Genomic DNA, 63,359 nt, shown 5'->3' on the forward strand with positions numbered 1-63,359 from the left:
CTCTCTCTTTCTCTGAGCTCAGCTTCTGATCGCTCTGGGCATTATCATTATCTCAGAACCCAGAAATCCAGCAGGATCATTTGTTTTCTCTTTCTTTATCATAATCTCCAGCGCTACCCAGAGGGATTCAAGATCATACACATCCTGCATCTCTCGGATCTTTCTACAACTTTATTAATTAGTGATATACAAGCAAACACTGTGGACTAACAATGAGCTTCTGCTGAAATATATTTCTGTGTCCTCTTCATCTTCTTTAATGTGTCCCCATTATGCAGTTTTATAGCTTTCTCTTGGAGTTCTTCTACAATGGCATTTGCATTGAGTCTTTGATTCTAATATAAACCGCAGCATCAGCTCTGTGATATGGCTCATTGAACTGGTCTCATTGCCTTTCCGAGAGCCTTGATTGGTCATGGCCCAGCGTGTTGTGTGCAGTCATAAACTAAATATATGAACAGTAACGATGGCGTTGGTTTGACCAGTTCAATTCTAGCCAGAGTCCCGAGTGCATGCAAAGTGGATCTGCTTTAGCAGCATCGAAACTCGTCCAGTCTTCTGCTACAACTGCAGTATTTAAGGGTCAAAACAGAAGTTATTCGTGGGCAGCCAATGAAGACAATAGACTAGCATTATGCAAATTGAGCTAATACAAACCTGCGTAGGTTTGTGCAGAAAGCTGAAATTATAACTCATTGATCATGATGCTATTGTCTGTTAAAGTCTTGTCCTACATATCGTCCTTAGTTAAACCAATTAATTCAATGCCAGTATATGAAATGATTCTGACAACATGCTAATTAGTGTCTTTTAGAATACATATTAGCATATATTAAACTTGTCAACAATTTCCCTTTCCATCCAAGTAGCCTTGAGTTAGCAAGCTAGTATCCTGCTAGCTGTTTTAATTAGCTAGAACAGGATGTAACATTATTGTGGAAAGATTTGATGATCTTTAAATAGCTTCAATAAGGGGGGGGGGGGGGGGGGGGGGGTTGTGCTCGGATGATTACAGCAATCAGCAGGCTTCACCATGTGTTCAGTGTGAATCACGTTAAAACCATATGCTACCGCACATAAATACTTTACATCATTGTCTGATGAATAGGTTTTGCCACCAGCAAATTGCACAAAGCATTCAGCATATGCGCGGTTTAAAATAGGCTGATGTTGGGATCTTGGAGTTCCGGTTTGAGGTTTAGGCATTAAAATCCAATCAGTCGAATACATATCATACTGTTCTTTCTGTCCTGACTGCCTGTACCAGGCTATATTTCACTACCACCCACTGCTATATGGTCGACAGTCAACATGATCTCCTATTCATATACCTATAAATTGTCCTTATGCAAGAACAGCCACTGAGTCACCTCGCTAGATGTCCAAAAAAGCACCACAGGGTTGTGATTTGAGCTATATAATCTTGCTAAACCATGTTTGGCTCTGAGGTGTGAAAGAGGAGGAACGCTAATAAGGTGGGAGTGAGATAAATTCTCTCCTTACCCAGCATGTACCATGGGAACAAAATGTACAACATTGCTGTTGTTTTGTTTTCCTGCTTCAGTCTTGCAGTCCGAGGCATCCAGATGGCAGAAATACTAGAGCTGATGCTTTAGTCAAGCATTCCCAGAAAATCTTTTGACAAATCAAAGCAAATAAGACATCCTCATAAGATTTTGTTTTCGGTGGAAAATGTTAAACTACAGCACCAAACCAACACTCTCACAATCCTCTCTAGGGCTTTTTCTCACTTTTTCGTTTTAATTAGCATCCCATAATGAGTCAGCTCACTTCTGTCACTTACTTTTTTTGTAAGGGAACTGGACAGTACATGCCCTAGTCTTCACCAGCAATCCCTATTTTATTCATTAATGCAGTTTAACTGATTATATTAGCATTCATGGATTTACATAAAGTATGAATGCTAGCATCTTAACTCAGACACGGTTGTGTAACAACAAATGCATTTAGTCAGAAAACAGTATTTAATATTTAGTCAGGGTTTAGATCATCCTAATTTGAAATCGCTCACCATTATTCATTCATTCAATAATTTTCCTTCGACTTAGTTCCTTATTTATCAGGGGTCGACACAGCGGAATAAACCACCAACTCTTCCGGCATATGTTTTACACAGCGGATGCCCTTCCAGATGCAACCAAGCACTTGGAAACACCCAGTAGTGCTAACCACTGAGCCACCGTGCTGCCCTTGCTCACCATTATCTCGTTTCAAACCCACCAGAAACACAAATGAAGTTAAATCTTTAATTAACTTTGACAGATCTCTCTCCCTCAATTAAAGATGCTTACCCAAAACTCTGACACTTCAAAGCATTCTTAAAGTGAAAACAAAGTAAGTGAACATGAATAGAACAAGTCTTCTGAGGAACTTGTTAAACCTTACTGGGTGAACAGATTTAATTCAGGCTTTTGTCCACATATAAACACAGCAGCAAACACAAACAGAGTCTCAACAAAACCCTGACAAACAAACTTCATTGGTTCTTGTTGAAGCTATATTAACTGTCCTCTCATCCCACACCTTGAACAGACAAAATGCTGTAGCCAACTGGAAATGAGACTTCCACAATGCCAGAGATAACAAACAAGCCAGGATTTGCCAAGACTTAGCGCCTACCCTAACCCTATTCCACCAGCATGAACTGGATACTAGTTCAAAGTCAGTGCTATTGCTGGTTTGGAGCTGGTTCGTCTAGCGAACCTTCTAAGAACTACTTTGGTTTGGAAAAAGAGCCACTGTAGAATGTCACTGAACACATCTCATCTTTCCCAGAAAGGCAAATGCAGAAGCTCCACATACAAATACACCATTAATGTTGCATTGTTATTGCTTTGCAAATTTACATCGGAATCCAAACACAGCGAATCCAACATGTTCGTATGTTGCAGCGTATTGTAGTTTGCATAGGCAGATATTACAAGCAAAAGTTTGTGTTCGCACAGCATGACTTATTTGCATTGACAGGGAATACAAATGACATTACTGTTTATGCAGCATGCCTTAGCTTGTATAGATGGAGATTACAACTGATAATAACATCTTCAGCATAGCGTTCCATTGCTGTTAAAAATTATGTTCAAAACAGTTACTGTTCATCTCAGTCATCTCAGCCCCTGATGGAGGTGGTTCTTACTTTTAGCTCAGCAATGATTTGCTGCTACTCACGAACCATTTTTCAAAGAGCTGATTTGTAACCAGACTCTGGCTCTGGACCAACACCAAAATGACCTTGATGGAACAGGGAGTCTGACCACGAGTGTGAGCTAAAAACATTGTGCGTTGGTTGCCTTTTGAGGCATGGAGCAGAGACCTGCCAACGTTCTTATTTCCCGTATTCCCCTGTCCTTGAATCTTACATCTTCACTGGTTCAGTCCTGAATATCTTCCACCTTCATTGATTCTGTTTAACACTGACTCTCTTATGGCAGCGTTGTTTCTATCTAGCCCTGAGTCTTACTTATTGGCCACTTCCAAGGCTCCTTCAATTATTTCCAAGGCTTCCTTCAGTGCTGGATTACTACCTTGCCTTTTTCTTTATTAGCTCAGGCATACTGCTGAGATTTACTTTGAGCTTCTATGGTTTTCAGCTACATCTTAGGTTGTTGACCATGGGCTCCACTTTGGTTTTTCGACCCTTCCGCTCCTCCTTTGCTCCACACTTTCTCAGATCCACCAAGATCCATTAGTCCTTGGACTCCTCGTCCCTCTGCTTTTGTCAGTTGTTGACCTGCCTTTATAACGATTTTCCACTTCTCTGTCAGAACTTACATCCCTCTGGCTCCATAGTGCTCCTCCTTTTCTCTGGCTCAGCCTTGGTCCTTAATCACACAAGCCATTCAAGCTCCCATTATGGTTTCTTCCTCCCTCAGTTGTGCCATGAGCCGTCCTCCTGGTTGGACTCTGGGTCCCCACTTGCCTCCCTTTTTTCTCATCTCTGTCCTCTGTCTGTATTCTTTAAACAGTTTTTTTTACACCAGGAACTACTCCTATTGTAGTCTGCTATTGGCTAGCCCATCAACCGCTTTCCCCTGCCCCTACCCACCCACCTCTGCTAGACATTTGATCATTTTTTTTCCCATGATGCATTGCCACACTTTTCAGAAGGTGTCCCACTTTCCTGCTCATGCTTGGTTGTCATAATTACTCAGTAATTCCATAATCTGTCTTTACTGTGCTGGTAATTGGCTCATCCTGTGTATTTAAGTCTTCTGAGTTCAATCTTTTCTATGCTTGATGCATGTAGATCAGGGGTGTCCAAACTCGGTCCTGGAGGGCCGGTGTCCTGCAGATTTTAGCTCCAACTTGCCTCAACACACCTGCACGGATGTTTCTAGAAAGCCTAGTAAGTGCTTGATTAGCTAGCCCAGGTGTGTCTGATTGGGGTTGGAACTAAACTTTGCAGGACACCGGCCCTCCAGGACCGAGCTTGGACATGCCTGGTGTAGATGGTTTGTCTGTTACTCATGTGGATTAAAGTTCCTATTTGAATTTAATCCGTCTCGCTCGATGCATTTTACTACTTCAGTATTGTTGTGCTAATGCTAATGTACTAAACTTACCATGCATCACAGTCAATTCTTTGCTTCAAACACAGTTTACCAAATCAGTATTTAATTCTATATGCAAACATTTAGTAATTTAGATTTTGCTGTTTCCCTGCACCATTCCTGCCACCTCCCCAGACCCTTTTTCCTCCAATTTATCCCCTTTTACAATCTCTTTCACATGTAAACATGTTTTCCCTTCTGAACTTTTGAGTTTTGTCTTGAGGTTTCTCAGCTAGGTCAGATCTAATTTAGATTTTGCCCCATGTTACTACACCAAGATAGACTTTAAATGAGACTTTTTTGAGTTGCATAATGGTGATGGGGCTGGAAAAATCGCAATTTCACTGGACTGGAATGTTCTGGAGCCCCAGCTTGTCTCGATACAGCTGTCTAGAAGTTCCTAGTGTGCATGGTAAGTCCGTGATTATCTGATTAAGCTGTGTTTATTTAGGCTAGGAGCTAACCTTTGCAGGACACCTTCCCTCCTAGAGCAGAATTAGACACCATTGATTTATATGGCTGGATAGATTCCTTGTCAATACCCTAAGATATCAGGGACATGAGGTTTATTAAAACTTCAAATTAATAAATTGGTGGTTTAATGTTTATGTTTGCATAGGGAGATGTGTATATGCAATACAATGTTATAAAAAAGCCACGAAAGCCACAAGATTCAGTACATTGTTGTTTATTTCTACAATGTTTCTCCAGAGCAGTGTTGATTCATGCAAACATTTCTGGATAAGACAGCACAATGAAATGTCTGTTTTAGCGTTTGTCCTTTTCATGATTTCCTCGTATGAAGGGTTGAAGGTTTTGCAGGGTTGAACTGTCTTTTAGTGTAGCATTGATCTTCTTTGTGAGTTATTGATTATTGAGAGCATTTTCCAGCACTAAAGAAATCAATATGTTGTGTACTGCCTATCACTGATATGTGAAGTCCATGTTTTGCTATGCGAAGTCCATGCTTTGCCCATGACAAAACAATTTTCTCAATTTGCACATTGTCCTTAATGACTCCACTGAAACTTGTATCCAGTTAGGGAAACGTGTGCTAATTAAAATTATTACTACACAATAATTGTCACAATTCTAAAAAGTAGCACAGATACCAACTCTTTTTCTAGTTTTCTGTTATATCCATGCAGAATGCCCCCTTTTTTGCTTTTTTTTAACCATACAAGAACAAAATAATTCCACCAAATTAACATTTGCTACCATTCTTCAAACGAGAGTACAAAATTGAACAAATGTCATAATAAAATGTATAAATATAAAAAAGAAAAACATTTTAATTTGCGCAAGACTGTGGAACAGGAATCACATTCCACTTTATTGGCATTTCAGTCAATTTAAAAGCAACTTATACCAAGTTTAGCAGCTGGTAGCGTTTTTTTTTTTGAGTAAACAATCGCTCAAATAAAAGGATCTAATAGAGTTACAACTGGACCTTCATTCTCTGGTCCAAAGCAGCAGAATATTTAGACATCACTGCTCCATTTGTCATGAAACCTAAATCCTAAATATGACATCTTCGTATTTCCATAACTCAACTGAGTAACAAACTGAGTGGTGAAGACAACATGAAATTATGTCAGTTTTACTTATAACAACTCAAAATTTGAGTGTTACATGCCAAAATTAAGTGGTTGGAAGTGGAGATGGTAACCCAGCAGGCGCACAACGTCATAAGACGTAAATAATAGGTTAGATTTAGGTCATGAAAATTGTCAAGCCAGCGTCTAAGGACAAGGTTACTTTGACGTCCAATAATAACGTTGATATTTGATTGATTTTAGGTTGTGTTGGAGAGCCAACATCTTAAACCAACATCATATTGACGTCAAATACTGACATTTTTTCGTCAGGTATGACAACCAAAATCCAACGTCTGATAGATGTCATAGTGGTAATGTCTACACAACATCAAGCTGTAACATCATTAGACATTGATATTTGGTTGATTTTAGGTTGGACGTGGACAATGATGTCAGCCTGACGTTGGGTTCTGATGTCAACCCGATTTTCATTTCCAAACAAAACGCAACGACATTGGGGTACAGCGTCAATCTGACGTCATGTTGACATTCTGTGCCTGCTGGGAATTGAGTGGGATTTTTATGATCAATTTAATATTAGAAGCAGAAATGTTGGTGAACATTCTGTAAAGATAACCAACTTCATCTTCATATAATGTGCACATTAAAACCAGGAATGTGTATTTAAAAAAGAAATGGGTAGTGTGGATTTCACATTGATTTTCATTGTAACACAGTGAATGGTATACCTGAGAAATCCTCAAACATCACTCAGTAAGCACATATACATCATCAAGACATCTATTATAGAGGACATCATCTGGAAATATTAACATTCTCTAAGAATCATGTTTCATGTACAGACTTATGATAAATATCATAAAATAGGCCAATTCGTATATAAAGAAATGCTATTATAATCTCTGCCAGGATGTCTTCATAACATTGCAAAGGCTCCTAAACTTACTGATCTTCTAGAGGACGTCAAAAAGATGTCTAAATGACATACATGTGCTCTTAGGTCTCCATGCATGATGCTCGGATAGAATGCTAAAAGAGGAAATGTACATCAATATGTGGCATTGCACTTTACTGTATGAACATATCAATACACAGTGGCTGAATGGATTTTGAACTGTGCTTCTGGGAGCCAGTATGTCTGAATCGCTCTTTTCTTTAATGGTACAACCACAGCCATGTAAAGAACTGTTTGTGAAAGCAAGATTTGTCCAGTTGTTCAGTACTAAGGTAGCGCAGGCCAAGTACTGCACTCCTACACATGGAGGACTTACTCATTTATGTGGACTGCATCGATACTGGAGAGTTTTTACATTTACCATTCAAACTTATCCAACAGTCTTCTGAAATTTAGAGTGGCCTATGTTTGCTTGACAACAATGAACACATGTTCAGGCCCGCTAAAGTGTAATTGTCATGTAAATGAACCTCCAGATCAATTTTTCTGGAGAATATTCAGTTTTTAGTAGACGATTGTGTTGTGTAAATGGCCCCAAGTGACTTTCTTGCCAGTTTTGGGGGTGTAATGGTGAGCAATCGGAGATTTGACAGTACAGTTTCTCTGCAAATTAGAATAAAACATTGTAATGCTACAATATTAAATAAATAACAAAAAAGGTAAAGACCAAAAATGAATAGTACAACATTTATCAAGTAACCAATAAGCTTCCAAAGTCCAATATCCACTGACCACAGGGATACACACAAGCACAAAACAATACCAACACGTTTCTCACTGTGCTTCAGAAACCGCCAGTCTCCACGTGAAATGTTTTTTAAAATCTCTTCACTTCGACATATTGCTTCATAGTTTCTCGTTCTGCTTTCTTCTAAAGAGTACAAATCTTTCATTTTGGTCTTAATATACGTGGAAAACGTGGTTGAGACACAATCGGCAGACTTTGGCGATTGTCTTACACATTCCCTCAGAGTTACTCGTCATCAGGAAAACGTTCAAGCAGAGGCTCTTCTTGAGATGATCTTGTGCACCAGCTACTGCCTTTTCCCTCTATGCGTTTGCTTCATGAGGACTTGACTCCTACTGGTCATCCCAAGTGTATATGCAAGATTAAAGTCAGCGACGTCTCTACACGCATATTTCAATTGGTGTCGTGACTAGAATGCGCCCACTGTTGCCGTTATTGTCACGGGACACACGCTCATAACCGCCGGTGGAGGAAGCAGGGCTGTTTGTGGATGTTGAGGAGTAGTGTGTGGTCATTGGCTCCATGATGATGCCTCCTTTAGCCACCCCGCATACAGGCGACAAGCTCTGTTTGTTCAAGCGGTCCACCAGATCATCTTCTTCAGAGGAAGAAGAGCTGAGCTCAGCTTGGCGGCCGTTCATCACCGTGCCACTGTTGCCATTACTGCTTGAGATATGAGTGGTGTTGCCGTTCTCAGTATCAAGCATCCAGCAGTGGTTGAAGTAGCTGAAGACCTCTTTGACGGAGCACCGGCGGTCCTGCTCGATGGACAGCAGGCATCGAAACATACAAAGCGCCTCTTCAGTGAAGCGACGCCACTGTGAGGGCACCGAACTGCTGCGCCGCCTCCGCTGCTGCCAGCGCACAAACTCCTCGTAGAAAGCATCAGAGGGCAGCGCTTTCTCCCAGGGGAAATTCCCGGTGAGCATGCAGAACAGAAGCACGCCAAATGCCCACACATCAGTGCTGTAGTCCACACACAAACCTTCCTGCCGGCCTGGGTCACAGAGTTCTGGTGCCGTGTATGGGATGGTCCCGCTAACTCGCTTAACTGGAGAACCAGCGCGCCTTGTCATCCCAAAGTCTGACAGCTTCACCTTCCGGCACTCCTTATCAAAGATCAGGACGTTCTCTGGCTTTATGTCACGATGCACCAGCTTCTTGCAATGCAGGTAATCCAGTGCAATAGCCACCTGGTGTACGCAGCGCTTGGCAACGTTCTCCGGCAATCCCACCTACACACAGGAGAGAGTGTTGAGAGTATGGGATTAGACAAAAACAGTGTGGTTACATAATGAATATTATGATCTTAATTCTCACAGAAACAGCATATTGAGCCTCCGCAACACAAAACCTTACAGGACTTCTTGTAATGCAGCAACTTTGCAAGGAACATGAAGTTCTTGTTTACTTCTGTGTGTGTGTATAGCACTGTTGCCAACTACGCTCAATGGAAAGTAGCTGAAGTCTGCTAGAGCTGCTAATTTTCACATCACTGCATTGCATTAGCACCCTGTCTAATGTCAGTTCTTTACACTCCTACTCTTTAAGCCCGTATAGTGTATTTTAACAAAATCTGTAAATAGTTTTCTGTTTCGGTTGTCAGACAGTGGAGTGGGTGTCACCACACTCAGTCCTGGAGGGCTGGTGTCCTGCAGACTTAAGCTCCAACCTAATCAAATGTACCTGAAGGACCTAATCAAGGACCAGAATTGCCCCCTTTAACACTTTTCCCTAAATAAGTCCACTAATGTAGTACACTTAAAGGAGTGAATGAAACGAGTGAGTGAATTTGATGTCCAAACTCTTACGATGTAATATGGGTATTCGCTAGTTAAGTGTACATGGGTTGTACATTGTGGAATTGATTGAGTGCACTTCAGCATATCCACTACAAATGGCTGCTCCCTCAAATACTGCACTATTTAAGGTATAGGGGAAATTTCGGATTAAGCCAAGGTCTTAATAGGTATACTTAACTTTCAGACAGGTGTTTTTGGGCAAGATGGAGCTAAACTCTGCAGGTCACTGAATCTCCAGGACCAAGTTTGGTGACCCCTAGGGACACTATTATGCAGCTCATAAAGACCCCATTCACAAGCAAAAACAAATCACTCAATAAGTAAACATTGAACCGTGGCAGATGAGATGCAGAAATATGAACTATAACTCTCAAAAATGAGCTGAAAGAACGAAACCTGGACTTTACTATAAACACTGTAACAATTTTCTAGCACAGTGGCTCTCAGTTTAAGTCTTCACACCACACTTCTTTGCATATTTTGCACGTTTCTTTGATTTAACACACCTGATTTAGGTAATCAGCTCGTAAGAAGACCTCCATGCATGAACATATCAGAATATCACCAAAGCTTAAGTAGTGCACCGTTTTAAGGAGCAGTAATATGTAGTGGTGTCTGAAACTCTAGTGGACCTTCTGAAGTGCACTGAATCAATCCCACAATGCATCGTATTATTGAGTGTACAGCTGATGTACACTCAACAGCTAGAGAATAATACCCATAATGCACTGTTAGAGTTCACCTGCCTAATACATTTCCATCCCTGCTGAAAAACACAGCTTACACCAGCCTAGGCTGATTGGCTGATTTTAGCTGGTCGAGCAGCCTGGTTTTAGAGGGGTTTTGGCCATTTCCAGGCTTGTCTCAGCTGGTTAGGCTGGATAACGAACAGCTAAATCCAGCTTGACTAGCCTGGTTTAAGCTGGACATAGCTGGTTTTAGCAGGTCATCTCCCAGCCTGACAACTAAGACCAGGCTGGAATGGTTAAAACCCCTCTATAACCAGTCTGGTCGACCAGCTAAACCAGCCATCTAGCAAAGTCTGGATTAAGCTGTTTTTATCAGCAGGGATGTCTGACCACAATATTGTGTCCACAGCCACATTTCTAAATAAATTATTTAATTCTGCAATCAACATCTAAACATGTTGATCTAAACATTTCCATTACTAATAATAGCTAGCTAATGCGGTTTCCCAGCAAGAAGTTGAAAATATAATAAACCAGCAAAGTGCAAACAAACTGGCATCCCTTCAGTGCACTCACCCATTACCATCTCACACTTTTACAGATCCAAGTCATTTTAATGCTTATATTTAGCACTTAAACAGTGCCAAAACCAAGTACAAAGTAGCACAGCATGAATATTTGAGCGAGCTGAACTTCTCTCACCTGGGGAGGAATGATGTCAAAGAGATCTCCAGCTAGCGCGTACTCCTGAGCGAAAATGTAGTATTCGTCAGTCTCGAAGGCGATGCCGTACATGTTGATGATGAAATGGCAGGGTGACAGGTAGAGAGAGATGCTGTACTCGCGCAGGAAACTCTTCAGCTTGGTGGTTTTCTTCCTCAAGAACTTCAGAGCCATTTTTGTGCCTGAAGGGAAAGAGAGAGAGAGAGAGAGAGAGAGTTTGAAAAGAATTACTGATTATTCTGCCGATGGCGCAGAGTTAATGGCCTACTCGTGAGATCTGAATGTGCTCCGTCAAATGTCAAGCTGAGACAATGTCAGGTCACGCAATAATGTGGGAGATAAATGGCAACAGCTCTGATTCTGACCAACTTATTATGAAGCGAGTTTGATAGAAATCCAGAAGGAAGTTTCTCTAACATTTAATTACAGAAGGGAAAATAAGTATTGAACACGTCATGTATTTTTCCTGGGAATAATGTTTCTAAAGGAGCTGTTGACATGAAATTGAACCAGATTTTGGTAAAAACCTAAACTATACAAACATAAAAATAAAGCAAAACAAACAAATCTGAAAAAAATGAGTGCTGTGTAACAATGAAATGACACAAGCAGAAAGTGCTGAACTACTGAAATGTATTTAATACTTTATATAAGAGGATTTTTGGTGATTGCAGCTTAAAGACGCCTCTCATGTGGAGAATGAAGTCACATGCATTGCTCAGGTGTGAGATTGTCACAGACTTCAATAGAGTGTAAAAATCTTGATGGTTCTGTGGGTCTCGTCTATCAAATCTCAGCTTTATTTTGTAATCTCTATTGGATTTAAGTCAGGTGATTGGCTAGGCCATTCTACAGCTTGCTTTTCTTTCTCTGAAAGCATTTGAGAGTCTCCTTGGATGTGTTTTGGATCATTGTCTTGCTGAAATCTCCACTCTGGTTTCATCTTCATCCTCCTGCTAATGTAGATGTTGGACTGAAGCAGCTGATATTCATTTACAATGAGGAAGATCAGAGGGTTGCTGAAGAACCACTGAGAGATTTCAGCTGCTGGCTCGGCTTTCACTGCCATTTCCTCTCTTTCTTCATGTGCTCAGTAGTTTTTCCCTGCGTCATTTCATTTTATTACACATAATTTAATTTGTAAACGAATTCATTTTGTTTTCTTTGCACATATGGATTTCTTTGGTCATTGTCACAGGGTGTCCGTGGTGTCTTAAAAAGTATTAAAAGTTGATAAATCAATTTACAGAAATTTAAGGCCCTTGAAAAGTCTTAAATGCTGTTACAAAGTATTAAATTTGCCAAATGTTTGATAATACAGTTGTATAATTATAGTTGTATGCTAAAGTTTGAAATTTTGGGATGCTGTGTAGTTTATGAAATTGATAATCCTGCTATATTTCATGTCACACTGCTTTGTTTACTGCAGTAACCATTATTTCTGCTGCTCTATAGGCATTTTTATAAAGTATATCAATAATGTTTTAGTTTAGGATTAGTTTCTTACAATCAGTATTTAGTGAATATATTTAAAGTGTTGCCAATGTTACCGGTTCAGAACTAAACTGGCGATGAGGTCTTAAAATGTATAGAAAGAGTCTTAAAAGGTATTGAATGTTACTCCCTGATTCCTGTATATACCCTGTACCAACATCTGGTGAAAATTTCAAGTCAACATCACCTTTAGAAATATTTTTCTGAGTAAAATGTTGAGGTGTTCAATAGTTTCCACGCTTTAACTTCTCTCCTCTTCTCTGTTCTACTCCTTTTTTTACACATTAAATGTGTTAGACGATGAATAAGAGAAGGCAAATGCTTCTAGCTGCACAAGTCTGATTAATTGGAGTGCAGTAAATGCTTTGTATAATGCCGAGTCACCAGTCATTTTTGCTTTCAAACAACATCCACCGCTAGATACACGGTCTGCTCATTTGCATTTGTTCTGTGCAGGTTTTTCCAGTGCAAACAGAGACATTTGTTTGATATTGTGTATGGAATCTATATTTTTTGTCAGGGTATCGGTGCATTTCTTTTCTCTTTGCCATGATGACAGCACATAATATTTGACTAGATATTTTTCAAGATACTGGTATTCAGCTTAAACGGCTTAATTAGGTTAATTACGCAATTTAGATTAATTAGGCAATTCGTTGTATAGCCAATGGAACAAAAAAAATATTGCTCAAGAGGGCTAATAACATTGACCTTAAAATAGTTTAAAAAAATAATAAAAACAGCTTTTGGTTTAGCTGAAATAAAAAAAATAAGACTTTCTCCAGAAGAAAAAATATTATAGGAAATACCAACACAATCTCACGGCAATTCGTAACTTTTTGATTTAGTGGCTAATTCGTATGAATTCGTCCGATCTAATTCGTACATTTTCGTACGATTTGCTCATCCCCCAATGACGGTTGGGTTTAGGGGTGGGGTTATGGTGCCACGCCTCCTTTGTAAAATCGTATAATTTCGTACAAATGAACTTGTACGAATTCGTACGAATTAGCCACTAAACTGACAAAACATAAAATACTTACGTTTTCTCGTGAGATCAGGCTGGAAATACTGTAAAAAATTCCTTGCGCTGTTAAACATCATTATGAAAATATTAGGAACAATTTCACAGGAGGGCTTCATCACAGGATTTTGACTTCAACTGTATTTGCCAACTTTTCCACTGTTTTTGTGAGGCAAACAGAATCTTTTATACCTCATTTCAAAGGAGTATTGTTTTCTGCAACTCAATTATCACATTTAGTCGCCTTTAAATGATACTGTCTGTCGGTTTCATAGCCTTGTCTTAAATGAAAAAGACACTTTGAGCAGATTTTGCCTGCGAGTCACTATTGAAGGTCTTTGCATAACACTGCAGAAGGTTAAGCAGTTGCTAAACGCTTTGAAAGGAAGGTCAAACGAACCCGCCCCTGCCCCAACTTTGTTATTACATAACACAACAGATAGCAGAAGCTGCCTGTGTGTTTAAGATAAAGGCCTTCACAAAGGGCCGTCATTATAAGCGGCAGTGACAGATGCACCTGCTCAAGCAGATGACAGACAATCTGCCACTGCGCCAGGTGGATCCTTAGTGGGAATTATTGCATTATCATCCACAGGCAAAAACACAGACTCAAATGCTTTTAACTACTTGGACAGATACAGCTATGGGGGCAATTTGGAAACCCTTACTCAAGCGCTTTTCCAGATGTGCAGTTAATATTTGTTGTATTCTATACATAATAATGCATATATAAATAATTAATTATATTTCTCATTCGTTTTCCTTCGGTTTAGTCCCTTATTTATCAGGGGGTCGCCATCAACTATTCCAGCATATGTTTTAAGCAGTGGATGCTCTTCCAGCCGCAACCCAGTACTGGGAAACACCCATACACTCTCACATTTACACACATACACTACGGCCAATTTAGTTAACTCAATTCACCTATAGCGCATGTCTTTGGACTGTGGGAACCAGAGCACCCGGAGGAAACCAACGACAACACAGGGAGAACATGCAAACTCCACACAGAATCGCCAACTGACCCAGGACTCAAACCAGCAGCCTTTTTGCTGTGAGCTGACAGTGCTAACCTCTGAACTGCCCTACCAAGTAAAAGAAATCAATCTGTGAGCCAACGCTCCAACATTACGTGACAATAAAAGCAGTTTAGCATGAGCAGCAGTAAAACACGGTATATGATCCTGTCTGCTGCTGATAATCGCACACCTGCAGATCTAACACTCGCATCTTTATACTGTATACTCCAATTTGGTTGCTAGGAGACGAGCAGAGCAACAGCATTGACATTCTGCTACTTTTAAAAAGCCTTTGGGCAACAAAACATTTTAATGGTCAGAAGTCGAGAGATGTTATGTAGCAGTATCGCACTTTTGGATGCAGTTGGAGATTGGAAAGTTGTAAACAAGCCTGAATATTGAATCCTGGCATCAGAATTGTTTATTTATTTATTTTTTGGAAGAGACAAGAGAACACTATATTATAATATCTATTAAAGGGATAGCTCCCCTGATCTATTATAGAGTCATATATAGCCATTCTGTATTGGATAGTTCACACAAAACTGAACATCAGTCATCATTTATTCACCCCTTAATGAGTTTGAAGGACACAAAAGAAACCTGTAATCATTGACTTCCATGATATTTGTTTTCTTACTATGGATATTAATGGATTCCAGTATTAAACTTTCTTCAAAGGGCACCTATGGTGAAAAATCTACTTTTCAAGCTGTTTGGACAGACATATGTGCATGTATGGTGTATAGACTGTCATATTGGGGTGATATAAACACACCCAGTGCTTTTTTTTAATTTAACAACATAAAAACAGTGGACCAATTGGAGCGGTTTTGAGACCGATCGCAACTTGATGTAGGAGTGCCGCCCACCAATATTGATTGACAGGCGCACATTAGCACATCCTAAGTTTGTTGTTTCACATCCGCCATTTTCAGCGTGTCAAAGTGATGTCACCAAAGGAACACCCTTGCTCTATTTTTGGATGTAAGGCTCATTGGGCTTAACACAAGAGCCTTCATCGTCCTCCTGCGAATGAGCAACAGAGATTTACATTTAGCGGCCATTTGCGCTGAACACGCAGTGAATGCAACGTATCGAGATTCGGGCCATTAAAAACAGCTGATCCACAGAGTCCTTCAGCGCTCTCTCCGAAAACACTCGATTGATCTCGGCTGGCGGATCAACATTCACACATGATCGCTCTCATCGGCGCCATTGTTAGTAACTTTAGGTGGGTTTGCAAACATGTGTACTTTTCATTGTGTCTTCCTTAAACTTCAGCCGTTTGCATTTCCCGTGGTCACAGAAGCTCCCCGTCATCTCAACTAGGTGCAGCTGGAAAGTATGAGCACGTTGCCCTGCATGCACCTCACTCCATTGGAAATAAAGAACTTGCCTTAGTTATAGCCTCAGTCAAATTAATCCAGTGTGCGTTGTTATTAGTCTCGGTGTACAAGCTCGGAACTTTAAACTAACACACAGTCGGCATCACTTTGTTTAGTTGCCGTTTTGTTTTGTGCAGAAACACGGTGTTGAGAAGCCTTTATGATTAATTAATTCACAAATTAAAGTGCTGTTAATCGTGAAACCAGTTAATCATTGCATCCCTATATGGATGACGCATGCAACATTACATCGCGGCTGTAAAACTATACAGACACAAATAATTTTGTAACTACCACTTTGACACATTCTGGTAGTGATATGACGTTGTGCGCCGAGGCTTCGAAGCATGTATCGAAAAAACGATACATCTCGCAGGGAAGCAGTGTGCCGGAGCTTGATTCGTTTTGCCATCATCACGTGATCAGGGACGTCCGAAGCTTCATTTTCGCCAATACCCACGTGACTGCTTCGAATTTTGATTCAAAGGTTTTAACAACCCCATGGGTTAGTAAAGTGTATAGCGAGAGATTAGCCGTCCATTACATACATTTCTACTGTTTCAAAGCACTGCACCGGTCCCACACATCAGTAATTAAACTAAAATACAATAGTCATTTATAGTAAAAAGGTTTTGAACCATACTAAAGTGTATTAGCGTATTTATTTACAACAATTTTTAAAGAAAACCACTGCATATCGTGGTATAGTGTTTAACGGGGGCCAGCTGGCGAGCGCAACCTGAAAGCATTACTCACATAGCCTCCTCCTTAGAGCATTCGCCTCCCATGCAGGAATTGCTGGATCAATCCCCGCTTGAAACGGGACTAGTTGTAATATGTTAAATGTAAACACTTTTGAATACCTTGGATTTAAATACAGTCATCGGTCGTGTAATGTAACAAACCTTATGTGTAAAAACTAGAGTAATTTGTTTATATTACTGTTGTTGTACTATATGAAGGAGTTGGTCAGTTGTGAACATTTGACATTATTGCTACACAGTGCTTTCCCACACTTTAACCAGAAGAGGTCCTCATCGAGCAGTTATTTAGAAAGCTTCGAGTAACGAATCTTTTTCCGATACAATTGAGTCGAGCGCTTAACTGGTTCAGAAAGCTTCATTTCACCATCACTACATTCTGGCACATTAGGACTATTGATTCCTCAACAGTAGTCTCTGCTTGGTCTGTGTCCGAGTCGTACATGTACGGCTGAATGCTGGTCCTCTCGCTCATGTTGCTTCTCTCTGTCTGCCTGTCTGTTGCCATACACAAAGCAGGGGAGCTCTTGGCTCCGCCCCCTTGTTAAGTTGGGCGGGAAGTCTAAATTAATTTTCATGTGAAGCAAGGACCTGTGGACACGCCCCCAAAATGACACTTTTAACACATTATAATAAAAAATCTGAACTGTGTTTTGAACTGAACCTAAACTGGCACACTCAGAAGAACCAGAATATTAATATTAAATCTTAAAAAAGGGGTCAAATTAAAACTCATAAAGGTTTGGAACCACTTGAGGTTGAGTAAACAGTGAGTACATTTTCATTTTTTGGTGTGAACTATCCCCTTTAAATGTTCAACATTTAATAATCGTCATAATGAGTAAATGATTTCCGTTTTTGGGTGAACAATCCCTTTGAGTTGATTCCTATAGTGATTTTCTGGCTGGTAAACACACTCTTCCTCCTGAAGGACATCTCCTGATACTATAGATGTAGTGAGTGTGAGGTGTTGGAAGAAAATGCGCTCAAATGTGAACATTTATGAGGCCTGCAGGACTGCTGTGTCATGCTCTCAGTTCTGTGAATAATAAATGAGCTGTGCACTGATGGGGCTCTGGATGCTGGCAGATGGTGTGTTTTGCATCTCTTTGAAACCTCAAGGATGCAGATGACACACACAGGGGCAGTTTTATAGACTATTGACCACCATATGCTCGTGAACAGAAAGGTAACATGACGGATTGAACAGGATATCAGTGGACAGAGGTTTGTTTGTTTAGGTTTGCCTTTATGATGGTCTAATTATTCGCTAATGATAGGACAGAAGATTGTGTTTTGGTTGGTGATTCCCAGAATGGGTTTTATCAAGGCTCCTGGACTAGCTCAACCTGAAAGACCGCATCCGTTATTTAGCACTGCAATAAAACCATGAGCTTCAACAGCGAATTTTCAGAGAACAACAGCATTTGAGCACTGAGTGACATGCAGGTTTCCCACTGTACTTCCAGTTCTTGGAAAATATGATTATTGCGAGCTACTGTTTGTGTGAGTTAGCATGTGTGTGAGCTAACATTGGTGTATTTAGCCATTTAAAATTGAATCATTTGGCAGACGATTTTGTCCAAAGTGACTTACAATTGAGGACACAAAGCTGAGTAGAGCTACGAAGTGTAAGCTACTGTTCGTGTGAGCTCCCTTGCAAAAATTAACCATGGTTTTACTATAGTAACCATTACTAGATTATTAAAGTTTGTCGAGACAAACTTTGAGGCTGGCTTGAGAAAGCCTGTTGGTAATATTTAGATTAAACAGTTTTTAAAAGTATGAAAAGATAGACAGATAGATAGATAGATAGATAGATAGATAGATAGATAGATAGATAGATAGATAGATAGATAGATAGATAGATAGATAGATAGATAGATAGATAGATAGATAGATAGATAACACGGTGTTCTATAGATTTTCCTTCATGTTTAGTAAGCATTTCTAGCATTTTAAAGTACTAAGCTAATCGTTATTAGCATGTTGCTAGTCATTGCTAGCATGTGAACCATACAGGATTTATGGCAGGCATGTCCAAGCTCGGTCCTGGAGGGCCGGTGTCCTGCAAAGTTTAGTTCCAACCCCAATCAGACACACCTGGGCTAGCTAATCAAGCACTTACTAGGCTTTCTAGAAACATCCGTGCAGGTGTGTTGAGGCCAGTTGGAGCTAAAATCTGCAGGACACCGGCCCTCCAGGACCGAGTTTGGACACCCCTGATTTATGGTGTGCTAGCATGAGTCAAACAAGCCAACCCCCGCTTCTCTACGATGTTCTGATGCTGAGATATAGCTGCTGTTTCATTTATTTTCATCACCAATTATCATAGTAGAACAGTTTCTCAAGCAGTTTGTGATGCATTTTGGAAACAGGAGATGAGCCCTGGTCTAATGCGCCGCCTCGAGAAACCCGTTCTCAAAGATTTATTATTCGGGTAGCACACATGATCTGAATGCCTTTGGCAGAATTCAAATGAACCATTTTAATCTAGATTAATCTCAAAATTAATATATATATATATATATATAGTGCACATACTAATGTACAAAAAAGTAAAGTGTTACCAAGTAAAGCTGCAATTCTCCTTTAAATTTTTCTGATGTTTGAAAACTCTGTGTTTGTCCTTTTGAAGCCACTATAAATGCTAAATCACGAACTGCTTTTGCTGAACCATATAGTGAAGTTCTGAATATACTCTATGCATGTATGAATGAATAAATGTATGAGAACTGTAGGTTGCAGCACTTTCTAAGAAACCCATTTTGCTGTGGTCAAACAAATTAAACTTTGGTGTCATATTGGCCTTGCATTCGCTTCACAAGCTCTAGTGTGAAAGCACACGTAATAGCTGTAAACTGCGGTATTCGTTTGATCTACAGGATCATGAAATACGACAGATGACTGATAAATGATGCATGATTTCACAGGATAGAGAGAAATGTGTGCCTGTGTGCTTTTGTAAGTGTAGGTGGTTTTTATTTTGTGTGCAAACATTCTTTGTCAGTTTGATCGGGAACGTTTCCCACAGGAAGGAAAAGCCACAAATGAGATCTGTTTCTAGTCCTAGACATCAGTTGATGTTGAACAATGAGCGAATAACAGTCTCAGTTTGCACAAACTTGCGTTTCCAGCCTGCATTATTCGCATATGTATTAATGGAAGTCAATGGGGCGAAAGTCTATGCAGTGTGGCCGCGACCTCAACACTGAATTAACCCCTGTGGACTCAAAATATGATGTTTTGCACACAAAATGGTCAATTCACACACAACAAGTCCACAGTCAATCTCCTTAACCCACCTCTGATCTTGTGGACGACGAGGTCCACTTTGCCGTAGGTGCCTTTACCGAGCTCCCGGATGACCTCATAGTACTTATTGAAGTCTAGCTTCTCCAGGTTTTTGGCGGTGATGAGCTGCAGCTCCTCCAGGATGTCATTGGAGGAACGGGACACGAGCGGCGAGGAGCTCATCGTTCCAGAGAGACACAACAATGGAGATGAGTAACAAGTCTGAAATTACAAGGAAAAGGAGGACAGGTTGTTAATAAAATGCATTTTATACAAATGTTATTTCACGATACAAGTCATCTCATGTCCTGATAATGATTTATATTAAGGATAAAGTACATCCAGGAGGTTGTTATCACAGAATAAAGCTTGACAGGCTTATTGGTAGCCTGACGCAAAGCAAAGCACTGTTGTATAAGACTGAAGGGCTTTATTCTACAAAAAACAAACTTGCCTGGATGCACTTTATTCTGCTTATTACAGGGCTACTTGCCACAGAACATAAACATTAGACGCAAAACATTGTTTTGAGCCGAAATAGTTGATCAATTCTTTAATTAAAGGCAAAGCTGACAGACATAAAGACAGCTGATGGAGTATACACTAACTTGGGCATTATTCAGTCACAAGATGGCGCCAAACAGTAAAAAATGCACAGCTGACTGAAAGAAAACCAGCGGAACCGAGTGTAGACTACCCAGTGTTTCCCAACCCTGTTCCTGAAGGCACACCAACAGTACATATTTTGGATGTCTCCCTTATCTGACCCATTAACTTCAGGTTTTAAAGTCTCTTCCAATGTTCTGATGAGTTGATTCAGGGGTGTTTGATTAGGGAGAGGCTGGAAATGTGTACTGTTGGTGTGCCTTCAGGAACAGGGTTGGGAAATGCTGGACTAACCTACATATTATTTATTTACAAGATGGCGCCAAATAGTCAGTAACATAACCCACAACGTGACAGACAAGCAGATAGAAATGAATGTGGATGTAAGTATATGGATTTGAACGTATTCATTCATGGTCAAGTTGATTCGAGGTTTCCGGATGCGCCTGCGTTATTTAGCGGTTGTTATCTGGGAATAACATACCTTAGACTTTTTTTAACTGACCAAGACACGGCATGGATGAGATCGATTGATTATAGTCTACAGCCAATCAGGACACAGTACACAATGCATTGTAAAAACATATAAAATTGCACTAAATAAAATACACGAAATTGCGAGATCGCGAAAGGTGAACGGCGTTATAGCGAGGGAACACTGTACTCAGAACTTTACCCATTCATGTGTTCATATTTCTCACGTTATTTAGAACTTCAGGGGAAATATAAACAATCAGAAAATATAAAATGATTACAGGTAATACATACAAATATAAAGCTAAAGTAAAAGCAAAATGTAGATTGCAAGCTTCTTACTCTGCTTTTTTTCATGCTTCTATCTGCATCCCTGTAATGACATATATAACATTGCACTCATTAAAATAATTGAAAAGTATTACCGTAAACTACCATAAATTAGTGTATTTTGTGACGCCATGAAAATAAATTATAGGACATAATATAAAACTATAGACCTTTTTGTCCATGCGATATACAGCTGAAGTCAGAATTAGAAGCCCTCCTATAACCTCCGAGGGCTTGAGTGTCCACACATGGACAGCACATTTTAGCTCTTAAGTGGCTGTTTAAAATACTTTAAATGTTTTATATTTTGTTACAGACATACAGTGTCATCCTGCAACTGTTCTGCAGCTTATTAAATGTCCCAAACTCAATTTTTAACTGTCCAAAATGGGAAAAAATGTCGTTTTTACTCTCGGATAGTCAAAGCTAGTTAAAAAAAAAAAGATTATATGTTATATATGCATTAAAAACAAGTGTTTTATGTAAATTCGGACCACGAGTCCACATATATGGACATCATTTTTCTCTAAAAGTACTTCATATCAAAAGATGATACTTAGATTTTTATTCTAATTAGGTTCCAGTGAGCCCAAATAGCAAAGAGAAATAAAAATGCATGTAAAAAAACACCTTTGGCCTTAAGATGGTACATTTTTTCCCAATTTCTCTTTAATGGAAAAGAAGATTTATTTTCAACACATTTATAAACACAATAGTTTTATTAACTCATTTCTAATAACTAATTTCTTTTATCTTTGCCATGATAACAGTGCATAATATTTTTTAAGATACTAGTATTCAGCTTAAATTGACATTTAAAGGCTTAAGTTGGTTAATTAGGCAAGTTAGGGTAATTAGGTAAATCATTGGTTAACGATGGTTTGTTCTGTAGACAATCGATTAAAAAAAATACCGCTTAAGGGGGCTAATAATTTGGAATTAAACAATTAAACACTGCTTTTATTCTAGCCAAAATAAAACAAATAAGACTTTATCCAGAAGAAAAAATATTATAGGAAATACTTTTAAAATTTCCTTGCTCTGTTAAACATAATTTGGGAAATATTTGAAAAAGAAATATACAAGATGGCTGATAATTGTGACTTCAGCTGTATACATATATATCATCATATTGCACAGCCCTACCCTGGATGAACCGGCGTCCCATTGTGCACGATTGCATTAGACAGAAATTTAGTCGCCCGCATCATCAAAGTTACAGAGACTGTGGGACCGGCTAACGAACACAAACCAGTGCTTATGTAACTCGTGCATCCCACAGCTCACTGATCTCCAGTCTGTCCTTTGGTGGCTCTTTCATGTGCACAGCTTCACAGGCGCTGCTTCTGAAATGAGCACGTATGAGAGGAACCGAGCTGGACAAAAGATCAGAGCTCAGAGACTGATGAGACCGCTCCTTTGTACAGCTAAAATCACATCGTTCCATAGGGCTGTTTGCTTCCGCACCGCCAAACCCTCACAGGAAGGTGTTAGAGGACAGACCGGCCTGTTGTGTAACACCTTTTCTTTTTTTTTAACCAGCACGCACTGTACTGGTACAAGAAATGAGCTCGGTAATAAAATAACTACAAGTGAAATCATACACAATATATGGTTTCAGCATTGATATCGCAATATGTGCATCCACAATAGTCACATTGCACAATCTGCAATGTCAAATCGGTATTATAATTGACCACATTTCAAAACACTCCTGATTTGTGGAGTCATTGCAACGTTTATCCCTAAAGTTACCAATGCTTTTGGCAATTATGTGTGTTATTAGAGCCTGTGTGGGGATTTCAAGTGAGTTTAAAGCGTTCAGGCATTACGTTTCTGACTTTAACTGTATTTATGTTAAGAGTTCACACTTAGCTGATGATTAATTATAAGCATGTTTGGGATGCTGTCCCGGGAGCCCTGAGCTTATAAGATCCTCGAGCCCGGGGCTCCCTCCAGTTGCAAGGTGAGAGGGGAGTTTGAGCTCAGGTAGATCTCGAGAACTCCCCTGCTGTAATAACCAATGAACAGCCAGTGATTGCTCTTGAGCGATAACCATTTACTAGGAGCATGTCTATAGTGCCGGTTTGGATTGGTCAATTAACTTATGTTGCATGTTTTTTGGACGGTGGGAGGAAACCGGGGACCCGGGGGAAACCCACGTGAGCATGAGGAGAAAATGCAAACTCCGCACAGAAATGTCTGCTGGTTTGGTAAAGCCTGGAACCAGAGACATTCTTGCTGTGAGGCAACAGTGCTAACCACTGGGCCACCGTGCCACCCATCTAGGAAGAAGGAGGAGTAGGGGTGGATGGGGGATTCTGTAAAACGAAGATAGCGGTGGTACGTAACCCAGGGTATTTGTAGTAGCTTAGGAGTCGTCTGATTGGTGCATTGAGAATTGGATAATGCGTATCCAGCTGCTAGCAATCATAAGCACGTGATCCTCTCGAAATTAGTTTATAAATAAACTTCACCTAAATATACAGGACTTTAAGTATGGTGATTATATTTGTGTTTATGATTACTGCTGATTTTATTACAGAAAATCATAAAGCACTGGGTATTTAATTCTGTACAGGATCATTGCTTTACTGTATTTTCCAATGTTTGTGATTGGATTATTGTAATCTATGCAGATGCCCTACGAAATCTTTCCAATGTATATAAAATTAGGAATCCTTGTCACTCTATTGAAATTCATCTGGTGAAATTAGGCTCAATATCGCTATATATCGTAGAAAAATTCATTCATTCATTTTCTTTTTGGCTTAGTCCCCTATTTATGAGGGATCACCAGAGTGGAATGAACCACCAACTAATCCAGCATTAAGTTTTACACAGCGGATGCCCTTCCAGCTGCAACCCAGTACTGGGAAACATCAATACATGCTCACATTTACACACACACTCATGCACTACGCCCAGTTTAGTTGATTCAATTCACCTACAGCGCATGTGTTTGAACTTGTGGGGGAAACCAGAGCACCCGGAGGAAACCCACACCAACATGGGAAGAACATGCAAACTCCACACAGAAATGCCAACTGACCCAGCCGAGACTCGAATCTACGAACTTGCTGTGATGCGACAGTGCTATCCACTGAACCACTGTGCCTTAAGATGCTACATTTTTTCCCCATTTCTGTTTAACGGAAAAGAAGATTTATTTTCAACACATTTATAAACACAATAGTTTTAATAACTCATTTCTAATAACTCATTTCTTTTATCTTTGCCATGATAACAGTGCATAATATTTTTCAAGATACTAGTATTCAGCTTAAATTGACATTTAAAGGCTTAAGTTGGTTAATTAGGCAAGTTAGGGTAATTAGGTAAATCATTGGTTAACGATGGTTTGTTCTGTAGACAATCGATTAAAAAAAATTCAGCTTAAGTGGGCTAATAATTTTGAATTAAACAATTAAACACTGCTTTTATTCTAGCCAAAATAAAACAAATAAGACTTTATCCAGAAGAAAAAATATTATAGGAAATACTTAAAAAATCTCCTTGCTCTGTTAAACATCATTTGGGAAATATTTGAAAAAGAAATATACAAGATGGCTGATAATTGTGACCTCAGCTGTATATATATATCATCATATTGCACAGCTCTACCCTGAATGAACCGGCGTCCCATTGTGCACGATTGCATCAGACAGAAATTTAGTCGCCCGCATCATCAAAGTTACAGAGACTGTTGGACCGGCTAACGAACACAAACCAGTGCTTATGTAAATCGTGGGTTTTGCCACTCGTAGAAAAATTAAATATCGCTATTCAATATCCTGCAACCCTAGTGTACAGTATGAGGTAGTGATGACTGCTTTCGAAGCACTGCTACTTCGAAACCTTTCCCTACTGAAAAATCCAGCTTAAACCAGCCTAGGCTGGTTGGCTGGTTTTAGCTGGTTGACCAGGCTGGTTTTAGAGGGGTGAAAATGACCAGCTACAGGAAAATGACCAGCTAAAACCAGCTTGACCAGCCAAAACCAACTATGTCCAGCTTAAATCAGGCTGGTCAAGCTGGTTTTAGCTGGATTTTGCTGGTCATTTTCCAGCTTGACCAGCTAAGACCAGGCTGGAAATGGCTGGAAACCAGCCTGGAAATGGCCAAAACCCCTCTAAAACCAGCCTGGTCAACCAGCTAAAACCAGCCAACCAGCCTAGGCTGGTTTAAGCTGGATTTTTCAGCAGGGTTATAAAGCTTTTGCTTTGAATCAGTGGCTTTGAGTGCTTATCAAAATGGCAAAAACACAGAATTTCAGTAAATGAGGCTTTGTTACGTCATTACAGTTTCAAAACGTATTGAAAAATGTATTGTTTCTCCACTGTTTTATTCAAAAGTGTCTGGTGCATATGGAGAGAAGAGTGCGTTTCTACAGGCGGTTTGTTCAGCTTACTCACCTGTGTGAGGCACACTCAGAATTGCATTGTTTTCCTACAAGTGAACTAATTTGGAGAGGACCAGGTGCTTATGATTGATCACGGCTGGTCCTGCATTATCCAATATATGACTCACCAATCAGACGATTCCTAAGCCACTATAAATACCCTAAGTTCCATATAACAGCCATCTTCGTTTTGAAGAATCCCCCCTTCCACCCCCACTCCTCCTGCTTTCCTAGATTGGTTGCATGGCGGCCCAGTGGTTAGCGCTGTTGCCTCACAGCAAGAACGCCACTGGTTCTAGTCCTTACCAAGCCAGCCGATGTTTCTGTGTGGAGTTTACACGTTCTTCCAGTGCACACGTGGGTTTCCCCTGGGTTTCCTCCCACCGTCCAAAAACATGCAACTTAAGTTAATTGACTAATCCAAATAAGCACCATAGACATGCTGCTAGTAAGTAGTTATCTCTTAAGAGCAATCCCTATCTATTCATTACTACAGCAGGGGAGTTCTCGAGATCTTCCTGGAGATCTACCTGATGCTGTTAATCATTTAATTACTTCTATTCTCATTTGCGAGTTGTTTTGGATGAAATCATCTGGCAAATGATTCAACATAAATGCAATACTGCCTTGTGGATGTTGTGAAACACGAAATTAGACTATCGTGAGGTTTCAGATTTGGTAACGGAGAACGCTCAGTGGGATTTCTGTTGATATAACAGACTGTCTGATGAGATTTCTGAATGATTTTGCAGTCCTGATGGCACGTTGGTCCAGCCAGCGCTCATTAATAGAGAGGAATGTGTTGAATGAGACAGGATGACAGCACTTCCTGTTCACTGACACCATCTGCGGACATCTGAAAATCTGTGTCTGTGTGTAAGATAGGGTAAAGAAAAGCGTTTATGAAGGTGCAGGAAATGTGTGTTTTTTCCTGCTTCACATCTCAAGGATGAACAGCTTTCGAAAAATTAAGAAAGAAGTGTATCAGGTTGCATGCAAAATTCAATCTGCAGCAAGAAATGAGTGTGTTTTGCTTAATTCAGTTCTGTTCAGAGAGTGATCACTAGAATTTACTCTAATTACAAAAATATGGTTTTATTTATATTCCACGATAATTAATATATGTGACCCTGGACCCCAAAATAAGTCATACGTGTCATAAAAAACATAATTTGACAGCTAATTTTTATATAATCTGAATAAACAGACGAATGCTACAGGGCGGTATGATGCTTACCAGCTGACCGTTTTACCTCAGTGTCTAAATGCAAAGTACGGTTCCAGAAAGCAGGTAAGACAAAAACAAAGGCAAAAAAATAAAATAAACAAGTAAATAACAGCATGAGAATGTGGTAAAATCTGAAAACGCGGTAAAAATGAGGAAAGGGCTTTTCTTTTTCTGGACTGCTTTTGAAAACACTGTCGATTGGGGATGATCGAGTCAATCGGTGCTTTTTAAAACACTATCGGTTGGGTTTAGGGAAGGAGGAGGAGGTGGGTCAGCCAGTCAAAGGCAGCCTCTGGTGGATTTACGCGAGGACCGCCAGCACGAACGGCACTTGCGAGAGAAATTTGAGATTTCAAAAAGAGTACACAGCGGCCTCTAGTGGATTCGCGAAAGCAAAAACTGCAAAAAAACATATCTCCTGGGACGTATTTGGTGCTCTTCAGAAATGTATATAGCAGTACATATTTAGAATGAGCCTGAGTTGGATTTTTTTTCACGATAATCAATATATGTCACCCTGGTGGACCACAAAACCAGTCATAAGTGTCATTTAAAACAATTACATAATAAATTTTCACATAATCTGAATAAATCCTTCCATTGATATATGGTTTGTTAGGATTAAACACTTTATTTGAACCAATCTTTATAAAAATCTAGGATTTGATGGTTCAAAAACATCTAAATATTGCAAAAATTGCCTTTAAAGTTGATTAAATTAAGCTCTTAGAAATGCACAGTATCAGGCATGTGCACAGGTAGGGCTCAACCTGTGCGGAGCACATGCCCTTTTTGTAATTACACTCGGACGTGCCCCCTCAAAATGGATGAAAGAGTTTTGATATATTTACATTAGAAAATCTTCATGGACATGATCTTTACTTAATATTTTAATCATTTTTCGCATAAAAATCTAATTTATAATTTCATACAATGTATTTTTGGCTATTGCCACAAATATACCATGCAAAGACTAGTTTCAGGGTTGAATTTATTATTTTTTTTGTGCTGGTACCATGACTGATTTGGACTGCCAGTAGATGGCCGATGTCTTAAATATCAGTTCATTCAGTCATTCATTCAATTGATTTGTTCAAAACAACCGATTCATTTAGAAAATATTCAAGTAAAGTCTTTAGAAATGGATAATTGAATCACTGATGTGAATAATTAAAAAGCAGATAAGCTCAGGCACAAAACACTGCAGTTTTGCACCGAGACATAAATGTTCTGCTCTGGCTTTGTTTGGAGCTCTCGAAAATCTGAGAACAAAGTGTCTAAAATGACTCACACTCAGTATGAACTTATCTTTTGAACTGTTGTATAAAACCAGCAACACATTTGGAGTGGCGCTCATAGCACTCTAGTTTGTGTGATACTACTGAACTAAATCATGTCCTATAAAAAGTGCTAAGGTGTTGCTAGGCAGAAACCAGTGTGTTCTGAATTGTTGCTAGGTGAGGTGTACACATGGTTATAAATTCACAATACTGTTTGTACGTTGCCATGATCAGAAGCACGACTAACTGCTCTCAGCTGACAAACACTCCTGACACTACAAGTCCGGTGAGACCTCGCTGACATTAACACAAACACATAACTAGATGGATAGATGGACAGACAGATATATATATATAAAGATAGATAGACAGACAGATGGATGGACAGATAGAAAGAAAGAGATGGATGGATGGACAGAGACAGAAAGATGGACGGAGATAGACAGATAGATGGATAGACAGACAGAAAGAGAGGTGGATGAATGGAGATGTGGGCAAATATTTGGATGAATGAATGGATGGATGAACAGAAATACTGTATGGATGGGCAGATATATAGATGGATGGATAGACAGATCTATGGCTGGATACATGGACGAATGAACAGATATATAGATGATGGATAGATGGACGGATCAAAGATATATGAATGGATACATGGATTAACAGATATACGGATGGGTAGATGGACAGATGAACAGATATATGAATGGATAGAAGGACGGATGGATGGACAGTTATTTAGATGGTTGGAAGAATGAACAGAAATATAGATGGATGAAGAGATATGATGGATAGATGAAAGGACAGTTGTATGGATAGATAGATGGACGAATGAAGAGATATATGGATGGATGAAAAGATATTTGGATGGATAGATAGAAGGACAGTTGTCTGGATAGATAGATGAACAGATGAATGGATGATAGAAGGACAGATGAATGGACAGTTATATGGATAGATGGATAGATGAACAGATATATGGATGGATTGATGGATGAGTAGATGGATGTATGAACAGATATTTGGATGGATGGATAGATAGATGAATAAACATATAGATGGATGGATGAATGAAGAGATACGGATGATGGATGGATGGACAGTTATGTGGATAGATGGATGGATACAAGGACAGATAGACAGACAGTTATATGGATGGATAGATGGATGAATGAACAGATATATAGATGGATAGATAGATGGATGGTTGATTGAAGAGATATATGGATGGAAGGATGGACAGGTATATGGATAGATGGATGGATGAGAAGATATATCAATGGATGATAGAAGGATAGATGGATGGACAGTTACATGGATAGGTACATGTACGAATGAACAGATATATAAATGGATGAATGAACAGATATATAGATAGATGGATGAAGAGATATGTGGATGGATGGATGCATGCACAGATGAACAGATATATGCATATATGTATATACATATATATATATATATATGAACGGACGTACAGTTATATGGATAGATGGATGGATGAACAGATATGGATGGATGTATAGATGAATGGACGAACAGATAAATGGATAGATGGGTGGAAAAACAGATATATGGATGTATAGATGGATGGATGGATGAACATATATATGGATGTATAGGTGGATGGATAAACAGATATATGGATGTATATATGGATGGATGAACAGATATATGGATGTATAGATGGATGGATGAACAGATATATGGATGTATAGATGGATGGATGAACAGATATATGGATGTATAGATGGATGGATGAACAGATAGATGGATGGATGAACAGATATATGGATGTATAGATGGATGGATGGATGAACAGACATATGGATGTATAAATGGATGGATGAACAGATATATGGATGTATAGATGGATGGATGAACAGATATATGGATGTATAGATGGATGGATGAACAGATATATGGATGTATAGATGGATGGATGAACAGATAGATGGATGGATGAACAGATATATGGATGTATAGATGGATGGATGGATGAACAGACATATGGATGTATAGATGGATGGATGAACGGATATATGGATGTATAGATGGATGGATGGATGAACAGACATATGGATGTATAGATGGATGGATGAACAGATATATGGATGTATAGATGGATGGATGAACGGATATATGGATGTATAGATGGATGGATGGATGAACAGACATATGGATGTATAGATGGATGGATGAACAGATAGATGGATGTATAGATGGATGGATGGATGAACAGACATATGGATGTATAGATGGATGGATGAACAGATATATGGATGTATAGATGGATGGATGAACAGATATATGGATGTATAGATGGATGGATGGATGGATGGATGAACAGACATATGGATGTATAGATGGATGGATGGATGGATGAACAGATATATGTATGAACTGGACAGACAGACAGATAATATCATTGTAATGAGCCATGTGTGTTTGTCCTCTAGTAAGCAGGTCTCAGCCCACACAGTTTCTCCTCTGTCGGTGTGTGTGTGTGTGTGTGTGGTGCTGCAGCTCATGCAGATCTGCTTTACCAGTGCTCTGCTGTGCTGACCTGTTCCTTATCTCCCGCTCACTGTTTATTTCTCTGCCTCTCCTCCTCCCGCTTCCACAGAAGAAGACGAAGCGGCTGCCAGAATGCTGCACTGAGCCATTTAGAGGTAATCATCATTTCCAAGAGTTTAATCAATGCTGCGCGGACTCTTCTGGCCAGCGCACTCAACACCCTGACTGTAAATATCCCTCTAATCCTCTTTCAGATGCGAACACTGTCACCTGTTTTTACATATGCCGTGTAGCTGCAGTGAGCTTCACCACTACAACCTGCAGAAGCATTGCTATTAATATTGATAGGCCTGATGTAAGTGCACTTTATCATAGTTACTACAGAGTTTGGCAGTTTGGTGCAAACTGATCAATTCTGTGAAAATCTATTACAGATAGATAAATGGAGGATAGGTGGATAGATATATGGACGGATAAATAGGTGGATGGATGGATGGATAGATAGATGGATGGATAGATAGATAGATAGATAGATAGATAGATAGATAGATAGATAGATAGATAGATAGATAGATAGATAGATAGATAGATAGATAGATAGATAGATAGATAGATAGATAGATAGATAGATAGGTGGGTGGGTGGGTGGGTGGGTGGATGGATGGATGGATGGATGGATGGATGGATGGATGGATAGGTAGGTAGGTAGGTAGGTAGGTAGGTAGGTAGGTAGGTGGATGGATGGATATTAAACACAAAATGTTACATTTAAGATTCACCTATTTAGAGATTAAGTATTTATTGTAGTTTCATAATTCTTCAATGACCTTGTTGTGTTTTTACAGTGTCATTGTAGCTGACGATGTACAGTACTCTTGTAAATCTTAAACTTATACCGCAACCACAATTCGCAAGGAATAAAATACAGTACTTTTTTAGCTATGTATGCAACCCAGGCTCATTCTGAAAACGTAGTCCCGTGGACGTTTCTGGAGACCGCGAAATACGTAGCCGGGGGTACGTACGGCTGCATTTAATTTTTTTAAGCGAACGCTGCGGGGCGGTGTGACGCCGTTTCTTTCGGTGCTTGCCGGCCGCTCGCCTCTGTGTGGAGAGCTTTCCCGCAGCAACCAGTTTGTCCGGCTAGCTCTTCGTGTACGTCGGCAAACTCGAGGCACAGAGAGGGGCTGACCACGACGACGACCGGTCGCACGGTCAATCATTCTGTCATCCAGGCAGACAGGCGGAAGGTCGTTCGACAGCGGCCTCTGGCGAGTTTACGCGAGAACGGCGCGGGCACAAACGGCGCTCGCGAGAGACGTTCGAGAAGCGAAAAAGCGCGCGCAGCGGCCTCTCGCAGATTCGCGAAAACAAAAGCTGCAAAAATATGTACCTCCCGGCTACGTATTCCGCGGTCTCCAGAAACGTCCACAGGACTACGTTCTCAGAATGAGCCTGGGTTGCATGTTTGTGTCACAAGGGTGCTTCTAGATAATGTGGGGACATTTTGTGCCTCCTAGATAAATAATTTTGAAACAGATTTGAATAATAATACAGATTATATTGTCCAGGGCCATACACAGGGGGGGTGGCCAGATGTCTAGAGCCACTGCCTCTCAGCCCTTATTGGCTAAAGTGCACCTCTCAGTCTGCACCCTCTCCCTCCCCCTCCAACGCGTCCATGCCCCGCCCCTCCAGTGATTCCAGTAATCCCTGGTAACCACCCCCCTCCCACTTAGCGTGATTCCTGCGACCGTCACCATAGTCCTTTGCCTACAGCAGCAGTTCAGCTTGCTCCGGCCCTGTGAGCACCTGCACATTTAAGAATCTGTGCACGGCACTGATATTGTCTATGTTTTATGTTTATTTATGTCATAAAGTTAGACTGAATGCCAACGAAGATGCACCAAACACCAAAGAAAACGCCCCCGAAGTTTGACGTCGTCCACCCGTGACACTTTCACTATCCCGCGTTCTGAAATGATTCCTCACAGCAAACGTAAACACTCTCTATCGGCAATTTTGCACACGGCGTGTCTCAATACTAAAACCAGGAAGAAAAAAACTTGCCGTCATTTGAATTGTCGCATGGATTGCGTCGTCAAATTCGGAACTCCTATTGGTTCTTGGATTGACGCTCATCGCAGTTGTGAAAAATCTGATCACAATGGGCACTAAGCAGCTGTGAACATGTCAAACCCACAATCACAGATCACTGATTTTAGCCTAGGATTTCAGCAATCTTTTAGGATTTCCCGAATTTGCCTCAGATGACAAAGTCGTGGCTGAAATCTCACAGTGCCCTGAGCAGGGCTTTAGGAAAGTCATTCTTTACGTGTACTTTAGTAGCCATTGATTTCTTTAATAATGCTATCTGCAAGTCCGTTTGTATTTCATTTTAAATGTACAGTACATTAAAGATCTGAAGAACACTGCAAGTGCACATTCAAAACAAGTAATCACACCTTTTAGAGTGCTCTTTACTGCAGCTACTCGTGATGTTAATGTTTATACAGTACAAAAGACTACACTTTCCCACACACGCAGAGAAACGTGAACAGAAATGGAAAGCAAATGCACAGCGGAGTGAACTGAATGTCATCACACAAGACAGAGCATTTTATTGACTCCGTTCCCTTGGTAATCAAGTAGCCGACAGATAAAAGCTGCGGCGGAGACTGAAAACGGTGTCAGGACCCTGTGTACTTTCAGAAAACCTCCTGCCATCGGTCTTCGTAATGAAGAAGATTTGTCTTGCGTGGAAAACAGGACTAGACTGGGTCCAAAGCCAGATTAAAATTGCCAGTGGAGTTATGGAGTAATCAGCGTATGCAGGGTGGAAGTATAAGCCTGTCGATCGGTTTTACAGCTTTAATCCCTCTACCGTTCATCACAACCCTGAACACGTGAAGCAGGGATGCAGAGGAAGCCAACATCCAGAACATATTCAGCATGGATGCCTCATTTACTTGATGGCATTGAGCAATTGTTGGTTTCCAGAGCCTTCAAGTGGCAGTATATGTGAGAATTTTTCATGTGTATGCTATCTTATGGCTAATTATGTGAATAGCTTACAATATAATGTCTATGAAAACAAGCCGATTGATTGATATGTGAAGGACTTGAAATCTAAAGGATGATTAACATTCTGTTATGAAGCGGACAGGAGACAGAGGTAAGGAAACGTTAGGGTGTTTATTAAATGACAACAAGGAGCACATGAAGGATAGCCAGGAGGATCAGGAATGATGTTGGGGTCTTTTCCTCCGTGGCTGGGTAACAGGAATACACGAGGATGGACAGCACACACCAGATACAGCTGACAGAGGATGACACAGACTTGGAAGGACTGGAAGACAGGACGATTCGGGAGGACCAGGAAGACTAGGAGGAATACAAAGAGAACAGGTAAGTAAATCGTTTGTTTTAGCTGAGGATGACTACGCTGAGTGGTCGCTCAGTTGTCCGCTTTCGTCGAGACGAGCCCGGACAATGAGCGACTGGAGTGCTGTGCTTTTATCTGGTGCTCGTGAATGTGATGCAGCTGTGTGCTCATTAGAAGTCAGGTGATGGTGATCTTCGTGAGTGGGGATCGTGAGAGCCTGACCAATCCGTGACAGTACCCCCCTCCCCAGGGCCCGCTCCTGAGGGCCGACACCTCCGACGCCGTGGTGGTCTCCCTCTGCCTCTAGGCGCTGGGAACTCAGGGTGGCTCTCATGAAACTCCACCATGAGACTAGGATCGAGAATATCAGCTCTGGGAACCCATGTCCTTTCTTCGGGGCCGTACCCTTCCCAGTCCACCAGGTACTCCAACTGGCCGCCACGACGTCGGGAACGCAAGATCTCCTTCACTGCGTAGACGGCTCCTTCTTCTAGGAGCAGTGGAGGAGGGGGTTCCTCTTCGTGGTCAGGCTCTGTGGAGGGAAGAACAGGATCGTGATAGGGTTTCAGGAGTGATACGTGGAATGTAGGGTGAATACGGTAGTGAGAGGGTAATTGTAGTTTGTAGGTGACGGGGTTAACCTGTTCCACGATGGTGAAGGGACCAACAAATCGGGGACTTAACTTGCGAGAGGGCAGTCGCATGCGTATGTCCCGGGTGGATAGCCACACCTTTTGTCCGGGTGTGTATCTGGGTTCTTCAGACCTTCTTCTATCGGCGGTTACCTTGCTTCGACGGACTGCCCTCTGCAGATGTTGATGAGCCTCGTCCCAGACTCTCTCGCTCTCCCGGAACCAGTGATCCACTGCGGGGACATCAGATGGTTCGCCATCCCAGGGAAAGAGCGGTGGTTGGAAGCCCAGGACGCACTGGAATGGCGTGAGTCCGGTGGAGGGTTGCCGCAGTGAATTTTGGGCATATTCTGCCCAGCCCAAATACTGGCTCCAGGAGCTCTGGTGACCACTGCAGAAGGTCCTCAGGAACCGTCCCACCTCCTGAATCTTCCTCTCTGTCTGCCCGTTGGTTTGGGGATGATATCCAGAAGAGAGGCTGACAGCCACACCTAGGAGCTTGAAGAAGGCTTTCCATAGACGTGAGATGAACTGTGGACCTCTGTCCGACACAATATCTTCTGGAATACCAAATGACCTGAAGACTTGATTAAAGATATTGTCGGCTGTTTCAAAGGCTGTGGGAAGACCTTTCAGAGGGATTAGTTTGACAAACTTTGAGAATCTATCTACGATGACTAGAATACAGGTATTACCTTCTGACGAAGGGAGGTCAGTGATAAAGTCCACTCCTAGGTGTGACCAGGGACGGTTCGGAATCGGCAAGGGATGGAGCTTTCCAGCGGGTAGATGACGTGGGCTCTTGGATTGGGCACAGTCCTTACAGCCCTGAACATATTGCCTCACATCCCTTGCCATGTTTGGCCACCAGAATCGTTGGGATACTAGCGAGAGAGTATTGTTGATCCCTGGATGTCCAGTGCCTAGCGAGGTATGTAAGGAGTGGATCAGATCTACCCGGTGTTCAGGTGGTATGAACTGCCGATGAGGAGGGCATCCCGGCGGAGCAGGGGCTTCCGGAGTGGCAACGACTGGAGGAGCGTTCCAGGTGATCGGACAAATGGAGATGTGTTCGGGAAGAATCTTCGTTGGGAGTTCTTCATGATCGTGATGCTCGTGTAAACGAGAGAGAGCGTCTGCTCTTAGATTCTTGGGTCCTGGACGATAGGAAATGGAGAAATCAAAACGTGAGAAGAAAAGTGACCATCTGGCTTGACGTGGACATAGTCTCTTGGCCTCTTTGATATATTGGAGGTTTTTGTGATCTGTGATCACCTGGAACGGATGTTTGGCTCCCTCCAACCAGTGACGCCACTCCTCCAAGGCTAGCTTGATTGCTAGAAGCTCCCTGTCTCCTATGCTGTAATTCTGCTCCGCCGGGCTCAACTTCCGAGAGAAATAGGCACAGGGATGCAGTCGGGGCGGTGTATCATGATGTTGGGATAATACTGCCCCGACGCCGGTGGTGGATGCGTCCACTTCCACCACGAAAGGAAGATTTGGGTCAGGATGAGTCAGGAGTGGGGCCCTTGTGAACTCCTTCTTAAGAAGGCGGAAGGCTGCGGCTGCTTCTTTGGTCCACTCCAGTCCTTTGGGTTTACCCTTGAGGAGATTAGTGAGAGGTGATGTAATCCTGCTGTAGTCCTTGATAAACCGTCTATAAAAGTTAGCAAACCCAAGAAACCTCTGGAGCTCCTTAATGGAAGTGGGTTCTGACCAGGATAGAACAGCCTCAATTTTCTTCCCATCCATACGTATACCGGTTTGGTCAATGATGTATCCCAAGAAATGAATCGACTTCTGGTGGAATGAGCATTTCTCCGCTTTGAGGTAGAGGTGATGTTCTCTCAATGTGTGTAGGACCTCCGCAACGTGTTGGCGATGTTCGGCCTCACTCCGGGAGTAAATGAGGATGTCATCTATGTACACTATTACAAAGTGGTGAAGAAACTCCCGGAGGACTTCATGAATGAAGTTTTGGAATACGGAGGGGGCGTTGACCAGACCGTAAGGCATGACCTCATATTCATAGTGGCCAGTAGGGGTCACGAATGCTGTCTTCCATTGGTCCCCCTCACGTATTCTTATCAGATTATACGCGCTGCGGAGGTCCAATTTAGTGAAGACTTTAGCTTCTCGGAGCTGTTCCAAAGCGGCTGGTACCAGAGGAAGGGGATATCGGTATTTTACTGTACCGTTATTTAGGACCCTGTAGTCGATGCATGGACGCAGCCCTCCGTCCTTCTTGGCCACAAAGAAGAAGCTTGAGGCGGCTGGTGATTTTGAATGACGTATGTACCCCTGACTCAGAGCCTCCCTTATGTAATCTTCCATTGCCTGATTCTCTGGAAGCGAGAGCGGGTAGATCCTACCTCTTGGCAACTGGGCATCTGGAACTAGGTCGATCGCGCAGTCCCATGGCCGATGCGGCGGTAGCTGGGAAGCTCTCTTGGGGCAGAAGACATCATGAAAGGAGCTGTACTCCTTAGGAATGTGGATAGACTGCTTCTCAGGAGGACTCTCGACCGATGTTGTAAACAAAGAAATGGGGTTCCGACCTTGAAGAGGGAGATTTGGAAAACAGGTAGGTGTACATCCAGATCCCCATTTCTTTATCTCTCCTGTGCCCCAAGAGATGATGGGATCGTGCTTCACCAGCCACGGGCGCCCTAGAATGATGTCCATATTTGCACCCTCCAGAACCAGAAATTGAATCCTCTCTTGATGTAACAACCCCACTTGAAGAAGGATGTCTTCGCATTGTCGATGGATACGGGTCGAAGATCGAGTGCACTGGGTTATCGGTTGTATCTGGTATATATGCGAGGACGCCTCAGTACGTAGGTGGAGTTGACGACAGAGGGATTGGGAGATGAAGTTCCCTGCTGACCCGGAGTCGATGAGGGCTGTGACAAGGAGAGAAATAGAGGCAGTAGTTATTTGTACGGTGGTAGTAAGTGGTTTACATTGTTCAATATTCGTACTGAATACACTCACTGAAGTCCGAATGGGACGAAGGGGACACTCCATACGGGTGTGTCCACTGACACCGCAGTATAGACACAGACCCCGGGTCAGCCTCCTCTGTCGTTCCGCTGATGTCAGTCTTCCAGACTCTATTATCATGGGTTCTGGTTCTGGAGAGGCTGTTGACTCAGGCGATTGGAGGAGTGCAGACGAGGGGGTGATGGTGTCCTGTTGATAGGAACGGAGACGATCGGAACATCGGAGAGAATGTTGGATGAATCTCTCCAGACCCATAGTATCATCTAATGTGGCCAGCTGGATTCGGAGAGTGGGTTCCAAGCCGAGCCGGTACGTGGTCAACAACGATCTCTCATTCCATCCACTTGCAGCTGCTAGAGTGCGAAACCGGAGAGCATATTCCTGTGTAGATAGAGTACCTTGCTTTAGATGATACAGCTGCTCTCCAGCGGCTACTTCCCCATCAGAACGTCCAAACACCTCTTTGAAATACTCCGTGAAGGTAGTGATGGAATTCATGACCGGCCCGGCTTGGTTCCAGATCGTCTCAGCCCATTTAAGTGCAGGTCCAGAGAGTAGTGATACGATGTAGGCGATCTTTGACTTATCTGTGGGATATAGAGAAGGTTGCATTTCGAATATGAGGGAACATTGTAACAGAAAACCATTGCACTCCCCCGCTCCGCCTGAGTAGGGCGCTGGTCGGGCCATGGGACTGGAAGGAAGGGCCGAAGAAGAAACTGTGGAGGCGGAAGTGCTCGGTGCTGGTGGTGCGTTGGAAAGTGGAGCTGGTGGCTGTAGAATCCGCTTCAACTGGTCCACCAGCTCTTGAAAGTGATCGGGGGTGCTCATGTTGTCGTCGTTAATGGTCCGGGCTTCTGTTATGAAGCGGACAGGAGACAGAGGTAAGGAAACGTTAGGGTGTTTATTAAATGACAACAAGGAGCACATGAAGGATAGCCAGGAGGATCAGGAATGATGTTGGGGTCTTTTCCTCCGTGGCTGGGTAACAGGAATACACGAGGATGGACAGCACACACCAGATACAGCTGACAGAGGATGACACAGACTTGGAAGGACTGGAAGACAGGACGATTCGGGAGGACCAGGAAGACTAGGAGGAATACAAAGAGAACAGGTAAGTAAATCGTTTGTTTTAGCTGAGGATGACTACGCTGAGTGGTCGCTCAGTTGTCCGCTTTCGTCGAGACGAGCCCGGACAATGAGCGACTGGAGTGCTGTGCTTTTATCTGGTGCTCGTGAATGTGATGCAGCTGTGTGCTCATTAGAAGTCAGGTGATGGTGATCTTCGTGAGTGGGGATCGTGAGAGCCTGACCAATCCGTGACACATTCCTCCCAGCCATTCTTTTACGTCAAACATGTGTAACACTGTAGTTTAGGTCAATGCTATTGCCTATTGCTTATTACCTGCCTATTATAAAGATATTACCTGTTCATTATAAAGTATGATCTTATTCTGTATGCCTAATCTTACCCAAAACCTAAACCTAAATTGTTAATTAATAAGCATCTAATTAATAGTTTATTAAGCTAGTAGTGTTAGTTAATGGTTTATTAATGCTATGAACTGTTAGCCAAACTTGTAAGGGATAACATGCATATAGGCAGTTGTTATCAACAGATTGTTACACGTCTGTCTGGAATACTTGATTCTGATTGGTCAGTCGCGACATTCCAAGGTATGTTATTCCTAGATAACAACCATTGAAAATCATGCTGCCTTCCAATCCACTTTTAGACACACACACACTCGCAAACATTCCCCTAGGAGGAATCCCCACCAACATTTTAAAGTAGGTTCCACTTCTTCAAGAGAACAAGTGAAGTTTACATGGACATCACCAACCTGATTTCACCAAGTAGGACATGTTCCTGTATTAATATCTATGTTTCTCCCCATGTTTCGCTTGAGACATGCGCTAAAGGTGAATTGGGTAAACAAAATAAGCCGTAGTGTATGAGTGTGTGTGAGAATGTGAGAGTACAGTTGAAGTTATTGAATTTTTAGCCCCCCGTTTATTTCTTTCCCCAATTTCCCTGTTTAATGGAGAGAAGATTTCTTCAACACATTTCTAAACATAAAAGTTTTAATAACTCATTTCTTTTATCTTTGCTATGATGGCAGTAAATAATATTTCACTCAATATTTTTCAAGTCACTTCTATAGAGTTAAAGTGACATTTAAAAGCTTAACTAGGTTGACTAGGCAGGTTAGTGTAATTAGGCAAGTTATTGTATACCGATGTTTTATTCTGTAGACAATCAAAAAATATATAGCTTAAAGGGGCTAATAATATTGACCTTAAAATGGCTTTTAAAACATTAAAAACTGCTTTTACTCAAGCCAAAATAAAACAAATAAAACTTTATGCATAAGAAAAAATATTATCAGACATACTGTGAAAATTTCCTTGCTCTGTTAAAAATCATTTGGGAAATATTTAAAAAAAGAAAGAAATGTTGAAGAGGGTTTAATAATTCTATGGGTGTTTCCCAGTACTGGGTTGCAGCTGGAAGGGCTTCCGCTGTGTGAAATAATTCCTCTGTGCCAACCTCAGGGACTAAGCCGAAGGAAAATGAACGAACGAATGAGTGTTTTTATTCTGTTGAACACATAGTGAGATATTTCGAAGCATCCATTTAATTCCATAGTACTTTTCTGTGAAAGTCAGCGAGAGCCAGCAACTAACATTCTTCAAAATTACTTCTTTTGTGGACAGAAGAAACTCAAATAGGTTTTGAACTATATGAAAGAGTCACTTTTATTTGTGAACTATCCCTTTAAAATGAACTGTTCGCTTCAAATGCTCAGCATAATTGAGTACAGCCCATTTTGAAAATGTATATTAGTATCCATTTCTCAATAGCCGCATTTCCACTATCGGGCCAGTGCGAGCCAGGGCTTTAATCGGGCCAGGCCGGGCCAATAGCCCGGGAGGTTGAGAAATGAGGCCGAAATCATGTCGCGTTTCCACTGTCGGGCTAGTTGCTCGCAGCGCGTCACGCAAACACCGCCCCCAGAACGTCCCCCGAATCAAACGTCACACAACCCGTCACACAACCCGCCCACTTCAGCGGGAACAAAAAACTCAAATTATAACCACAAACACAACCTGGCATCACTACGAGAGCTGGAAGATGGAGAACACCGAAGCGATTGCTTTTTTACTGTTTGTGGTCTGTTGGTGTAAGGCCAGACAGCGATCCCTGGATAAGGACATTCGAGTTCGGCTGCATTTACTTCGAACACAGATTTTGGCTGCAAGGCGAGTGAGTTGATCAAGCGCGATAGCAAAACAAATGTAAGGGAAGAAAGCATCTTGTCTCCTCTTTACCTGACAGGAAAACTCCGCCTTTGTACGTAACCCCGCCCCGAAGCCCCAGTTGGCCCTCCTTGGCCCAAGGTATTCGGCGGGCCGAAAAAGGCCGGACGCTGGCCCAAGGAAGCCCCGCTTTGGCCCGATTATGCCCCGGAAGTGATAGTGAAAACGCGACTGGCCTTGGCTCGCCCTGGCTCGCTCGCTTTAGGCGCGATAGTGGAAACGCGGCTAGTGAATGTAGGCAACATATTATGGTGCATTTAACAAAACAGATTTATTAAACAGATACATTTATTAAAATAATATTTTAGCCACCAAACATATTGAAAAATTTTAAAGATAATACAATTAAATAAAAAAAAAATGACAACCTACAAAATTTCATCTAAATTTTTCAATTTATTTGCTTCTCTTGATTTTTCCTTTTTTAAATGTGTATTTAATATTTTTTCTATAACATAAATTCAGATGTACTCATTTTTGGACCATTATCGGAAGTTATTTTGTTAGATAAGCTCCATATTTGGCTTCAGTACTGGCTAATCTAATCTATATGCACAAATATAATATTGTAGAGCTTTCTATTTGTGTGGGGTGTACTTATATACGCTGAGCACTATACATGTTGTTTCATACTTGCATTATTTTTCTGGAGTGCAACCTTTAAAAAAAAGATATTTCAGTGAACGTCGTGTTCTGGACATGATCAGCAGATCTCAATCATTTATACAGCATGAAGAGAGAGAATCAAAATCTTCTATTGTGGTGAACAGAAGAAAGTCATAGCGGTCTGGAACAGCATCATGGAGATTAATCTTTTTTAAATCAACATTTTGATTATTATAATGCCATTTTCTTTGATGGAGGATCTCAGATTTCTTTTAAACCGTTGTTTGTTTATCTGCTAGTCCAACAGCTCGCTCTACTGTGTTCTGTGACAGAGATGAGCTTTCTGAGACTTTAGAGAAAGCCCCATAAGCCCTGTTAGTTCTGGTCTGTTTGCCGGTTCTGTTCGCTCCGCATCCTACACACACACATCAAACGCAGTGGGCTTGGCAAGTCTCTGCATTTAGTGTTCAGGCTATGAGGCAGATCAGATCAGCAGAGACACTCAGGGCTCCAGGCTCCTGTCCGCTGCTTTCACAGCTAGCACAGCACTAGCCGCTAGTCAGACAACACAAGTAGCACGCAACTTAAAGTGACCACTTTTGTTTTGTGCAATCATCGTGCCCTAATTATTCTATTTTAAAGTTCTTACAGTAAGATGATCTCCTACATCAAGTCTACATACAGGTGAAGTCATAATTATTCGCCCTCCGGTGAATTTTTTATTTTATTAATTTTTTTTTATGTCTCCCAAATGATGTTTAACAGAGCAAGGAATTTTCAACAGTGTTTTCGATAGTATTGTTTCTTCTGGAAAAAGTCTTATTTGTTTTATTTCAGCTAGAATAAAAGCAGTTTTTTCCTTAAAAATAAATTATCTTGACTGCCTGATTGATATACAATGTAAAGTGGGTCTCCGACTGTACAAGAAGCACTTAATTCAATATTTGTTTTTAATTGTCTACAGAACAAACCATCGTAATAAAGTGACTTGCCCAATTAACCTAATCAACCTAGTTAAGCCTTTACCTTAAATTTTCTCATAATATTGCATCACTTATTTTCTCACAGGCTCCTTACACGTGGTATTAATGGGGAAAAAAATCAACCAAAAATTTAAACAACCCATAACTTACCTATCCTCAGACTCATAACTACCCCATAATTTACTCATTATCGTGAACACAGTTGGACTCGTTATAAAATATACCCTAGCTCTTCCCTGATGTGTATTCTGCTTGTTAAGTGTGACGTCACGCGAAGCGGCTTCTGGGTCCAAGCGATCTATCAAACTGCATGAGGAGACTCACCAAATGGTAATAATAATTGTTTGCTAATCAATGTAGTGCTTTCGAAAATCATGATCACAATATATATGTCCATGCTTTATATCTGATGGCCAAAAATTCACATCAAAATATTGATGGTTGTGATGCAGCAAGTCCAGAGAGTGTTGTGTACACTATGACTTTATATCAAATTCCCTTTAATGTGTGATATAAATAAAAAGTGGTCATAAATAAATATTTTCTCAATTCAAATGAGTAGCTGCTTGGACCTGGAAACAATGGAGTACGTCACAACTTAACAAGCGGATGGTGTTGGATAGTGACTTTTATTTTGAAGGGTCAATCGATAAAATTGGTTGGGTTTAGGGAAGGGGGAGTGTGGGTCAGCCGATCGTTCGCTCAGTCAGTCAGAAAGTCTGTCCAAAAGTGAGTCGACAGCGGCCTCTGGTGGGTTTATGCGAAAACAGCTGGCGCGAATGGCACTCACGAGGGAAAATCTCGAAAAACGTACACAGCGACCTCTGGCGGATTCGCGAAAACAAAAACTGCAGAAAAACGTGCTGCTGGGACGTATTTTGCTGTCTCCAGAAACGTCCGTGGAGGTACGTTTTCAGAATGAGCCTGGGTTGCATTTTCCAGCCTGACCAGCTAAGACCAGGCTGGAAATGGCTGGAAACCAGCCTGGAAATGGCCAAAACTCCTTTAAAACCAGCCTGGTCAACCAGCTAAAACCAGCCAACCAGCCTAGGCTGTTTTAAGCGGTTTTTTCAGTAGGGGTTACAAAATCACTGCATTTATGGTCTGTTTTCCTTAAAAATCAATGATCTTGACTGCCTGATTGATATACAATATTAAGTGGGTCTCAGACTGTACAAGAAGCACTTAATTTAATTCCATCTTTCCATACTATGTCTTTAAAATGAATGAATATTTATTTTACTCCAGTATTTTCAATGGAGTTACTGTGCTGGCCTGCTGCTACTGACGGCACATGTGTTTTGATGTCCTTCAAGGGGATCAAGCGTTAATTAGAGGGTCAATCCACCCCAAACCCTTCTTTAATTCACACCCTGACAATCTCTATGTTAAAGTCATTCGCCTCAATCCTCTTCATCATACTGACTCTCCTCTCAAATGGGATGGTGGGCCAAATCAAATGTTAAAATGGGCCAACATTGGCCCGCTGGCCCTACTTTGGGCATCTCTGCTATAGAGGTTATCTACTTGTCTAGAAAATGCTTCTTGATTTAAGAATCTTTAGATATTTGGGCTAGAAACAAAGCAAAAACTTTTTTTAAAACGTCTACCCCTACCTTAAACTCAACCATCTCAGTACTGTAAAAATATGAATTATTGTTTTACAGTGTTACAAAAATGATGCTATATTGATGTATGTGCAGCTGTATCCTATCTAGATTTTACCAGTAACCAGCTCCAAGTAGCTCAGCTGTTAGCTATTAGCTTAGCTAAATGTTTCAATAGCTTGACATTACCTCAGGTATTCTCTCTTGGTACAATGTAGTTTTTCCAGTTGCTAGCTACAGATTTAGAGTAGCTTCCCTACACAATCCTCTTCATCATACTGACTCTCCTCTTAAATGGGATGGTGGGCCAAATCAAATGTTACAATGGGCCAACTTTGGCCCACTGGCCCTACTTTGGGCATCTCTGCTATAGAGGTTATCTACTTGTCTAGAAAATGCTTCTTGATTTAAGAATCTTTAGATATTTGGGCTAGAAACAAAGCAAAAACTTTTTTTAAAACGTCTACCCCTACCTTAAACTCAACCATCTCAGTACTGTAAAAATATGAATTATTGTTTTACAGTGTTACAAAAATGATGCTATATTGATGTATGTGCAGCTGTATCCTATCTAGATTTTACCAGTAACCAGCTCCAAGTAGCTCAGCTGTTAGCTATTAGCTTAGCTAAATGTTTCAATAGCTTGACATTACCTCAGGTATTCTCTCTTGGTACAATGTAGTTTTTCCAGTTGCTAGCTACAGATTTAGAGTAGGCTTCCCTACACAATCCTCTTCATCATACTCACTCTCCTCTTAAATGGGGGCCAACTTTGGCCCGCTGGCCCTACTTTGGGCATCTCTGCTTTAGAGGTTATCTACTTGTCTAGAAAATGCTTCTTGATTTAAGAATCTTTAGATATTTGGGCTAGAAACAAGACAACACATAAGTGAGTCAATCAGTTGTTGACGGTGAAAACATGGAATCTGAAAATGACCAAAACTCCTCATATATTCATAAAGGACCGGACTCAAAATGAATAATCCATCCAAAGCACACATTTTAAAACAGACTTGTCTCCTGATTTCTACTAAACAGAGTGCTGAAATTCTGGAAATTAAATAATAGAGCGTATCCAGACAAAGGACACAGCGGTGGCGTCTGAACACATCACATCCAGACACAAGCTCATCACATATTAGACATCACATAATGTACTGAACAAACATGTAAACATTGAAAATAATAACGTGTAAAAATCTAGTCTAAAAACATGAATGCATAATATCAACTCCAGTATAATCCACCATATCAGAGTACTCATCCATTTAATTTGACTGTCTTCCATCCAGCAACACCCTGTCCAAACAATTCAAACAGTGTCATGTAAATACACTGAACGTACACCTTTTACCCTTGAGCTCTGTGTGAGTGCGCGCATGTGGATGTCCATGTGCTCGACTAGGTATCTGTGTGTGCAAAACACAAGCAGTTAATAAATAAATAATATATAAATCTATGGCATCTACATGACAGCTCGTGTGACTGACATGGCTTGACTTTGCTGTATACCCGCCTCACAGCAGCTCGAGACGTGTTTTTGCCAGGCTATTGTTCTTCAGTGTTTCCTATGCAGATGACAGTGATGGGCTCAGCTGCATTTCAAGATGTCAATATTACAAGAAACCGAATGGATTATTCTGTGTGTCTCAAGCAAGCCAATGCACACACTACCAATCATGTGTGTTATTATTATTAGCTTATAATGCATGTAAGAGATGTGGTGCATAATAAACCTGCAATGCATGCATGTTAATATTATGAAAACGCTATAAGTAGTATTGCATATGATATTTACAATTGCAAAATGAGATGAGGATTAATTAGCAGGTTTGATTAATAGCTTACCTTTCAATGGAGAAATGATGCGCGATTCCTGACTGTCATTCCGTCGTGCTTATTAAAGTGAATTAATCGGACATCATCAACAATTTTATCTGTCCAGTCTGTTATTTTGATGAAATGCTATTGATTCCTGTGCACACAGCAGTTGTGCGTCTGTCAGATCCTCTGCTGTTCCTCTATTGTCTCTCCGTTGGTTGTGGAGGTCTGTAATGACACCGCTGACCCAGCCCACAACCACATCGACCAATTAGAGAGCAGAATGAGAGAGCGCTGGAACAGCCCACTGCAACGATCAACCAATCAGAGCGCATAGCGAGACACCGCTCTTCCAGCAGCGGCCAATCAGAGGAGAAAGCGATGGATCGCTGGAGTCAGGACTTTCTGTCTCCGTACAGATTTCTGTTTCCCTGAGGAGCTTGACGGTTCTGGAGGAGCTGCAGACACACAGGTGAATACTTTCAGCTCGTGACATCAGGAAAACAGTAAAACTGTGCATTTATATGAAGATGTTCACACATAGACAAGAAGACTTATGAAGAAATTGTTAATCGTAGAGTAAATCAAGCTCTATTAGTAGTGATACAATATTTATAGTCCATCTATCTAGACATTTGGGCTGTAGTCATTTCAAATATGTAAATGCTAGTTTGACAAGACATATTAAAAGACTGTAGGCTAGTTAAATTAGCAAGGAACTCAAAATTTACTCTATTTTTATATAAGCACACATCAGGGGACGTCAGGGAAAGCAAATATATTCATTCATTCATTTTATTTTCGGCTTAGTCCCTTTATTAATCTGGGATCGCCACAGTGGAATGAACTGCCAACTTATCCAGCACCCTTCCAGGCACAACCCATCACTAGGAAACATCCACAGACACTCACACTCATACACTACGGACAATTTAGCCTACCCAATTCATCTATAGAGCATGTCTTTGGACTGTGGGGGAAACCAGAGCACCCAGAGGAAACCCACGCGAACGCAGGGAGAACATCCAAACTCCATACAGAAACGCCAACTGACCCAGCCGAGGCTTGAAGCAGCGACCTTCTTGCTGTGAGGCGACAGCACTACCTACTGCGCCATTGCGTAGCCAAGCAAATATATAAGGGTAGTAATTTAATATTTTTATTCTATCTATAGTAGATATGGCCTGTGAAGTCATCTTATAGGGTTTATGCGGAAGTATGGCAAAGGACTTTTACTTTGTCAGTAACCTGGGTTAAGCGCTTCCGGTGAACTGCATGCCATTACAACATTAGCAAGTTTAAGGTCTGTTTTCTTTAAAAATCAATGATCTCCACTGGCTGAGTGATATCCGATATAAAGGGGGTCTCAGACTGTGCAACAAGCCCTGCATTAAATTACATTTTCCCCCGCCATGTCTTTAAAATATGAGCATTACAATATTTTACTCCAGTATATTCAATGGAGCTTCTGCGCTAGCCTGCTGATCCTGACGTGTGTGAGTAAACAGCTTTTTGTCTCATTTGACACTTGAGCAACTAAATAAATGCCAAAGTCTATTTAACTGATTGTATTTTAATTACATTACAACATTGAAGCTGTAAAAGGAACCGTATAAAATGGAGAAAAAGTCACATTAACCGTTCACCAGAAGTTGATCAGTATGGGAAGAAACACTAGCTCCGCATATACACTATTCAGTGCAACATAAGTTCATGTCAAATAGAGGCATGTTTAAACCAAGAATCATTCGATGGTGTATTTGAAAGACTAAAGAAGACACCAAATACTCATTAATTGTCATTGAAATACTTTGCCACTCTCTTTAAACCAACGATTTTACCCATTTGTCAACAAATAGAAACTGATATGAAATGTAATCAGTGTTCGTATGATCACTTATTCTTTTATATACACGTGTAAATAAAAGTAGGTTTCATTTTTGCATAAATCTGTTACTGTAGATCACAGGTGTCAATTCCAGTTCCTGAAGGGGCTCTGCACAGTTCCAACCCTGCTCCAACACACTTACCTGTAGGTTTTAAACAAGCCTGAAGGACAGTAAAGTCTAGATCGGATACGCGGCCAGCCGGAAATACGAGATACACTTCAATATAGCAGCATTTTTTAATGACACTGTATAACAATAATTAATATTTTTACAGTACTTTGATGGTTGGGTTTAGGGTTGGGGTGGGGGTAGGCATTAAATATACAATTTATTGGGTAATTTAATAGATAACATAAATAATACTCGGTACAATTACTGTTTTTAAGTTACTGTGACGGTTGGGTTTAGGGTTGGGGTAGACGTTAATTACAATAAATGGGAAATTTAATAAATATTATAAATAATTCTCATTTACTTCCCGCAACCATATCCGATCTAGCAACAACCCTGAAGGACTCAATTAGTTTGATCAGGTGTGTTAAATCAGGGTTGAAACTAAACTGTGCAGAGTCGCGGCCCTCCAGGAACTGGAATTGACACCTGTGTGTAGATGATGCTGGAACTTTAAATTTTCAATAAAACCATTTCAGCCATTAAACTATAGGCTACTGGTAGTGGGATTAATTATGTACATTTAATTTGATGCAACAGCCACCAAATTTAGTGGTCAGTGTTGTGGAGAAAATGAAACAACGAAGACCACGTACTGTTGCCCACCTTAAGACTTGTTTGCAGGAAGAATGGAACAAAATTACACCTGAAACACTTCATCACTTGGTGTCTTCAGTCCCTAAATGTCCCTAAATAATAAAAAAAATATGAGGAACACATTAAATAATGTTTGTGGTATTGTCTGCAATGAAAAACTGTAAAAATGCGTGCATCCCTCTTAACTGGGTGCTCAGCCATAAAATCCAAAAGGTGCAAATTAAATATTCATCAAAGGCGGCAACACCAAAGCTCCAAAAATACAAATTTATTAACTTAAAAAGGCTGACACAAAGCGTGTAACGTTTCGAGCCACATGGCTCTTCATCAGACAGTGTTCATCACAATCAGGTGCTCCTTTTTGTACACTTCTGGATCACATGATATCCTCCTCTCGCATATATATCCACATATACATACATACATGTGTATATATACACTCATTCATATATACACATATACATACATGCACATGAATACATACATATATAAACTCATTCATAGATTATACAGCTTAGATATTTCAAGTGGAAATCCAAAAAATAAACCATAATTTTACATCACAAATTATAAAGAATAGAATGTACCAGGATACAACAAAATATACAACAAAATATAGCCAAAAAACCTTTAAACCAAACACCTAATTAAACATTAAAGAATCAAAGAAAAGGACGAATGTCAGACTCAAACCTCATTTAGACCTTTTGGAAACAATGTCTAAAGCGAAAATCCAAAAGGCTTTACGTTGTAACAGCAATTTATTAAGAACCCCCCACCCCCACCCGAACACCGACGTGACACTTCACTACTTCAATCCTTATATATTGTAGAGTGGAGACAGAATGTCTCATAACTGAAAAGTGTTGCGCAACAGGACTTCTAGGATCATGGTGTCGAATTGCGCATCGATGTTCAGAAATACGAATTTTTAAAGGCCTACTCGTCTTACCAACATAACATAAACCACACGGGCACCGCAGCATATAGATGACGTTCACGGTCTTAAACGAATTAGTGCCTCGAATATTAAACTTTTTCGCTGTACGGGAATGTGTGAAAGTTGACGTTTTATATGTGAAATTACATTGTAAACAATTCCCACATTTAAAGGGCACCTATGGTAAAAAATCTACTTTTCAAGCTGTTTGTACAGACATGTGCATGTATGGTGTATAGACCGTCATATTGGGGTGATATAAGCACACCCAGTGCTTTTTTTTAAATTTAACAACATAAAAAACGGTGGACCAATTGGAGCGGTTTTCAGACCGACTGCAACTTTAAGTAGGAGAGCGGTCCCCCCGCCCACCAAAATTGATTGATATATATATATCATATCCTCAGTTTGTTGATTCACGTCCGCCATTTTCAGCGTGAGTCGAAGCGATATCACTAAAGGAACACGCTAGCTCTATTTTTAGATGCAAGGCTCATTGGGCTCAACACAAGATCAATATTCTCCACATTATCGCTCTAATCGGAATTATTGGTTGTATCTTTAGGTAGGTTTGCAAACATGTGTACTTCTCATTGAGTCTACCTTATACTTCAGTCGTTTGCATTTCTCGAGATCCCAGAAGCTCCCTGTGATCTTAACTAGCATGCGTTTTAGAATTCTAAACATCGGTTTCTATCAGGGTACACTCAAGTCGACGGCTGGGCGCCGCGGACCGCTGCAGAAACCTATGTTTAGAATTCAAAAATGCGTGGCGCGACGATTCAGGACACTTCATGTTTCTGCCGCGCCACAGAGAGTGTCTGGTGAGCCGTGTCGCGGCTTCGAGGGGCGCATCCGGTGCCTCAGTCAAAGTTAATTCAGTGTGCGTGGTTATTAGTTTCTGTGTACAAGCTCGGCACTTGAAACTAGCACACAGTTGGCTGTAAAACTGTACAAAGACACAAATGATTTTGTACTCTCTGCTTGGTCTTTGTCCGAGTCATACATGTACGACTGAATGCTGATCCTCTCCTCCTCCTTTCAATCTGCCTGTCTGTGTTGCAAACACAGAGCGGGTCATGGCCCCGCCCCTTGTTACGCTGGCGGGAAGCCGAAACTAATTTACATGTGAAGCAACACACCCCTAAATCAGCGAGCTGTGGACACGCCCCCAACATGACACTTTTTAACACATCATAATAAAAAAATCTGAATTGTGTTTTAAACTGAACCTAAACTGGCACACTCAGAAGAACCATAATATTAATATTAAATCATAAAAAAGAGGTAAACAATGTGCCCTTTAAAATTACCCTGTGCTATAGTGTTTAAAAAATGTGGAGCGGGTTTTAGATCAGCTCTTTCTACCATGTTTCGGATATTAGATGTTCTTTTGTGTACTAAACAAGGTGAATTTTTTGGATTTCCACTTGAAATATCTAAGTGGTATTGTCTGCAATGAAAAACAAGTCAAAGTAAATTTAGAAATCACTACTTTCCTTTTTTTTTTTTGCATTTTCCATACAACTTTTTCTGCTTTGGGGTTATAAATTAACATCAATATTATTTTCATGTGTAAATTTGTCTTTGAGCCACATATAATCTCTGTGTTGGCCTGTCTGTCTGCAGTGTGTCTGTATGGAGGCCTGTTATTCTGTTTGTGTTATTGATGTAAAGCAGCTTAACTCATGGTAAATTACTCTGATTAACCACTAATGCATCATCCACTCAGGAAACTCCTTCATTCTCTGCTCTCGTGATTGATATTCACCATAGTGAAGAGATCTAGGGCTGATTCTCAGACCCCAGAAGCAGACGACAAGCTTCTTCAGAGAATAAATGCGAGTAACTAAGTTATTGTTGCTTTATGCTGGGAAGGCCAAATGTCCCCACAAGTACAGCGATACCAGTAAATTTTGACCTTGTCTGGACATATTTTAGGTCTCCATGTGGGAAACGGCTCATAGCTCACACAGAATTTTGAAAATGTAAATGCAAGATTGTGTCCTGTGAGGGTTGTGTTTAGAGCAGGGGTGTCCAAACTCGGTACTGGAGGGCCGGTGTCCTGCAAATTTTAGCTCCAACTTGCCTCAACACACCTGCACGGATGTTTCTAGAAAGCCTAGTAAGTGCTTGATTAGTTAGCCCAGGTGTGTCAGATTGGGGTTGGAACTAAACTTTGCAGGACACCGGCCCTCCAGGACTGAGCTTGGACATGCCTGGTTTAGAGGTAAGGTTGATGTAGAGGGAGAGAATATACAGTTTTCAAACAACATAATAGCTATGGGAAGTCCCCATAAAGATGTACAAGTGTGTGTGTGTTAAATCGTATGTGTGCACATTATAAAATTCACACTGTCAGCTTATGTCGAGCCTCATAACAGTCTATGCTGAGACGCGTGTGCAAAACCCAGATAGCAGAATTGACTAAATATTGATCTAATAGTGATTCATTATTGATTTCTATGTAAAGTAAGTAATTTAGGTTGAACAAATATTGATTTCATGTCCATCTTGATCTATTATTCATCACTGAGATAACCTCATGTCAGGGTGAGAGTCAGATCAATCAGTCTGAAGTTTTAGTGCATTGATGAGACCCACATTCCTATTAAAGCTCCTTCAGTCAATAAAGGAGACTATGCTGATATGAAATCTGTTCTTAGTATAATATATGTGTATATAGTAAAATAATATGTGCAGGTAACAACTTATATTTACGTCCTTAATCTTTTGGTGTTACAACCATTGTACTCCACTAACCAGCTAATGTGATGCCACAGCTCATTTCTAATGTTAATGATAAATGGCTAGGGTTTTTCAGGAAGTCATCGTTACACCACACATTTCAACAGGATACATTTTGCTTTACACGTGGTTTTTGTTTTATTATTTGTATTATACAGTTCAATTATTACTGGACACTGTAGTCACTGGAGCTAACCCAGGAGCTATGTTTTTGCAGTTTTTGTTTTCGCGAATCCACCAGAAGCCCTGTGAAAGCATTTTGAGATCTCAAATTTCTCTTGCGAGTGCCATTCGCGCCCGTTGTTTTCCCCTTAAATCCACCAGAGGTCGCTGTCGATTGACTGATCGACTGACCAACCGACCAATATCCCAACCCACTCCCTTCCTTAAACCCATTCAGCAGTGTTTTGAAAAGCAATCCAGAAAAAGAAAAGCCCTCGCCTGATTTTTACCACGCTTTCAGATTTGACCACATTCTTATTCACTTCATTATTTACTTGTTTATTATTTTTTTGGCTTTTGTTTTGGTCTTACCTGCTCTCTGGAACTGTTCTTCACCAGACTCGAATCATGTTGTCATGGTCAACTCCTCTCCATGTCAAAAGTCTGCCAAACTACAGCAGAAAAGCCGTCCACATGGAGGTAAGCGCTCAGCTGGTAAGAGAAAAAGGAATGGTGTCATACCGCCCCATAACGTTCGTTTTAAAGACGAAATGCAGCCATACGTACCTCTGGCTACACAACTCGCGATCTCCTGAGGGCTACGTTTTCAGAATAAGCCTATATGATGACACCCTGAATCTGAACCACAGACACAATTCAGCTAGACCCAGAGGAACCCTCAGTGAACCAAGCAGACCAAAGAGAGGGAAGAGTGCTCTTTCTTGATCTATTTCTTATCTCATATTTTGATCATTCACTGATGCAGTTGCATTGTTTTTTTATTATAATCTGCTTTAAATCCTCGTATGCCAGTATTAAACCTCCAACTTCACGTTTGTAAAGTACGCTGCCCTTTTTTCCCGACCTTGACTTTTCACAGTGACTCGTGAATTCTGCGATCAAATAAAAATGCCTTCAACTGTGTTGGTGCCAATAGCCTAGGTGTTAGAGTGTTGATACCTAACACTAAGGTGTTCACAGCAGTCTGAGTTCGATTCCCAGCTCTAGGTCATTTGCTGATTCTTCCTCTCTCTGCTCCCCACACTTTCCTGTCTGTAATCTCCACTGCCCTGTCTATTAAAGGTGAACCTTCAACTCTCGACAACCTTTAAGAGATTGATTATACTAACTCCTCTTGGGTGGTTTGGAACTGACATATGGTAAGCAGGTTTTGGGTTACTCAACAGAAAGTTTAGGGTTTAGCAGATGGTAAGTTAAGTTTCTGGAATGACCTTCAACTGTGTGTGAACACAATGCCCATCCCACAGATAAAGCTAAATCAAAACATGGTCTTGAACAAGACAATGATCCCAAACACAGCAGCAAATCTACAACAGAACAGCTGAAGAAAAAAACAAAACATCAAGATGTTCAATAGTCCAGAGCTCATCCTAACTCCTGACTGAAATGCAGAAATCTCCAACACTCCTCCAGAATGATCTGAGAGACTGAGGAGCTCATCCAGAAAATGAGGGCTTTCAGGTTATGTTTACAGTGTAGCCAAAAACTGAGCAAGGTTTATAAAAGTCTTCTGTTTTTGGTTGAAATCATTGTGAAAATGGCCCCTGTGTCATTACTGCGAAAAGTGGATCTACAGGCATCTGATTCATAGGCTGTTCTCTACAGTATGTTTTTCTATCCTGCCTTTAGGAGCCATTTTTGCCTTTAGCCAGTGCTCAATTTGTGAATTGCGAGGTCCCGGAACAGATTGGTGTAACGGCATGTTACCCGAGGATGGAGAGGTGTCGCGCATGAAAGCGGAGAACAGGGGGTGGCGGATGTTTGGCTGTGTATGGCGGAGTACTGTCACGGACGAAAGTGAAGAGGGCTCGGGGGGTGGGGGATGGGGGGTAAAGGAAGCCGCAGAAGAAAGTGAAGAGGTTTGGGGAGTCGTGGAAGAAATTGAAGGTGAACAGGGGATGGGGGAGGAGGGCGGTTAAAGAGCGAGATCGGTAAAATGAGGTGACAGATCAAGTTTCAGAGGTGTTCCGGCACAAATTAAGCCCTGCCTTTAGGTAACCATGTTTGTTAACATACAGTAACAGTGGCATATTTTGAAAATGGGTTATCAAATGGAAGTTTTTAAAATTGCCACGATTTTCGTTTCGTAAAAATGACTCAGTAATTAACACTGTTGCCTCAGCAAGAAAGTTGGCATTTCTATGTGGAGTTTGCATGTTCTCCCCATGTTCGCATGGGTTTCCTCCAGGTGCTCTGGTTGCCCCTCAATCCAGAGACATGGGCTATAAGTGAATTGGATGAGCTAAAATGACAGTAGTGTATGAGTGTGTTTGAGTGAGAGAATGGGTGGTTCCCATTACTAGGTTGCAGCTGGAAGGGTATCCGCAGCATAAAAAACATATGCTGGAATAGTTGGTTCATTCCACTGTGGCGACCCCTGATAAATCAGAGACTAAGCCGAAGGAAAATGAATACAATGACATGTGTGAATAGTAAGTGGATAGGGAAATACAGATTTAAGTGCGAATAAACGTACACTATAATGCTGAGTAAGTAGTTGTTGTTGCTCAAGTGTTTGCTAACATTTCATCAGCAGAGTCTGGATTTACTTCAGATTAAAAACAACACAGGAGACACATTTTAAACAAGAGTAGCCGACGGCATGTCAATACTTCCCTACAGGTAGTAACAATTTGACAGCCTTACACTGATACTGGCCTGACATTGTAAATACTTTTATATACTTGTAAATGTGTATCATTTTGAAATCATTAATGTGTAGATGTAAAACTTTTTAGAGACACGGAAATCACTTTGTTTTTGGCTACTTGGTTGTTGTGTAAATGTAGCCTTTTTTCAATATAATGACACTGTGTCATTAGCTATGTTTTCATCCAAAAATGCTAATTAACTTGCGCAAAACTGGATTGTCGCATAAAAGACGTGCGAATAAAGCAGCGTTTCCATCCAACGAGTCAAAGCGAACAAAATAGTCACTTCACGCCAAATATCAACAGTAAAAACTGAATTTGCTGCAGTAGGAGACGCTGCGTGAATCTTTTCTTCATTTAATAAACGACTTTCAGCTCAGAAGGCAATCCTGACACGCAGTAAACGCGCAGTGGCGTTTAGCGGCGTGAGACCTGGAGCGCAAACGCTCTTGATTCTGGAGGTCATTAATAATATAACAACACAAATACTGAAGCGGTTCAGGCATTTTAGAAGGACCAAAACAACATTTCAGATGTTCTACAGTCTGCTCAGCCTGCTGGTTTGTCTGTTCACGCACATTTTTATCATCACATGATCTCTTATTACAAAATCGCATGACTTTATTTAATACACATACTGGAATTTGTTCGGTAAAAGTGTTTCCATCATAGTTTATGCGCATCTTTTCATATCGAATAAAAAGTTATGCTTAGTTATGCGCATACGTTTTTTATGCACATTTTTAAAATTGATGCGCATCTTGGTGTTTCCATCAACCGTTTTTTTATGCGCATAAAAATAGGTCGTTGGAAACGTACAGTAGCTACTGTGTGAGATGTCATGTGATGCTGTTTATCCAAATTTTAATAGCTGCCAAGGACCATCTATGTCCTCCTGATACAGAAATTCAATAATGTGTTCAAACTTTGACTTTATATATGAATAATTTCATTAATTAGGCAGATTAAAATGTTTTATTTGATGATGAGAAACATTAATACAGTCAAGTGTCTCATTGATTGGTCCTTTGATTGTCTAGAGCAGTGTTTCCCAACCCTGTTCCTGAAGGCACACCAACAGTACACATTTTCAACCTCTCCCTAATCAAACACACCTGAATCAACTTATCATAACATCAGAAGAGACTCCAACACCTGAAGTTAATGGGTCAGAAAAGGGAGACATCCGAAATATGTACTGTTGGTGTGCCTCCAGGAACAGGGTTGGGAAACACTGGTCTAGAGACCCCCCAGTCTGGGAGGTTAATAATAAAGCAGTTTATTAGCACTGAATGAATTTCAGTGAAATGTTTAATGAGTTCCCCTGAGCTTCACCTGTTCACAGACGTGCTTTGAGAAGTGTCCCAGTAAAGCTCAGCGATCTGGAGATTGTGCTCATGCTGATGAAGATGTGAATCTGCCGTGTGCATGTGCAACCCCAAACAGCAGTGCCATGTGAACGTGACATGAAGGCTGTGTGAAGTGCTCCATTCTCCAGCTCTGATGAAGCTTTCTGTCTGTCTGTGTGCTGAACTGTCACATGGAGCACAAGGTGAGGCTGCGGCTGGACTGTATTGTTCAAAACACAATCAATACTGTACTGTGTGTGCGAAGCCAGACCGCTGCTCATTTTACAACCTTTTCTATCTGACCCACTTCACCTTCATCACAAATCATTCATGTTATCTCTACATAAAATGATTGAGTTCACTTATTTACATTGACAAACTTGTGGATTTATTCATTCATTCATTTTCTTTTTGGCTTATTCCCTTTATTAATCTGGGGTTGCCACAGCAGAACTGCCAACTTATCCAGCACATGTTTTACGCAGCGGATGCCCTTCCAGCTGCAACCCATCTTTGGGAAACATCCTTACACACTCATACACTACAAACAATTTACCCTACCCATTGTAACGCATGTCTTTGGACTGTAGGGGGGACCGGAGCACCTGGAGAAAACCCACGCGAACACAGGGAGAGCATGCAAACTCCACACAGAAACGCCAACTGACCCAGCCGGGGCTCGAACTAGTGACCTTTTTGCTGTGAGGCGACAGCACTACCTACTGCGCCTAAAAAAGTAGCAACAATTTTTTTACGTGTACATTTTTAAGTGTATATCATCGTAGAACATTAGTCAACCCAGGCTCATTCTAAGTACCCCTATATACATTTCTGGAAAGCACCAAATATATAACAGGATCTACTTTTTTACATATTGTTTTCGCAAATCCACCAGAGGCCGCTCTGTGTGGTTTTTGAGATCTCAAATTTCCAACATAGGCTCATTCTGAAAATGTAGCCCTATATATGTATCTGGAGATCATGAGTTATGTAGCCAGAGCTATGCATGGCTGCATTTAATCTTTAAACGAACGCTATGGGGCGGTATTGCGCCGTTCTTTTTCGCACTTACCAGCTGACAGCTTACCTCTGTATGGACAGCTTTCCTGCTGTTACCAGTTTGTCCTGTAGCTCAACACGTACGTCGGCAGACTTGAGACGCAAAGCGGAGTTGACCATGACAATGGGATTTGTGTCTGGTGAAGAACAGGTCCAGAAAGCAGGTAAAACAAAAACAAAAGCCAGAAAATGAAATAAACAAGTAAATAACAAGGTGAGAATATGGTAAAATCTGAAAACATGGTAAATAAATTAAGGGACTTTTCTTGTCCTGGATTGCTTTTTAAAATACTGCGGTTGGGTTTAGGAAAGAGGGTGAGTGGGTCAATCTGTAATTTTTAAATTGCTATTGCTTAGGTTTATGGAAATGTGGAGGTGGGGGCATTGGTTTGTTGGTCAGTCTGTAAATCAGTCGACGGCGGCCTCTGGTGGAACAGCAGGTGCAAATGGCACTTGCCAGAGAAATTTGAGAGCTGAAAAAGCGTACACACCGGCCTCTGGGTGATTCGGCCAACTTATCCAGCTCATGTTTTACGCAGCGGATGCCCTTGCACCTGCAACCCATCACTGGGAAACATCCATACAAACTCAGTCACTCATACACTATGGACAATTTAGCCTACCCAATTCACCTGTACCGCATGTCCTTGGAATTGTGGGGGAAACCGGAGCACTTGGAAGAAACCCACGCGAACACAGGGAGAACATGCAAACTCCACAAAGAAATGCCGACTGAGGATCGAACCTGCTACCTACTGCGACACCGTGACACCTCTGGTGGATTAGCGAAAAACAAAAACTGGAGCTCCAGGCACGTATTTGCCGTTCTCCAGGAATGTATATAGGGGTACGTTTTGTGTTGCAAATTTCTCTCGCAAGTGCTATTCACTCCTGCTGTTCTCGCATGAATCCACCAGAGGCCACTGTTGACTAACTGACTCACTGACTGACCAATCAACTGACCCACCCTCTTCCTTCCCTAAACCCAACCAATAGTGTTTTCAAAAGCACCGATTGACCCATCCACTTCTCTAAACCCAACCGAGAGTTTAAAAAAGCTATCCAGAAAAAGAAACCCACTGCACCACCGTAGCGCCCCCCACATTTGGAGGAATACTTCATACAGTTTCAGTGTATGTAGTGAATATGAGTAGCCTTGAAAGTCAGTTAAATTACAGATCAAGTCATGCGTGTGTGTCTCTGAGCATCCCTGTTGTTAACTGTTTCCATCCTCAGTTGTGAAATTATTGTATGCGCTAAATGAGTTACTGCATAGAATATTCGTGAATAAAACACCATTTTATTCACTAAATCAGAACAGGTTGGGACAGTATAGAAAAAAAAAAACATGGTTTCTGCTCATGATTTATTATAACTTTTTTAATAAACACGTATTCCAGTTTTGATTCTTGCTACACATTAAAAAAAAGTTGAAACAGTAAAGCATTTACCACTTTGTAATGTTGCCTGTCCTTTTCACAACACTTAAAACACGTTTAGGGACTGAAGACACCAAGTGATGAAGTGTTTCAGGTGTAATTTTGTCCTATTCTTCCTGCAAACAAGTCTTGAGGTTGGCAACAGTACGGGGTCTTCGTTGTCGCATTTTGCGCTTCACACATTCTCAATTGGTGACAAGTCGGGACTGCAGGCAGGCCAGTCAAGTACGTGTATTCTCTTTCACTGCAGCCAGGACTTTGTATTGTGTTCAGAATGTGGTTTTGCGTTGTCTTGTTGAAATATGCATGGGCATCCCTTGAGAATAAGGCAGCATATCGTGCTCCAGAATCTCTATGTACTGTTCAGCATTAATGATGCATCACAGAAGCGCAAGTTACCTTTGCCAAGGGCACTGACACAACCCCATACCATAACAGATCCTGGCTTTTAGACGTGTTGTTGGTAACAGTCTGGAAGATCCTTTTCTTCTTTGGTCCAGAGACTGTCCATTTCTGCCAAAAATGCCTGAAATACTCATCTGACCACACTACAGGTTTCCACTGTGTGATAGACCATCCCAGATACCTTCGAGCCCAGTTGACGGTGCTTCTGGACACTGTTAACATACTGTAGGGCTTTCTCTTGGCACAGTACAGTTTTCACTGGCATTTGTGGCTGTAACTACGTATTGGGGTACTTGACAAAGGTTTGCCAAAGTAGTCCTGAGCCCATGTGGTGATATTGCTTATAGATTGTTACATGTCCATGTATTTATTTATTTCTGTTATTTTGTCGCCCTCTAGTGTTTTGTTGCTGTTAGTGTTTTTGATTAAGTAGATTCCTTTACAGCTGTGGATCATTGACCTGATGAGCGTTATCAGAGCTCATGCTGCAGCACTTCCGTGACGGGGATTTGAGCGGTCGTCCAGATGTGGAGTTGTGCTCCATTATGTGTTCAGCCTAAGTTTGTTGTGTTTTCTACACACACTTTGTTTACTTTTAGGTTGTTTTGTTAATAAAACCCCTAGACCGATCCATTTTTGCTTCCCCTCATTTGATGTTGTGACTGTGGTCGCAACATCAATTGAATGAGGATTCTTGATGCAGTGCTGCCTGAGGGATTGGAGATCAAGGTAGTTCAGCTTCAGGCTTGTTCTTTACGCACTGAAATTCCTCCAGATTCCTTGAATCTTTTAATGATGTTCTGCACTGTTGAAGATGAAATATCCAAATGTTTTCCTATCCTTCTTTTAGGAACATTGTTTTTAAACATTTCAATAATTTGGCAAACTGGCAATCTTCAGCCCATCTTTACTCCTAGACCTTCTCCTTCTTCCTGGTGTTTTATTGGCGGTTCACATTCTTAAATAGAGCATTACCGCCACCTACTGTGGGTTATGGATCAGGGACTCATTTCTTTACCTCTAGACTCATCAAAACCTGAGCCTTCGTTGTTGCTGCGTGTTCAGCTCCTCCATCTACAGCTCAGATCCTTCACAGCCGAGACAGAGAAAGATAGTAGAAGAGAGGGGAAAGCATAATATTATTAAAATAATAATAATAATAAAATCTTTCAGTGTTATTTGTTCATCATTTATCCGTAGATCTTTAATAACATTTCTTTCCTGTGTATTTATTGCAACTAATCATTACATGTTCTACCGTCTCTCTCTGCATCCATCACACAGCCCTGTTGGATGTTTTCCTATCATGTGTAATGTAGAGTTCAGAGCTGTATGTCCTAGCCTTAATCTTGAAAGAATACAACCCTCCTTCCTGCTCCTACATGATTTCAAAATCTTTCCTACCTTTGGCTGTATTACATATAAGCGTCTGCCTTTTTGTTCATTGTCCCAACTTATTTGCCAATTGTTGTGTATTCCCTTTTTAATTACTGATTTAAGTTCAGCCCTACTACACCGAATTTGCATTTCTACCCTCTCTTTTTCCATTACTGTTTTTGCTAACCTATCTGCTGCTTCATTACCCTCAACTCCTGAGTGTGCTGGTACCCATATACAAAGGACTAGACCTTTCTTGGATGCTGCTTTTGTACCAAATCATAATTAAAATCACCTGCTGACGTCACCTGTTTCACATCACATCATTATTTAACTAGTTTACCTTATTTCTAGCCCTAAACTGCTCCTGTCCCAACTTTTGTTTTGGAATGTGTTGCAGGTCTGAATGACAGGAAATGATGTAGATTTACAAATGAAATGTAGTTGATCAGACTAAACATGAAATATTTTGTCTTTATGTTGTCTGCAATGAAGTGAAAGTACATTTAGAAATCACCACTTACTTTTTCATTTGCGTTTTCCACACTGTCCCAGCTTTCTCTGATATAGGATTGTAAAATAAAACAGCAGCAGTGTTTCTCCAAGCTGAAAAGTCTCTTTATCACCACTGAATAAGATGCGCCTCTGAATGGCAGATGACACACAAACTAACTGCGATGTCTTCTTCTGTTTGGAGTCTCTACATGGTGTCTGTTGTAGGAAACGACGAGGCAGCACGATATTCAGCATCAAAGCTGAGCTGTCTGCAGAATTATTAAACAACATTTCAGAAAGTGTGAGAGATCATATTGTCCTGTGTAGATGATTATCTTGATTCAGTATAATGTTCAGATTACGCACATTCATAAGAGAAAACCACTCTTATGTATAATTGATGCACTATAAAAAATAAATCCATAAAATTTACGGTAAAAAAACGGCAGCCGCGGTTGCCAGTACTTTACCGTTAAAAATACGGTACAAACTGTAAAAGTCATTTCTAATTTTTATGGTAAAGTACTGTATTTCATTAATTTATAGATGTAATATGTCTGTATTTTGAATAACCAACATCTACACATCTTTTGTTACACAGTTAGACACGTTAACACAGCCACATGCAGGTGATGATGAGGAAGTGGAATGAACCAACGCTCATCACAAACAACTTTTCCCACTAGCAGAAGAGTGTATCAGTGTATAGAAGGTGCTCAGTGTCATTCACACAGCTACTAAACACCAGTATGGTAACACGCATACAATTAGTCATGAAATAAACATTGTTTATCAACATTAGATGTAAAATAAATCTCTAATGTACATCACTGAAGAGGAAACGACTAAAAAGATGCATATTAATGTCAACAAAAATAATTAAAAGTGATGTGCCGTGCAGGGAATTCTGGGAAAGTCAATTTACAGTTAATCACCGTATATATTAAAGAAACGTAATGTTAACCAGGTTACGGACTTTTACTGTAGCATTTTTACAGTTTTTTACCATTGAAATCACGGCCATTTTTACAGTGTATGACTGTGCAAAGGATTGATGCTATTTAAACTGTTTAAAGATTGAGAAACCCTACTGAAAAAAACAGCTTAAACCAGCCTAGGCTGGTTTTAGCTGGTTGACCAGCCGGGTTTTAGAGGGGTTTTGGCCATTTCCAGCCTGGTCTTAGCTGGTCAGGCTGGAAGATGACCAGCTAAAACCAGGTCAAGCTGGTTTTAGCTGGATTTAGCAGGTAATCTTCCAGCCTGACCAGCTAAGACCAGACTGGAAATAGCTGGAAACCAGCCTGGAAATGGCCAAAACCACTCTAAACCAGCTAAAACCAGCCAACCAGCCTAGCACACAATGCTAAAGGGACGAAGCGTTTCGGAGGCACTGGTTTTTGGAATAATATATTTGGTGACACTGATTGGGAACAGTTTTGGCATCTTCGTCTAATAAAGCTGACCAAGTCTCAATCAAAATCCTTCAGAATTGCTACTGAATAAATCCCAAACGGGCTAAATTTAATAGCAAGATTTCCCCTAAATGCTCATTTAGTTCTGGTGTGCAAGGGACCGTGTTAATCTTCTCTGTATCACACCGATTTTAGTATATGTGATGTACACAGGGGGATTTGCTTTTCCTGCTACAGTAAATGTGGTGTTTACATGTGTAACGGGGGCCGGCTAGTAAGTGCTGTGCAGGTAAACCTCACTCCTCTGACCTCCATGGTCTTTAGCCTCCTTGGTAGAGCACCCGACTCCCATGCGGAAAGTGGCCGGTTCGATACCAGCTCGGAGCGGGTTGGGTGGTGTAGGACCAGTGAGGTT

General features: G+C 40.9%; 1 protein-coding gene across 1 annotated transcript; it reads right to left on the reverse strand.

The window, feature by feature from the left end:
* Positions 1–6,387: 6,387 nt before the first annotated feature.
* unm_sa1261 (un-named sa1261) lies at positions 6,388–46,669 on the reverse strand. Its single transcript, XM_056454307.1, has 4 exons — positions 46,257–46,669; positions 20,039–20,249; positions 11,027–11,229; positions 6,388–9,068 (listed from the first exon to the last, which is right to left on the reverse strand). Exons 2-4 carry the CDS (start codon positions 20,208–20,210, stop codon positions 8,214–8,216), a joined length of 1,230 nt encoding a protein of 409 aa, XP_056310282.1. The 5' UTR covers positions 20,211–20,249; positions 46,257–46,669; the 3' UTR covers positions 6,388–8,213.
* Positions 46,670–63,359: the final 16,690 nt, after the last annotated feature.

This window comes from Danio aesculapii, chromosome 3 (assembly GCF_903798145.1).
Source record: "Danio aesculapii chromosome 3, fDanAes4.1, whole genome shotgun sequence".
NCBI classification, from domain to species: Eukaryota; Metazoa; Chordata; class Actinopteri; order Cypriniformes; family Danionidae; genus Danio; species Danio aesculapii.

Coding starts and splice junctions, on each gene's coding strand:
- unm_sa1261 (XM_056454307.1), bottom strand. CDS start 20,210: ATGAGCTCCTCGCCGCTCGTGTCCCGTTCCTCCAATGACATCCTGGAG. Junction 11,230..20,038: donor CGTCGTCCACAAGATCAGAG/GTGGGTTAAGGA, acceptor CTTTCCCTTCAG/GCACAAAAATGGCTCTGAAG. Junction 9,069..11,026: donor TTGACATCATTCCTCCCCAG/GTGAGAGAAGTT, acceptor TCCTGTGTGTAG/GTGGGATTGCCGGAGAACGT.